The sequence below is a fragment of the Carya illinoinensis genome, chromosome 3 (assembly GCF_018687715.1).
Source record: "Carya illinoinensis cultivar Pawnee chromosome 3, C.illinoinensisPawnee_v1, whole genome shotgun sequence".
In the NCBI taxonomy this organism is placed as follows: domain Eukaryota; kingdom Viridiplantae; phylum Streptophyta; class Magnoliopsida; order Fagales; family Juglandaceae; genus Carya; species Carya illinoinensis.
This window is the reverse complement of record NC_056754.1, coordinates 28,698,335-28,753,334: the sequence shown is the minus strand read 5'-3', so window position 1 is coordinate 28,753,334 and position 55,000 is coordinate 28,698,335. Positions and strand designations below refer to the sequence as shown.

The following is a 55,000-nucleotide window of genomic DNA, read 5'->3' as shown; positions in this document are numbered from 1 at the left end:
TGTGTCAAAATGGGGGGAATCAATTGCTACAACAACAAATGATGCAAAGGTAGTGCTCAAATTTCTGCACAAGAATATATTCACAAGATTTGGCACTCCACGAGCTATTATTAGTGATGAAGGGACTCACTTTTGCAACAAGTTGTTTGATAATCTTCTTTCTAAATATGGTGTAAAGCATAAGATAGTGCTTGCTTACCATTCCCAAACTAATGGCCAAGCTGAAATTTCAAATAGAAAAATCAAGAACATCCTTGAAAAGACGGTCAAAACCAATAGAAAGGATTGAGCGAAGAAGCTTGATGATGCTTTGTGGGCATACCGTATAGCCTTTAAAACACCTATCGAGATGTCTCTATACCAATTAGTGTTTGGAAATGCATGTCATCTTCCTGTGGAGTTGGAGCATAGAGCTTATTGGGCTGTAAAAAAGTTTAACTTTGATTTGAAGGCAGTAGGTGAAAAGCAACTTCTTCAATTGAATAAGATGGAAGAGTTCCGGAATGATGCATATGAAAATGTAAAGATCTATAAAGAAAGGACGAAGAAGTGGCATGACAAACAGATTCTTAGGTGAGAGTTTGCACCAGGACAACAAATTTTACTCTTCAATTCACTACTCAAACTCTTCCCAGGAAAGTTAAAATCAAGATGGACAGATCCTTATACAATTCATGAAGCTTTCTCTTTTGGAGCAGTAGATTTGAAGGACAAGATAGGGAATATTTTCAGAGTTAATGGTCAGAGATTGAAACACTACTATGGAAAACAAGTGGAGAGGAACTATACATTTATTCCTCTTAGAGATCCTAATTGACGAAAATTGAAAAGTCTGGCTGTAGACTTTAAAACAAGCGCTTATGGGAGGCAACCCATAGATCTATCTTTCATTCTTTCATTTATTTTATTATCTTTATTGATTTAGTTTTAATAAATTGGTTTTTGATGTAGGTTTATTTAGCATGAATAAAGAGCTGAAAAATTTTAAACTACGGAAGATTCATCATGAAACCAGAGAAGTTCCTTTTATTTCTTCAATCCTTTTTACTTTTGCATTACAATGAGGACATTGTTTAGTTTAAGTTTGGGGGTGTAAACTCCTATAGTCATTTGATCCTTTTGTTTTCTAAGTCTTGGGTTGTTGATGGGTTGTCTGATTCTCTTACCAAGCATGCATTGGAGTAAGATTTAATTCTCTATGACTCTGAAATTTGTGATTGAAGATAGTTTTGAGAAAAATTTTCAAAAATTTCTTTTATGTCAAGTGGAGTTTGTGGGTACTTTGGTTTAAATCTTTGACCTTGAACATAATTGAGCACATAGTCGTTTTTCTCTTATTCCATTTTGCTTATGAAGAGAAGAAGTTGAATTAATTGGAAGAGGGAAGTTTGATTTTGCTTTGCTCTAGAATCCATTGATGGGTCCTTGAGGCGAAATCCTAGTTGAGACCAAATATTAGAGAAATGATCTAGGCATTTCTTTCGCATAACCAAAAAGCTTTCCCAGCCATCCTAAATATTATGCCATCATTACATGGTGTGTTTCCATAGTCAACCCCATTGAGCCTTCATAAGCCTTTATTTATTTTTTGAACTACATAAACCATGCCCTCTCTAAGTCTGAAAAACAATGAATCTACCTTTGATAGTTTGAGAAAATACTTTGGTGGAGAGTTACATTTAAAAGAGAAAATTTGTTTCGGGATGAACTGTATTATGTTTGCTCTGTTTGATCAAAGAAGAAAAAGAAGAAAGAAGAAGAAAGATAGTAAAAAAAAAAAAGTGAAAAAAAAACAAAAGAAAAAGAAGTCACTAAGCGGAATATGTATCACCTCAGATTTTGTTAAAGGAGTTGTTGGTATTGTTTCAGTGATTACAGTAACAATAATGCCACAAGTATGAGCATATTGTCAAGAAAGAGTTATGATTTGAATCATGTGAGTATCTCTTTTAGTGTTCTCTTCACTAAGTATTTTCCCAGGTTGCTTTGATTTTCCATATCCAGTTCTTTCTTAACCCTCACCCTGTGGCCTATCATTACAACCTTATTAAAGACCTTTTGATCTCTGATTTTTAGTGTTGACTACATTAGTGGAGAGTATTTCTGAAAATTGGACTTATGGGGTTAAGTTTTGAGAGAATTCTTCTGATTTTAGTTGTTCTACTTTTATCTGAATTTGCAGGTGGTTTGAGGTTAAATTGACTATATCATACATACACTCAAAGTCTTAGCTTTATGTTGAAGTAAACGCCTAACTCTTGCTTGACAAATTGTAAAATTTTTGATTGATTTTCTTGCTATCTTTGATGTTAAAAGAGTAAGATACTAGTGATGAAATCTAAATTCATAAAAGCTTGGTGAGTGATGATACTTCTCTTTGGGGTCGAGTTGATATTGCCTAAAGTATCAATTGCTTTTCCTTTTGTTTGAAGACAAACAAAGTTGTAAGTTTGGGGGTATTTGATGACTTGCAAAATTTCGTATTGCAGATTTACAAGATCGCTCGAGCGAAGGCTTTTGGCCGCTCGAGCAAAGTCAGGCAGAGTTGAACGCTCGATGTGCTCTCGACAAGCCACTTGAGCGAATTTAGGCAGAGTCGAACGCTCGATGCTCGCTCGAGCGAGGTACCGTATTTTTCCAGATCTGTTGTTTTCCGCCGTCAGAGCATATAAAAGGGATTTTTCACCATATGGCCGTACCTTTGGACTGGAGAACACTTTTGGGACAGAAAAACACAGGTAGAAGGATTCAAATCATTTGTTTTGGAGAGAAAATTCTATATATTGCACGTACGTTGGAATCATACACGAGCACAGCGGGAGAAAAGTATTGAAACATTTCTTTGAGTTTTTGAAGACGAGTTGCGGCTGCGAGAAGTATTTTTCAGCGTTTATTTTCTTCCAATATTCTCAGAAAAATTATTGTAAATTCGTTTATTTTGAATTCCTTTTCTAGCATGAGCTAAATTTTATTTATTCTAGAAAAATGATGTAACCTAGTTTCGAACTATGCTTGATTGTTTATGCTAATTTAAGGCAATTCTCTCTTTGTTTATCTGATTTATTCTGAGTTTATTGTTTCTAATTAACTAGCCATTGATTAGATGATATTTAATCTTATGATTTGCTATCGAAAGAGGGAATCATATGGTAGATCTTGAATTTTTCAGCATAGGTAAGTATAGAGATCGAAAGACTTGTATAAACCTATGTAGTAATTAAATGATTGGTCTTATTGCTTTCTTGAGTATTTAATTTGCATATTCTTGTGCGAATTGATAAACAAGAATGATTTCCAATTGACTATCGAAAGAGACTTTTGGATGAATTAGAGATTTGCTAATAGACAAAAAGAATTAAATTAAATTAGTTGGATGGGTAAAGCATAGTGAAGAATTAGGTGAAATCGATTTCCTAGAAGCTTTCTTTTCCATTAATTTGATCTTCGAACTTCAGTTTTATTTCCTTTGCGTATTTCTCTTTGAGTCGATTTTAGTTTAAATTGCAACTACAAAAATCTTAGTGATTCCTCTAGATAAAATCGAGATTAGTATAATTTTGGTATTTGGTAAAAGTAAGGTACCAATCCCTGAGGACGATACTCTTCTTATCACTTTATTATAAAACTACGATACTGTGCACTTGTAGTTTTGCACCGGTCAACGAGATTGTTTCGTTTACTTAGAGATGACCTAAACTGATAAATATTGCACAAGATATAGACATTACGTAAATGTGATCTCATATAGTGCTGATCTAATCTAATAAAAAATTTATATATACTAGGTAATTTCAAAGACAATTTACCTTTGAATTTTGAATTACTGGTGTGATACTTTTTATTGACTTAAGCATCAAAGTGTTTTTAGGCATACCAGAGTTTTTTTACATCGTGTAGGTGAACGGTTGCGTTTGTGGAGGTAGGACACGTCCTTAACATGACCGAAACGCATTAATACGGTCGATATTTGATCTGGTATAAAACATATACCTCTTATGTGTCAATTACTATTCCGGTAGGGTAAATTCCGACGGTACCGGCAGTGTGTTTAAACGATAGTTGGTTAAATCACCTTAATTTGGTGAATTTTTAGATTTTGTATTTTGTATTCTTTTTTTTTTTTTTTGTAAATTTAGGATAACCTCTCATATTAATTATTCACCACTGATTGGAAGGGAAGAAAAGGCAAAATAATGATGGAGGTTGAAACAAAAAATGATGCAGAAGTCTAAACACGTGTGTTTGACGAAACCTCTTCCAAAAGCAAGCAAGGTGCGCAGCTACTTGGAAATATGCCCCTCTCTCTGTTGGGGGACAAAAGGATGACGGATTCCACAAGCAAAGGATAATCATTATTATTATATTTGCATTGATAATTAATTCACACCTCCAATTATTCCCAAGGAGTCGTTACACCTTTTTTGACTCGATGATTCCTACTTATCCTTTTTGACTGCATTCGATTGGATAAATATTGCTGCCAACTCTGAACTTACCTACCTATATGTTGCAGCTATTATGGTAATTGTCTTATGTGTGTCCGTTTAGTGAAGTGGTTTCAGATTATTTATAAATAATAACAATAAAATATTAAATAAGAGTAGATAATAATAAAAAGTAGTTACAACTATAAAAAAAAAAAATAATAATAAATAATAGTAGAGTGATGCTCTTGGTACTAAAAACAACAAAGGTATTAGATATGTTTGGCTTCACCCGCAGCACTACTGACCAAGTAGTAAACAAAAGATAATTAAGGTTTAAAAAAGGAAAAAAAATGTTACCATGTTGTCTCATTATATATTATATAGTTTTTTTTTCTTGGTATTTTCAATCGTCATTTTATTTTATTAATAAATTACGTGTTATCATATAATGATATCATATCAATTAAACAAAATGAATGATATAATTGAGACAAAATAGTAGCAAAAAAAAAAAGAAAAAGAAAAAGAAAAAGATAAGAAAAGAAATTGAAAGACAGCCATTTTATCCCATTTTGCTCCAAATTTTTTATATGATTTTATTATTATTTCTGTTAAGGCAAAATGATTAGCATAATTCTCTTTGGATGTCTGAAAATCATAAGTAATACATAAAGAAGTATTAAAACGTTAAGTGTGTGCTGTCTTCAAATTAAAGTAACTGGCTTCTCCTTTACAGTTTTTGTTGCCTTTCTTGCTCCCGGTTTTGTGTGGTTCTCGATCGGTGTATGCGGTTGGTCAATGGCGAAGGAGGCTCTTCAAACGAGGTTTACCAAATAAGTTGACAAGCAGAGCCAAAATTTGAAAAATATAAAACAAGAACATATGCGTGCATCTGTGCGCACAGAGACACCCGGCCCGGGGCGGTCACGGTACGAAGTTTTTTGTGTCCCGGAGAAAGGAAACAAGCTAGGTAAGTTTCTGGCGAACTAACTAATTTTTTTGTTGGTTCGGTTCTGCAATTGATCAAAAGATGAGACGTGCACGAAGCATCCACATATCTAACCACAACAAGAAAACAAAAGGAAAAGGAAAAAAAAAAAAAAACAGTGTTTTATCCTATAAACTTATAAATATTCTTCGATGTCTTGTTACATGAAACCCTATGCATTGCTCTCAAGATATTTTTAGGTCCTAAAAGAATAAGTTTGCAATCCAAGGTTGTTAGATCTGATATGTTATATTAACTTTAAAACAATAATATATTTACAATCAAATAAAACACAATAGAGCATATCAATTTGTAAATTTTATTTTCTAGATCTATTTGTAAATCAAACATTTATCTTTACAACAAATTAATGCATCACTTATAGAAAGTAAAAGAAAGTACGTTTCATTAATAGTGATTACATCTTCAATGTGTCACCAATCACCCAAAATTTATAAAGTTTCTATGGTAAGATTTACAATAGAATTAACATTTTCCTTATAAACATTTAGCATGCAAGACGAAAACTATTTATTTGATTTTGTACTTATCTTCTGGCTTTTATAACAGCATTAGTCGGAGGGCTATTTCCCTTATACAAATTAAATTGGAATTTGAAGAAAAAAATTGATGTACTCAAAAGTGCTCGTTTCATGGGTGAGCAAAAGCACTAGACACTCGGATGTAAACTTTCTAGAGGGGATGAGCAAATGTGCTCAAACCCCAAAGGGGCAACCAAAAATTCTCAGCTCACGAAGAGCAAGCAAAAGTGCTCAAGGCTACTGAGGATGAGCAAAAGTGCTCGAGCCACGTAGCAGGAGGACAAGGATGGACTAGCGTTTTCCTTGTCTCTTATAAAATGGAACAACTTATTACAAACAAAAACAATTGAAACTGTCAACAAACACAGGGGCTATTACAAACTAGAACAACTTAAAGCTATATCAAACTCAGGAGTGCAGCGCCATCGCCCATCCCTGGGTTGATTTGGGTGTTCGTTGGCTTTGTGGTCCATCCTTGGATTACCTAACAAGGTGCCACATGTCTACATTGTCACAAAAGAGAGATAGACAAAAATACAAGAGAGAAGGTGCTTGCCAAAGTGAAAGAGAGTGGAGAGATAGAGTGAGAAAAATTGAGAGGAAAGAGGATCTCGCATTCTTGAAGCTGAAGACGTGGTGGATTTCACTCTAGTAGCAGTGTGACAAGGTAAGGCAAAGATGTGGACATGGTTAGGGTTCGAGATTGGTGCAACGACTGATATAGGAAAAGAATAAAGAGGAGAGAGAATAATGAAAAAATACATGAAGTATAGGATTTGGTACTTTCTACACAACAGTTGTTCTCTATATTTTTTGTTGGGTCATGATCAAATGTGTATTTTTGTCGTCGACATAATGTTTATAAGATGCAAATTTTTAATGGGTATTCTTTTCATAGGCTTGATGGATCTAATATGGGAATTTTTGGTTGTCCATCAGTTGATTTGATTTGGATTAGTTGTGTTTGTCTAAGCCAATTTATTGTATAGTACCTTAGTCCTTTTGGATCTTTGTTGGGGCATTTTAGCTTAACCTGCAATTGTAATTGGGGCACTCTGGTTAGCTCAATATCTATAATAAGGATATTTTAGTCTAATACATAATTTATAAAAGGGAATTTTGGTCAAAGCTATCAAATAAATTCTTACTTAGTAGGGTATAAACTCGCTTTTTTATTATAGATATATAAAGTGATGGAATAGCTAGTTTGTTTTTAGAGGTACTTTCTAGAGGATGATCATTATTAGTAATATTATTAATTTTGCATCTTGTGTACGAATTTGTTATTTATAGTGTTTGAGGGATTTTTTCTAAGGCTTCATGCCCAAAATAACAGCCCCGTTAGGGGGATCTCTCCCACACTCCAAAGGGCACGAAAACCCAAGCCCAGGTCTATCGACCCTCTCAATGACCCGACCAAGGACTCACGACCCATATAAGCTGGGCAAGAGGTTCTGGGCCAAGAGATAGGACGCTATTCAAAGGGTGCAAGAGGCTACACCAACGAAAGGGAAAACACATCATATCAACAATATTGAATTCTGAAACAGCACCAGGGAATCATGCCACATTAAATGCGCTCATTAGAGGATCACGTCACATTAATTACTTTACCTAGAAGGCCACATCGCATTAAATAATGCATGGTAGAGGGGACTCTAGGAGGACACACCTCCACCCAACCATAGGGCATGGCCGCTTGGCCCTCGAGGCAAGATATAAAAAGGACTCTCAAGTATCAGGTAAAGGGACCAGTTGGGCACTGCTAAGAACTCTCTTGCTAAAATTCCATTTGTCTAGTACTATCTTGAGACTCATAGCTAATTTAGGCATTGGAAGCTTCCCTAGCCACCCTAGGGCCACCCTCTACTGAACTCGTTTTTGTGATTACATGCCCAGAAGAACAAAGACCTGCATTGCTGAGAGCCCGACTCTTAGGCATACAAAATATGACATCAACACATAAAAATACAAAAAATATCTTAAATACAACTTCGGTAGTAATTAAGATACAACCAAAAGTTCTCGGCTCACGAAGAGCAAGCAAAAGTGCTTAGGGCTACTAAGGGTGAGCAAAAGTGCTCGAGCCACATAGCGCGAGGACAAGAATGGACCAGCGTTTCCCTTGTCTCTTATAAAATGGAACAACTTATTACAAACAAAAACAATTGAAACTGTCAACAAACACGGGCTATTACAAACTAGAACAACTTAAAATTATATCTAACTCAGGAGTGCAGCACCATCGCCCATCCCTAGGTTGATTTGGGTGCACGTTGGATTTGTGGTCCATCCTTGGATTACCTAACAAGGTGCCACGTGTCTACATTGTCACAAAAGAGAGACAGACAAAAATATAAGAGAGAAGGTGCTTGCAAAAGTGAAAGAGAGCAGAGAGATAGAGTGAGAAAAATTGAGGGGAAAGAGGATCTCGCATCCTTGCAGCTGAAGACATGGTGGATTTCCCCTCTAGTAGCAGTGTGACAAGGCAAGGCAAACATGTGGACATGGTTAGGGTTCGAGATTGGTGCAATGACCGATATAGGAAAAGACTAAAGTGGAGAGAGAACAATGAAGAAATACATGAAGTATAGTACTTTCTACGCAGCACTTTTTCGATATTTTTTTGTGTGGTCTCGATCATATGTGTATTTTTGCCGTCAACTTAATATTTATGAGATGCAAATTTTTAATGGGTATTCTTTTCATAGGCTTGATGGATTTGATACAGGAATTTTTGGTTGTCCATCAGTTGATTTGATTTGGATTAGTTGTGTCTATCTATGCCAATTTATTGTGTAGTACTTTGGTCCTTTTGGAGATTAGCTGGAGCATTTTAACTTAACCTGGCAATTGTAATTGGGGCACTTTGGTCAACTCTGTATATGTAATAAGGATATTTTAGTCCAATAAATAATTTATAAAAGGGCATTTTGGTCAAAGTTATCAAATAAATTCCAACTTAGTGGTATAAACTCGCTCTTTTATTATAGATATATAAAGTGATAGAATGACTAGTTTGTTTTTAGAGGTACTCTCTAGAGGATGATCATTTTTAGTAATATTATTAATTTTGTATCTTGTGTATGAACTTTTTATTTATAGTGTTGGAGGGATTTTTTCTAGGGCCTCATGCCCAAAAGAAGACCAAGCATTAGGGGGGATCTCTTCGACACCCGAAAGGGCATGAAAACCCAAGCCTAGGCCTATCGACCCCCTCGATGACTCGACCAAGGACTCGCGACTCATATAAGTTAGGCAAGAGGTTCTGGGTTGACAAATGGGAAGGTACTCAAAGGGAGTGGGAGGCTACACCAACGAAAGGGAAAACACACCATATCGACAATATTGAATTTTGAAATAGCACTAGGGGATCACACTGTATTAAATGAGCTCATCAGAGGATTACGTCACATTAATTACTTCACCTAGAAGGCCATACTGCATTAAAGAATGTATGGTAGAGGGGACTCTAGGAGGACACTCCTTCACCCACTCATAGGGCATGGCCGCTTGGCCCTCGAGGCAAGATGTAAAAAGGACTCTCAATTATTAGGTAAAGGGACCGGTTGGGCATTTCTAAGAACTCTCTTACTAAAATTCTATTTGTCCAGTATTATCTTGAGGCTTATTGCTAGCTTAGGCATTGGATGCTTCCCCAACCACCCTAGGGCCACCCTCTGCTGAACTTTTTTATGTGATTACAAGTCCACAAGAATGAAGACCCGCACTTCTGAGAGTTCGACCCTTAGGCATACAAAATATGACGTCAACACATACAAATACACAAAATATCAGAAATACAACTTCGGAAGAAATTAAGATATTAATCAAACCTAACAAATATGTGTCTAAATTGACAAAAAAGAAAAAGCATCTCTAATCAGTTATCATTTATAATTTTTTTTTAAATATTGTTTTCACCTTTAAAAATTTGATAAAACCCTCGTCTATCCAAAATATCATAATAATTTTATTTTTAGAAAAACTTAAAAACCTAGAATTTGATTTTAATAGAATTCAAGATATAGCTCCAAATCTTATAAAGATTTGAATATGTCAAAGAACAAAATATTGGCTCTAAAAAGCTACATTAAAAAAAAAAAAAACAGAGCGTCTAATCTTTCTCTCCTTCAGGCGTTTCTTATTTTATTCTATTTTGTTTATTTTATGTATCACTTTTCTTTTTATGTTCTTTGTAATATTCCTCTTCAAGCTAATAACAAATATATTAATTTTTTTTATTAAAGAAGAAAACTCTTATCTATCTTTAAGAGTAATTTTACATAAAATCATAAAGTTGTAAATGTCGCATAATCGATTTGAAAAAAAAAGTGATTTATTATTAAAAAATTAATTTTTTTATATGAATATTATATTTTATTTATTTTTTTCAAAATGATGATCAGTAGATTTTGTTTTTTTTTTTTAATTTAACAGTAACGAAAAAAATTAAAAAATTAGGTCTAATATGTAAAGTAAGCACCAATAGAAACTCAAAATTAATACAAATTTAGCTTATTGGATAGTCGGCATAGAAAGTAGTAAAATTTAAACCTCACCTCAGTCATACTATTTACCTGTCAGAATCTAGTCGTATTTCTTTTGTCTTGTAAAGCTTACTAGTCATTTTCTAATTTTAATAAATCAAAACTAATTGTTGATCATTTAAAATTCTGAGTTTTGTTTTTAATATATAGAAGTTTCCCACGAAAATGATCCCATGAATACGACGATAATTTTCTTCTCAAATTTGCAGCTGAAATTAAAATAAAAGCATAAAAATTCACAATTCATTTATATGATGAGTTATTATATTATCAAATTGGTGTGTAGAGTAATTTTAAAATCAAATTATGCCTTATAAGTACTTTATTAAGTATGTTATCTACGCTAATTTATAAATAGAATCTTTCACGATAATCTCACTTTATAAAAATATTAAACTTTTTTTTATTAAATTTTACAAAATCGCGTTCCATTTAAAACAAAATTCTAAAAAAAAGTTACATGCATGTAATTCATTACTCTTAGATCCGCTCTTAAATTTAAAAAAAAAAAATTATATATTGAGCGATGTTTCTTTTTCGATAGGTAGAAATTTAACGCCTAATGTGGCCATAAAATGTATGTGGTTGAGCTGGATGATGCATCGTTATCAATCAATCCTTAAATGAACAGAGGACCGAAAATTCATATAAATCAACTGTATTGGGGACATATCTATCCATACACATAGGTAGGATGGCTTACCTAAAATGATTTGATTGTATTGGATTGAATTGGAAGAGGAAGGAAATTAAAAGATGGCGTAAGATAATTGGTCATGATCCAAGTTCGTGTATCAATCACATTGGCCGGTCCGCTTGAGATACAAACATATTAATTAATTGATATATGTTAAATTTACATTATAATATTTCAACACATCACATAAAATTACGTAAACATATCAATTTTTTTATAACTAAAACATTTTTTGTAATATAATATATATAATATCATGTTTGTGTCGAATCCAGTTCCACTTGTTTTTCTTACTAATGTATACAAAGACTTGTTGAGGATAAGCCATTGATCCAAAGGTCGATCCCAATAAGTCATTAATTATTAGTTAGTTATGTATTACTGATACGTAATACGTAAGAACGTGCCAATTAAAATTGATATTTACATAGTATGATATGAGACTGCTATATACCATTATTTTAAAAGTATTTAATAATTATCGTAATGTTTGATTTCTTTCTACAAATATGCTGGCCCGTGAGGGAGAGGATGCGAGCGTGGTAGGTGCACGCCTGCAAGACGACCTGGGCCTCGAGCTCATTGAGCTGTGAGGAGGGTCTCTCCTCCCCTTCCTCTGCCACTCTCAGCCTCTCCCACACCTTCTGTAACTCCTTCCTCATCTCCTCCTCTCTCTCCATGCTCTTAATGTTGGACTATATTGTTTTTTCTGGTCGAATGAATGACATTATTAATATTGGCTTGAGAACTAAGCTTTAGGTAATTATTAAGGTGAGTTACAAATTAAGACTGTGATGGGAGGGAGAACCCAACCAACTCTACATTGTAAGTAATGAAAAAAAAAACAAAAAAACTCTAGATTATAAGTATGTTTGTATTCAGGCTGAAAACTCGCGCGTACGACCATGGTTTTCCACAGCTTTTCCATATATGCATTAACCCTATATTAAAGGGGATATTCTTATCACGCCCGCTGGGTTGGGCTTGAGGAAAGCCCTAAAGCCTTTTTCAGTTCAGACCGCTCCTTTCCTATGGGCCAAGAGCCATCCATGGAATCTAGCCCACGAGCTATATTAAAGGAAGGGGATACTCACATGAATCCAGTCTGGGGGGACAGATGGGACACGCCAATCTTGATGCCCTTCTGTGACGTATAGTATTAAAAGATTTATGCTGGCAAGTAAATAGAGAACACGCACAACCCTCCATTCTCTAACGATGGGAGTGAGAAGTGACTACTCCAACTACCAGCCATTGAGTTGCCATCCAATTAGCCACACCGCATTAATAATGCCACCTTAGACACTACGTCACATTAAATGCCATGGCCTGGGTAGCTGTGGGTGTGACGCAGACCCCTGACACAGGATACGAAATGTTCCCTTGAAATCTCGTATAAAATTCATCTTCAAGTATGAAAAAATCTCTCTGAACTCACTAATTCTCCTATTATTATCCAAGAAGAAGTACTGATTTTAGCATCGGAAGTTCCACGGACATCTCTGAGACCACCTTTGTCTCTGTATTTGTAGGTAGAAAGATCTTGGCCCAGCTTGCTGGAGATTAGCCCAACTGTACGAAATACGACTTTAATGGTGGCGCCGACTATAGGATGTCTATAGACGTAATGTGTCCTTCGTATGCCGCCTACTACACATTCACAGGGAACCTGCAAAGAAAACGCAACATTGATGAACATGGAAGGACCTTTCCTAGAGATGGAAGAATGTATGAGAAAAATGGTGGAAGAGGTTGAGAAACTTCGCCAAGAAAATGAAGCCTTGAGAAGAAGCAACACCAAACTACAAGATGAGGGGGGCCAAGTAGGAATGAATAAGAAAAATCCCAGAGCATTGGTGAGGTAGATGCCAGTGAAGAAGAAAGAAGGAAGATGCATCACAAGCTATGAAGCCCCACGGACAAATATGAGAAGATGGTGAGGAAGATGGGTGCCTCCTCATTGATGGATCAGCTGCTCAATAGCACAAACTTACCTTATAGTGTTGAGGTGATGACTGCACTACTACTACCATAGTTCAGAGCCCCTCAAATGGAAATGTGTGATGGGTCTAGGGATCCCCTCGAGCACTTGTAAACCTTATAGGTTCATATGATCCTACATGGTTTCCCAAGGGAAATCGCTTGTAGGGCCTTTCCATAGACCTTGGCATCGGAAGCTCCCTAGACATCCTCGAGCCCATCTTTGTCTCCATATTTGTAGGTAGAAAGATCTTGACCCGGGTTGCTGGAGATTAGCCTAGGTGTACGAAACATGACATTAATAGTGGCGCCGTCTGTGGGATGTCTATAGACGCAACGTGTCCTTTGTATGTTGGCTACTACACGTTCACAGGGAACCTGCAAACAAGATGCAACATCGATGGACATGGAAGGACATTTCCTAGAGATGGAAGATTGCATGAGAGAAATGGCGGAAGAGGTTGAGAACCTTTGCCATGAAAATGAAGCCCTGAGAAGAAGCAACATTGAACTACAAGATGAGACGAGGCCAAGTAGGAATGAGCAGGAAAAATCCCAGAGTGCTAGTGGGGTAGACGCCAACAAAGAATAAAGAAGGAAGTTGCATCAAAAGTTGTGAAGCCTCATGGAAAAATATGAGAAGATGGCGAGGAAGATGGGTGCCTCCTCATCTATGGATCAACTGCTCACCAGCACAAACTTACCTTACAGTGTTGAGGTGATGACTGCACTACTACTACCAAAGTTTAGAGCCCCTCAAATGGAAATTTACGATGGGTCTAAGGACCCCCTCGAGCACTTGTAAACCTTGTAGGATCATATGACCCTACATGGTTTCCCAGGGAAAATCGCTTGTACGACCTTCCCACTAACCTTGAAGAGAGCCACGAGAGGTAGGTTTGAGTTGTTGGCACCCAGATCAGTTGATAGCTTTGAAGAGTGCGGTTGAGCATTTGATGCCCTCAAAAAGTACCTCACCAACCCTATGTTGCTTAGCCAGCCCATATGTAGAGAAGTCTTGGTCTTGTACCTATCGGTCTCCCTGCAGGTTTCCACCTTGGCCTTGATACAAGATGAAGGCTGGGTCCAAAGACCTGTATACTACAAAAACCAAGCCTGTCAAGGAGCAGAGGCAAGATACCCGTGCATAGAGCAACTCACCTTCGCCATGGTGGAACCACTCGAAAGCTCCACTCGTATTTTCATCCTCACCTAGTCAAGGTCCTCACCGAGACCCCCACTAAAGAAGGTCTTACAATGAATAGATGCCTTAGGCCACCTCATGAGCAGGGCTGTGGAGTTGAGCAAATTTGACATCGAGTATGCAACGCGAACTTCAATCTAAGGATAGGTGTTGGTAGATTTCGTGGCAGAATTCATAGGCGTCCCTGAGGTGGTCAAACATGTACATCCCTTGAAGCCTTGGTAAGTTTCTGTCGATGGCTTGTCTTGCTGGGTTGGAGGGGGAGTGGGAGTGGGAGTGCATATAGTTACAGATGAGGGTGAAGAGCATAACTACGCTATCAAACTGGTGTTCAAAACTACAAACAACAAGGCAGAATATGAGGCATTGTTTTTTGGCCTAATAGCCGCCTGGTCCTTGGGCACCGAGGAAGTAGAAGGGCAAGCCGATTCCTGGGTAGTGCTTAGTCACGTACAAGGGGAATTCACTACAAAGAGCGAGAAGTTGAAAAAGTATTTAATGTTGATAGAGGTTGAGCGCACTTACTTCAAGAGCTTACATATTCAACAATTTCTGAGGGCCAAAACCACAAGGCAGATAGGTTGGCAAGAACAAGCATCCAGACAAGAGAGTGCCCCCTCCTAGAATGAATAGTGTTCAGGACCGTAGAGGTACCTGGTGTGGGAATTTGGTAATAGAGGTCGAACTAGGAGCACTGGAGTGGGTCTTGGACATTATCAAATACTTGGACACCAATGAGGTGCCTGAAGACTGGTGGAAAGCCAGGAAGATCAAGAACAGAGCAGCATGATACATTATAGTTGACGACATCTTGTATAAGAAGGGGTATTCCACACCCATTTTGAGGTGCATCACATTTGATGAGGCCTAATACGTGTTAGCAAAGATACATGAGGGAATCTGCGGTGACCACTTTGGAGGAAAGGTGCTGGCCGGCAAAGTGTTGTGGGTGGGGTACTACTGGCTGTATGCCCTTAAGGATGCCGAGGAATATGTGTAAGTGCAAAAAGTGCCAAGAGTATTCTAGAGTGCCCCATCGCCCACCGGAAGAACTAATGTCAATCACCTCGCCTTGGTGGGCCCTTTCCCCCTAGGCAAATGAGGAGTAAACTTTGTGGTGGTTGCAGAAGACTATTTCACCAAGTGGGTGGAGGCCGAGGCACTAGTGATGATCACAGCGAGCAACATAACATGCTTTTTGTTGAAGATCATGGTTTGTAGGTTTGGCATCCCACGCAACATCATCTTGGGGGTAAGAACATTATCGAGATAATAAGACTCTGATCATTATCGAGATTGGTGTTGGGACTTAGGAATCAAGTTTTGCTACTCGTCCCCGGGACACCCCCACTCCAACATGTAGGTGGAGGCAACTAATAAGACTCTAATGTGGTTACTCAAGAAGAAGCTTAACGACAAAAAATGCACTTGGGTGGAGGAGCTCCTCGTAGCTCTGTTGGCATACTGGGCCATGGTGAGAATGGCAATGGGAGAAACCTTATTTACACTCACTTATGGCCAAGAGGCGATGCCTCGGTCAAAGTTGGGATCCAACGTTGAATGACTCGAAGAAAAACTCAATTTGTTGGAGGAATTCAGGCTTGAAGCAGAGGTAAGAACAGTAAAAAAAGAAGAAGGGTGGAGTGATGCTTCAATAGAAGAGTAAGCTTGAGGACTTTCAAGATCGGGGACCTCGTGCTGAAGAAAATGGGGACCACTACCTGAGACAAGGGGAAGTTTGGCCCTCAATGGGAAGGCCCCTATGTGGTTGTCACCAACAATTTGGATGCCTACTAGCTCTGGGACTCCCGGGGGAACAAGTTGCCACACCCGTGGAACATTGAAAATTTACAAATATTTTATTGTTAAACACCTTGTAATTTGTAATTTACATTTCTAGGTTGACTGCACAGGCTCATTTAATGGAAATGTGGCTTTTCAATAATAGGGTGGAGCTAGCCCAGTTCAAAAATTTGTTTGAACAAACTATCTCCCCTTAAGGGTCAACAGGCGAGACCAACCCCCACGGTGGTCCAACCTCCCCCACAGAGGAGAGCGAGTCCAGTCTTATGGCTACCCAAACAACTTACCCCGACCTTTGCCATGATGAAGAGTGGGTTCAGCACTAGCTTGACCCTCACTTACCTTTCCTATGACATTAATTGACGAGAGCGGGTCCAATCCCAAACTACCCAAATAGACTACCTCCCCGCAAGGGTTAATAGGAGGGACCAACCTTTGCGGCGGCCTGACTTCCCCCATGGAGGAGAGCTAGTCCAACCCCTCAGCTGCCTGAAAGCCTACCCCATCCCCGTCACTGTCACGGTGAAGTGCAGGTGATTGCTTAGCTAACCAACAAATTATCTCCCTGGGGGACAAAAGGGGAGGGCATGGCTTGAGTCATCCCTACCCCTCCCTTGGCGAAGTGCATGTTTAATCCTTTGACTACCTTACACAACTTTGGAATGCTATCTCCCAAAATGGAACGCCACCGATCTTTGCCATTCCCTAACAAAACAACTTAGGTTTGCGAATTCTAGAAGTTATTTATACTAACTGGCTTGACTTTTGCAGCTCGGACACATAACTCCTACATACCTTCCCGTTGAGGACCAACAAGCTAGTATAGCCTTAAGGTGGCTTGGCCTATCTCACAAAAAATTACAGGCTCAGTTTCTTGACTACCCGACATAACCTAGAGTGAGTTCAACCTTAACGAGTTGCACAGCCCCCTCTAAGGGACTAAAATTACCTCCCCGAGGGGACTAAAAGGAGAAAGGTCTGGCCCAAGGCATCCCTACCCCTTCCTCGGTGGAATGCGGGTCTAGTCCTCGGACTGCACGACATAACTCCCACAACAAAATGCCTCTAACCTACGCTACGCTCCTCAGACTAATCAGGTTAGTAAGTGTCAAACATTATTTACACTAACTGACTTGCCTCTAGCAGTTTCGAAAAGCAACTCTTACTTACCTTCCTATCAAGTACCAACAGGTCAGCCTCAAGTTGGCCTGACCTGCCTTACAGCGAAGTGCTGGTTTGATCTCCCTACTGCTCAACATTGCTAAGAATGAGTTCAACCCTATAGTGTTGCTGACCCTCTTGCCTACGAGGGACAACAGGATAAGTCCAGTCTTATAGATTGCTCAATCCCCCTTGTGTTCATGAGGGTCAACGAGGTAAGTTCAGTCTAAATGTACTACCTGACTTCCTCTAAAGATACAGAGCAAGGTTAGCCTCCTGCACTGCTTGACCTTCGTTAAAGGCCTAAAGCAATTTTCTTGCCCCTCGACTACCTGTCTTGCCATCGGCCCACAGGCAAAAAGGTAAGGGACCACCTGACCTCCCAGACGCCCAAGAGGGCCAATAGGTCACTTGCCAGCACAGCTGCATTCATGTGCACTCCGTGCAGTAGAAACTACTTCTAGCCTAACTCCAGGTAAATGTTAAGGTAGCCAATTATGGGACAACTCGTAGGCTGGGGAGACCAAAGAAGAGGTAATGGCCTAAGGCATCCCAGCCTCTCTCCCTATGGAGTGAAAGCCTAATCTCCCCTCGACGTGACTTAATCCTCTAAGGCTGGAGTTATTCGGCCATAAAAATTAAAAGAGGTTTTCAAGCTCGTTGGCAAAATAACCCATGGCATTGACATCCACATCTCTTACCCAATGCACCCATCCAGAGTGTGCATGATATATATGCAAGGTAAAAGTAGAAGAAAACAAAGGAAACTAGCTTTAAAAGGGGTTGGGAAGGAGAGGCAAGTACCATGTCTCCACGAACTTGCCTTAACCCCTATCTCCGCAGAACAGGTCGACGAGGAGATCATGTTTTCGTTTGACCCACTAGGTTGGCCAAGGAAAAGAAGAGAAAGACAAATGATGACTGAAAATGAAGGAAAAGAAATAAATCGAAATGTGCGACATGATGGTAAAGAGAAATACTTTTTTTTTGGTGATTAAAGTCTTTACAAAGAGAAAGGAAATTCTCTACATCTTTACAAAGAACTTTACAAAGAAGAAAAGAAAAAAGTTAGCCGATGGGGTCATCCGAGAGCGCACTTGGGATTAGATTCTTCCCTATCAAAGTGTCTTGCTTCAGGGCCCTTGGGTCAGGAGTGAGAGCCTCAAGGTCCAAAGACTGGAAATTGCTCCCATGGTCCGAAAGCACGTAGACCCTAATCCTTTTCAAGCCCTTCAGATAGCCATAATTCCCCGCTTCATCATGAACCAAATGGATGTGTGACAACTTCTAGCACAGCTGCAGGAGGGCTGCGTTGACGTTGTCGAGGTGAGAGCACAAGTCTTGATTGGTTTCCTCATGGGCAGTTATCACCCGGATGGCCTCGATCTTCTCAAGCTCTAATGCCTTTATGCTCTTGGATAGCTCATTCAGAGATTCCTTCTTTGTCTTCTTAGACTCCACGCCTTCCTCAAACCTTTGCACAAGCCACTTATATGATTGAGCAACAGATTCATGCTGCTTGGTTAGCTCTGCCTTCTTAGTCTGTAGCTTCTCCAACTCCTCTTGGTAGAGATCAAAGGACTCCTAAAGGTTTTTCATTGCCTCGGTTGAGAGTGCAGCCTCTAGGCGATGCAAGCTAGTCTCCTCCTTGGACCTCGCTAGGGTAGCCTTGAGTTGGGCTTTGCGTTGGCGAAGGAAGATAATCATCTTCTACCTCCTCTACCTCCTTCATTGCACCCTGACAAGGGTGTCCTCCAATTCCGCCTTGTACTCCCTCTCTTCTTTGGCACAACGCAGGGTCAATTGTGCCAAAGATTGGAGCACTTGGTTCCTGCCTTCCAGCTCTTCCTAGCCATCCATGATAAACACCGCTAGCCACAACACACCCTGCCACAAAAAATTGGAGTTAGATCGATGGGGACACAGTCAAATAAAGTTCAAGAAAATGAGCAATGGAAGATAGCAGATAGCTGACCCTCGAGAAGAGTTCCCATATCCTCTGAGCCATTGCATGGATGAGGTTAGAACGGGACCCATCAGCTGCCAGCTGGGCAACAGCGTCACAATCCTCCACATAAGAGGTCATGGTCACAACTCCGTCGCCCACTATGGCTTTAGGACCCACCTCTAGCCCCTCAAAAGGACAGGCCTCTTGCACTTTCAACCTCAGTGGCAAGTGGAGAGTTTCCTCGGCATCAGCTCCCATCAACACCAAGTACGGAATGGCATTAGTGAAGGATAGGGGAGTGCTGTCATACACCAAAGTTACTGAGGCCTCTCTACCCTCTACAACACCAGCCCCAGCTCCATGTCGATTGCATCAACCAAGGCCTTCTCGACCCATGACATGGCTCGAGCTATCTCCTCCTTGACCTTCACATCATTGCCTGATCTAAGCTTGGTCAGCATGTTCTCGACCTGTGGTGAATAAGGAATGTGGGAGTCAAGGATACACACCTGATCGAGAAGATCCTTGCCCCTAAAAAGATACTCCTTGAGCACAGAGAAGGGCACCCTTTAAGTTCGACATTGGCAGAGGAAGGCACGACTCATGACTTAAGAAGAGGGTGATTCTGAAGTGCTCCACGAAATTGGATGGCGAGGAGTTGTTCGCCTAGTGAAATCTCCACAGCTCCTCCATTTCTTGGAAGGGTGGCATCCAAGGCCCCCTGGACTGATTCGAACTGGCCATATGGGGGGTTCACATGGACCTACTGGAGAGGGGGCGCATCGCCCTTGTCCTGGGAAAGAACAAAAGATGGCGTGGCTCGTCAAGGTGGCACGTACACTGCCACCTTCTTTAGCAAAGATGGCTTAGGCTATCAAGCAAGCACCCCAGCTGAAGATTATCCTAGGTGGGGGTAGGCCCCTTGCCAGAACTGGCCTTAGTTGGGGATCTCCTCCTATGTTTCATCCTTTTCCCCTCCAATGGCAGGCTTGGGGAATGCTTACAAGTTTGGGAGGGGTCTCCCACATCGGGATGGTACAGTCCACATAGTGCAGGTAGGCGAGGGAGGTAAATACCGCCGCAAGCTATGATCAAACAACAGGGCACCTGAGAGGACTTCATCTAGGTCGGCATTAACCCAGGCATGAACTATCTTGATGAGTTTGATCTCTTGGGGTGTCATGGGGGACCTAATGCCCTTGTCGTCCTTCATATTACCCTAGATGGCCCGAACAATGTATTCCCACTGGTCAGCCTACCCAACGGGGAAATTCCACCCCTTGCTGGAAAAAAAGAAGAAGACAAATGTTCTTGATGAGCCAGAACCTGGACAGAGCGAAAACTGCAAGTGCTCTTGCTCTGCTTTAGAAGGTTGTGGGTCGGGAGGAACTCTCAAGTGGTAAGGTCAGGTCGATCGGACCTAGCCTCCTCTAGGGCACACTGCCAAATGATGCAGTAGCACACCAGGATCCTCCATGAATTAGGGCAGAGTTGAGCAGAAGCCGCACCCACGAAGTCTAGCACATCACGAATTGGATGACAAAACGGCCGTCTAAGGCTGCTGGAAAACATGGTGGGGTATAGCGTGACCTTCAACATGAACCCCTCAGAATCCATGGCACCTTCATCTAGTGATGGTACCACCAAATCAATGATACTAACACCTTGTACTTCATCCTCAATGACTCCAACTCGATAGGAGTTACCACCAACTTCCATGAGAAGTTGTCAAATCTTTCGGCCTTTGTGGAGGCCTCTTGCAGTTCAATGTCCCAGGAGCCTCGAGGGGAACTAGCAGACTTGGTTGGCTTAGGGTCTTTGGGGCCTTTCAAGGCAGCACAAGAAGAGCTCTTTGAGGCCATAAGTGTATGGAGACACAAGGTAAAGCAAACACAGAAGGATTTGAGGAGGAAGGACAGGAATTCAAAACACTCAAGGGATGGGAGAGGAAGTAAAGAAAGTTGACGTAAGGGGGAGGGGTTTATATAGACCTAGACGACAGTTCATATCCCAAAATTTGTGGGAACACGGGCCCCTAGGGAGATAGTGAGCTTGGAGTGAGTCTAGCAGCATGAACTGCACAATGCGAAGTGGCAGGAGCCACTTGACACCATCAACGTATAGGGGATGTAACAGACATAATCAAGTAGCTGAACCCAACTGCCTGAAACGTGCCAATAGAGTTTGGAGGGGAACCGCTGCATGGCACGTGCAAGATAAAAAAAAAATGACCAAACAAGGGCGACCTACAACCTGACATGTGGAGGGGCCAGAAAGTGAAATGGCCACCTGCTCAAAAAGGAGAAAATAGCCAACGGCTAAAACTGTGGGAAGACATGAAACACAAAGGCAAATAGAAATTCCCATCGGACCAACCCGATAGGAATTGATGGGGGTAACTGTAAGGTGATTTTTCCTATAGGCCAAAGGCCCAGAGTGCAAGCTCAAATATGGGAGCCCAAGTTGGCCAAACGACCCATCTGCTCATTTAGGGCCCTTGGCCATAAAGTTGAAGTCTGCCTATGGCTACAACCAAGCTAGAAACCTCTAAAGGAGGGGACGTGAGGGACTTATCACCCCGACCTTCCCCTAAGATGCTTAGTCTCAGAGAGCCTGTACGAACAAACATGTGGTAAACATAGAGAGCCTTTGATCCACTAACAGTAAGTAGGAAGGAAACTGATGGAGTGCACTTGCAAGTGGGCAAAGGGGATAGGAGGCCACATTGCATTCATTGCACCGCCCCAAAAGGTCATGTCGCATTAATGGGCTCTAGCCAAAGGGATAACTGAAGTGACATGTACCCCTAACAAGGATCATGGGTAGCTGATCCCCAGAAACCAAGTATAAAAGGCAATCCATAGGTACGAAGGACTCTTTTTGAACTCCTTATTCACTCATGCAAAATACTAAGATGATATTGACTTTAGTATTAGAGACTCCCTAGCCTCCACTAAGGCGCTTGTCTTTCGGTGTTTTTATTTTATGTTCACAGGCTCAAGACTAAAGACCCAAGTTGCTGAGAGCCTATCATAAAGATGTGTGAAACACGATGTTAACATGGATTAATAGGGGTTGATCTCACTCCGAAAGCAAAGGCGTGTTCCATTCATTTAGGCAGACAAGTGAAGGGGCGCGATTGATCCAAAATGTAGGCACGTTCTCATTTGACCACAATGTTGCATTTTTCCCAGTTGCCATACACACGAGATTACAATTTGAAGTGTCGTGTGCGAGGTGGATGTTGATCTGGAAATGCTCCTAAATGACTCATTCTCGAAGAACTTAGTACTTTTTTGTGGCCTTTAATGGATCTTACCCAGAGAGAAACGACGTACGTAGAACTTGATTGACTTTTCCTTAATTTTATTCATGTCTCGCGCTTACTTCGTATCGGTTCGGCCATCCATTTGATTTGATGTCGTCCAACTTGATAGTAGTCTCTATAATCCATCATCCTTTGATTTAAGACTTGTCTTATTTAAAATATCTGTGATATGTCTTTCCATATCCCTAATATTTCAGTCCTAAACTTCTTTAGTTTCCTTTAGATGCATATGGGCTCCTATGCTTTGTGAATTAATTATTATTTTTTTCAAAGCTTTTTTCACTTGGTACTTTGGGGTGTAAAACAATTGAAAACCGGTTAGACCGACTTAACTGATGATCCAGTGACGTACCATAAAAATGGAAACTGGTCCAAAACTAATTTGGTAGCGGATTATATCTTGAAAATCGATTTGAACTGAATCGGACCGATATATATATATATATTAATTTTTATATTATATACAGAATACTTTTTTATATAACTTTTTATATAAATAGTATATATTATATGCTAAATTACTAATTAATATGACATGAAATTTTAATTTCAAATATAAAAATGAATATTAAGTTATTACTATAAACTTAATTTTGATATCTATATATATATAAATATATAAAGAGAAGTTTGTGAGAAGAAAACCAATTATTGTAACTAGCTCTCGAGTCTTAATTATGTAATGCCACATGTGTAAATGATAAATCGGAAAAACTAGAGAACCAAAAAGTTCTAGTTTTTGTGATGAATCAGTCTGTATTGATTTTAAAAGTTTTAAAACAGGTGTATATTGGTTCAGTTTTTAAAATTTTTCTAGAAGCATATGGAACCGAACTGGTTACATTCTTAATATTAAGATATATACCTTAATTGAGTTCCATTCCAAATTGAAAACTATAAACTTTAATAATATAGGACGCAAATTAATAGTTTTGGTAACTTGAAGTATAAATAGGAGTGTAATCGAATTTTTTTGGTTTTGGTTTGGTTTGGTTCGGTTTAGTTTTGTTTTTTCGATTTACTGTTTACATATGTAGTGCTACATAAGTTTCGTGATAAAGGGTTAGAATTGCATAATTAAGTTGTTCAAATGAATGATTTATTTTATCAAATAAGGATTGAACACTTAATTATGCATCAAATTCTAATATTGAATGTCAAATTAATTGATGCCAATATTTTTTGCACATCAAGGTCTCATATTTGCCCTTGAAATATTTAAACTATGATACCAATTCATTTATATATTGTAGGGCATTTATGGAAGGAAAGAAAGAATGGGACTCAAATGCAAGCACCACTCGGCAATACATATATGTAGAGGACATCACATGCACGTTGCAACACAGCAACCATGCAGCAGACCAATTATTCGAACCAGCCAAAAATAGATGCACATGCAGATGCAGAAATAAACTAGTTGGACCGAAAAGCTGGAAGAAGAGCAAGACATTTACGGAAAAGGTGTGTTGTGCGTGATTGAAGGAGAGTAGAATCAACAACCGAAAGATCAACAAGAACAACTGGAAGACTAGCTGGAGTGAGACAGCTTGAGTGTAGCTGGAATTTAAAGTATTGATTGGCACCGACTTGTGATATTGCTGGACGAAAGGTGAGCTGAACGTGGGCCATTCCAGTCAAAGAATCGGTACATGATTAGAATGAGATATTCCTTATGTGAGAGAAGCAGCCGGTGGATTAATTTGATTGGAGGGAGTTAGGATGAGTGAAAGTGCCGTATGTGAAAAGAGAAGGAGGAGTAGTGCAGCTAATTTTCTTAACCTTTATTCTTCACTTTCGGTTTGGCAGCAAGAGGTGGAGAAATTGAATTTTTCTTCTCTCTTTTTAATTCGGCTAGCAGCAGATTCTCAAGGATTTCTTTTGGCCTTACATTCGAGCAGCAAATTGAGTAGAGATTGGTGTGTGAAGAAAGTGAGGTGCCATGATTAAAGGGAGAATAAAGTAATGGATGAAGGAGAGGGGAACATGGAACCGAAATTAAGGAAATTGATTGATTTTTCAAGAGGCAAGTGGGGTTGTTCGGCTATTGCATTTTCTGCTATAAATAGAGGTTGGTTGAGGAGAGGCAGGGACACGGAGGAAGAGGGAAGAAAAGAGGAAAGTCATGAGAAAGGAAGAGAGCAAATTGGTTTCTTAGTCTTTATTGGTGGGAATAAATTCATGTGTTGGAATTAAATAGAGTAGGAACTTGTGAGTGTAGAAAGGGACATGTGAAGTGGTTGGAGTTGTATTTCTTTTCGCTTATTCATGTTTTTCTAATGGCATTGGGCTGCAACTTAGTTTCAATTTCTGTTTTATGCATTTTAATTATGTTGTGAACTTTATTCTTTCAAGGTTGACTAGATTCTAAATTTTGTTGTTTCTAAAATTGTTACCTAGTATTTCTTGTATTCCATTTTAGTTTTCTAATGAATAATATTTATATGATTTCTATAATATTTGCAATGAATTTGTTTGGCTAAATTTTCATACTAAGGTTAGAGGTAAAGTTTAATGATTTACATATTGTTTCCGAATCGACGTAAAATCTATTTTGCGAGCTTGATTGATTGAAAGATTTTTATTTGAAAAATTTGATTATCTATATACTCGTCTTGATTCATTGTGATTTCCGAATACAGTGAATGCTTGAGGAATCCCTGTGATATTCAAATAGATTTGTAAATGTTTTAATCATCAATCGTTCACGCTCAATCATAAGCGTCTGTTTTTCTCGATCTTAAATGCTAAATCTACCAATTAAACGGAATCATTATTCTAGTTTAATTGTAGTAAATTGATCGGAAACAATATCATAAATCATTAGACGGATCCTCGAAACCTTAGTCTTTTTCCATTTATTTTATCAATCTTCATTTGATAGTACGTTTCTTTTAGTAATTTCATTTTATTGTCTGAATTTATTTCTTTATCACAAAAGTCAATCCCTGTGGATACGATCCTGTAAGATACTACAACGCCTGTATACTTGCAGGTAAAACTGCACTAGATTTTTGATTCATTAATTTGAGTCAGAGTTTAGTCGCAACATTTCGCATTATAATATTTTCAACTCTAAACTTAATTGTTAGAATTTAATATTTATTATTAACCATTACTAATTCATTAATGTCTAATTATACTAGTATAATATAAGTATTGCCTAACTTATTAGTGACATTAATAGACTTGAATAATAAGATTAAAATAGTATAATCAGTGTCTAATTTACAATAGAATTAACATTTTCCTTTTAAACATTTAGCATGCAAGACAAAATTTATTTATTTGATTTTGTACTTATGTTCTTGTTTTTAAAACAACTTTGGTAGGAGGGCACGTGCCTAATTTCGAATTAAATTGCAATTTGAGGAAAAAAATTGATGTATTCAAAAGTGCTTGTCTTAGGGGTGAGCAAAAGTGCTTGCCTCATCCCTAAGGAGAGAAAAAGTGCTAGTGTGTGAAGTGCTTGGCCCATAACGAGCACGCTCGCACCCTGAGGGGGTGACCAAAAGTTATTGACCCATGAAAAGCAAGTAAAAGTACTCCGGGCCACGGAGAGTGAGCAAAAGTGCTCAGGCCACAAAGCACAAACAAAAATGCTCACCACCTAGGCAAACGAGCGTAATTTGGCACAAAGAAAACAATTTGGAAAAAGTTGTGGTCTAATTTGTCCGGTTTTGTAGAATTTTTGAAGCCGAACCGATTACACTGATTTTGTATTTTCAAAAACTGATTCTGCACCAGTTACCCGCTAAACTGGTATTTTTTTATTTTATTGGTTCGGTTTGGTTTTCCGTTTTAATCAAGTGTCAATTAATTAGGAAAAAATGTAACCAAGTCTAAAATTTTAACAAAACTATCAAACTGTCAAGTCTTGAATAAAAAGGTCCACAAGTATTGAGTTAATATATGCTGTAATATTATTAGTTTGAAAAACAAGAACTGAAAAGATAAATACAACACACAAGTAATCTAATTTTCTTTTATTTTTTTGGCTTCTAAAAGCTGGATTTTCTTTTCAGAAACTCTTCTAGGCGGTCACGCCGTTCTCCCTCAATAAACGGCAGCAAATAACAGAGTGACACGTCAGCCATCCACATTTAGTACACATGAACCGCATCACACACGATTGGAAAATTAAAACAAATGGAGCCGAAACCAGTCCATTTCCCTCCCGTCTATACTCAAATACTAGCGCCGCCGCACAGCCCTCCCTTGCACTCTCGACCGGCGATTATTTTCCGGCAAAACTGCAACCCCACACAACCATCTATTCCGGTGTAAAGTCGAAACTCGTTTGCACTCCAGACCGGCGATTCGAGTCCGGCAAAACTGCACAAGGAATAGTCTGCTATTCCGGTGTAACGGCGAAACTCCCTTGCAAACCAGACCGGCGAGACTGCCCCGCACAGCCTTCTATTCCGTCGTAGACCTCCAGCCCGCCCAAACTTCAGCACTGTCGCACCCTTCACAACCCGCACATGGTAAGTCTTCGCACAAAATTACAGCTATTCAGATTTGGGTTTTTCAGAGTGATTTTTTTGAATGGTTGTAGTGAGAATGATTAATTAATTAGAGGTAAAAATGAAATTAATTTTGAGATTTGGTTTTCAAATAGATATTTTTGAACTGAATGCTTCTTGTAGTGAAAATGAATAATTAATTTCACACTAACACCCTCTTGCATTGTAGTAGTGAGAATGGATAATTATCACGCTTTCAAATTAATTTTTCTTTTAATTTGACATTAAATACCCAATTAATATATTTTTTTTTGATGAATATAAATTGAGGTAAATGTTTTTGTGGTGTTTTGAACCAAGACCCTACACAGAAAATATGCTGGTGGGGGGGCAAAGCTAGAGGATCTTATAATTTATTAAGATTGTTGTTTATATTTTACATATTTCATCATATAGATACTGTAAAAAGTAGAGGATCTTTCAGCGATTAATATGTTGGGGATCTTTCAACCATTAAGTAGAAGTTGATGTAATGTTGAAGAAGGCAGAAATTTATTTCAAAGATTGCTACTGTTTTTAATCTTGTGTAAAACCTACAAGATAAGAAACTCTTAAAAATTAATTTGTTCCGACATTAAATATTTTTCTTTGTTTTATGTTGTAATGAAGGATATTCTGTCGAGTTCGAATAGTGATGAAGTTGATGTAATGATGAGTAGAAATTGCCGTGATATTGAAGATGATACTATTGAGACTGATTCTAGAGTGCAACAAGATGATATGAATGTGGAAGATTGTGTGAATGTGGAAGATGGAGTGGGTGTAGGAGATGGAATTAATAATATTTCCAGTTCAAGTAGTGGTGTTTTTGAGCCATTCGTTGGGAAGGAGTTTGATGAGGTAGAAGACGCCCAAGCATTTTACAAGGCGTATGCAAGACGAACGGGTTTTGCAACGAGGACCAACCATACTCGATTATCAAAAGAGGACAGAAAACTAATTCTAGTAGAGTATGTTTGCTCAAGGGAAGGATTTCGGCGTGAAAGTCAGAAACAAATTGAACGAAAAATTCCTGAACCTGCTGAAACAAAAATTGGGTGTAAAGCAACGATGTGTATAAAAAAGGATTGTGAAAAGTGGACAGTATGCAAGTTTGTCCGTGAACACAACCATGAGCTACTTACACCGAGAAGCACGAGTTTGCTTCGTGGACATAGAGGCGTAACACGTGTCCAAAAAAAACTCATTCTCACTTTAAATGAGTCCGGTGTACCGACAAGGAAGATAATGTCGGTGTTGAGCAAAGAATCAGGTGGTGATTTTAACATTGGATGTATTGGTAAGGACGTCGAGAATTATTTGGGAAATAAAAGAAGGAAATTATTTGAAGAGGGAGATGCACAAAGGTTGTATGCCTACTTTCTTGATAGGCAGTGTAAAGAACCTGGGTTTGTGTATTCCATGCAAGTTGATGAGAATGGGTGTATGGGAAGTTGCTTTTGGGCAGATGCAAGATCAAGAGCTGCGTATCAATATTTTGGGGATGTTGTCACTTTTGATGCGACATATTTGACAAATATTTATAAGATGCCGTTTGTCCCATTTTCAGGAGTTAATCATCATCACCAAACAATCATGTTCGGTTGTGCATTGTTAGTTAATGAAACAGCTGAATCATATATTTGGCTACTGAGAACATGGCAAGAGGCTATGCTTGGGCGTGCCCCTTCAACCATAATTACTGATGATGACAAGGCGATGGCGAAGGCCATTGGTGTGGTACTCCCAAATACAACTCATAGGTTGTGCCTATGGCATATTTTGCAAAAATTTCCAGAACATTTGGCACATGTGTATAACAAGTTTCCGGACTTTCAAAAAGATTTCCGTCATTGTATCCATGAGACAATTACGACTGATGAGTTTGAGCAATAATGGAGCTCAATACTAGGGAAGTATAGTCTACTAGATAATGATTGGCTGCAAAATCTTTATAACCGACGGGATAAGTGGGTTCCAGCTTACTTACGAACCACGTTTTGTGCTGGTATGTCAACAACTCAAAGGAGCGAAAGCATGAATAAATTTTTTAAAGATTATGTTCGTTCAAGCACGATGGTGAGTGATTTTGTGCATCAATATGAGAAAGCCTTAGATGCACGTTATTTCAAGGAGAAAGAGAAGGACGTGCAAACAAAATCGACACGGGCTGTTATGAAAACTTTATGGAAAATTGAATCAGATGCAGCCTCAGTCTATACAAGGAAGTCCTTCATGATCTTCCAGGATGAGCTCTTTAATAGCCAACGGTACATTCCAACCAAAGTTGGAAAAGAGGGTGAAAGAAGGATATACGGAGTCATACCGAATGGCAAAGAGCAACCTATTTATCATGTGACCTTGGATAGTGGAGATGCGAAGGCAATATGCACATGCCATATGTTTGAGTTTGTGGGGATTCTTTGTAGGCATGTTCTATGTGTCCTTGGGAAGAAATCGAAATTAGATATGTTGCCACATCATTATATTCTAGAGAGATGGACCATCAATGCTAAGAGTCGGGCCATTCTTGACATACCAAATTCCGATGGCCATGTAATGACACACGATGATCCAATGATGAGAAAAAGCAAGTTGATGATGCAATTCTATGATATTGCCGAACTTGGCTCACAATCACCACAGAAATACAACCACCTCTCTCTTGCCTTAGACAAGGTCCACAAGGAGTTGCTCTTTATGGAAGATATTGAGGGAGAAAAAAATATAGAAGGTGGAAATATGTCACAGAATGATTCGCAAGTGTTGAAATCCCAAGTTGTATCAAATTTTTCTCAAATTTTACAAGATCCTCCAAGGGTGCCAACGAAGGGCCGACCAAAAGCGTTGAGAGCAAAAAATCCGAAAGAGACTCAAAGCACGAAAAAAAGGCGTTGTAGCATTTGCAAGATTGAGGGTCATGCTAAGAACAACTGTCCTTCAGTAAGGTTGGTTCAAATTTTTCAAATTTGTGTTGAAAAATATAGAAGGTGTTTTAATCAGTACAAGTTAATTTTTTATAGTTTTTTATCTTTTATGTAGGGATCTTGGAAATACTGGTGGGAACATATCTCAAAACTTGGATCCGTCGGGTCAAACATGAGGTTGGTGCCATTAAATGATATGGGGATCGAATGTGATGGTGTTGTTTTTTAAATTATTCTTATCTGCATGTAATTGTTTTGTTTTGTGTTTTTTTCTTATGTTACAGTTAATACAAGGAAGAATTGTATTGGTTGGCTTAGAGATGAAGTTGGAGGATTGCAATGATGGCTCGATTCCGTAGGGTCAATGGAGATGTTCATTTTGGAAATGTGTTGTAATCGAATGTGATGGTGGAAATGTTATGTATTTATTGGATATTCAGATTTTAGCAATTTAGTGTAATGTTGATGATGTGCATTTCCAGATTTTAAGATTTTAGCAAGTTAGTGTAATGATGATGATGTATGTTTTCAGATTTTCAGATTTTAGCAAGTTAGTGTAATGATGATGATGTATGTTTTCAGATTTTCAGATTTTAGCAAGTTCAGAATTTCAGATTTTAGCAAGTTCAGATTTTTAGATTTTAGCAAGTTTTGATTTTTAGATTTTAGCAAGTTTTTTCCATGTTGATCATGTATGTTTTCAGATTTTCAGATTTTAGCAAGTTCAGAATTTCAGATTTTAGCAAGTTCAGATTTTTAGATTTTAGCAAGTTTTGATTTTCAGATTTTAGGAAGTTTTTTCCATGTTGATCATGTATGTTTTCAGATTTTCAGATTTTAGCATTTTCAGATTTTCAGATTTTGGGCAAGTTTTGATTTCCAGATTTTAGCATGTTTTTTCCATGTTGATCATGTATGTTTTCAGATTTTCAGATTTTAGCAAGTTCAGATTTTCAGATTTTAGCATTTTTCAGATTTTCAGATTTTGGGCAAGTTTTGATTTTCAGATTTTAGCAAGTTTTTTCCATGTTGATCATGTATGTTTTGAGATTTTTAGAAGTTGGGCATTTTCAGATTTTCAGATTTTAGCAAGTTCCATCCATGTTGATGATGTATGTCAACAACTCAGATTTTCAGATTTTAGCATTTCCAGATTTTAGCAAGTGTAATATTGATGATGTGCATTTTCAGACCAACCTGTTTTCTACCGAATGGCAAAGAGTTCATTGCTGTTTTCTACAAACAGATTCTGGAATAGACATTTGGCACTGTTTTTTACCAACAGTTTCTGGAATAAGAGCATGTATTTTGCACAAAGTCAGAAATTAAAAAATAAGTATCATTACATTTCTAACATAAGTATCATTACATCCCAAAAGTACTAGTATCAACAAAAATACAGGTGGTAATTCACAAACAGCCTAATACCCATAGGTTGTAACTATTGGCCTACATACATAATTGTTGCTACGATACAAGATTATTACAGCCCAAGTCAGTACAAAACAAGACCATGACAACAATAAAGCTTTTAGCGTTCCCTTATACTTCTTCTCCATAGCGGTAAATTTGGCTTGTTCAGTGATTACACGTTCTTGGTTTAATATGTTGTTCCTTCTTTGAGCTAGCTCTAACGTCAACTTGCAACATGTATTTTTAGTTCCATTTCAAGATCTACCCATTGAAAGAATCCACATTGCTTCTTGATTTTATAGTTTGGACAGTTGTAAAAGCGCCTGCCAAAACTAGTAGCCTTGCCCGAAATCCTTAGCTTAGATGGAATCCCACAGTAGCAGAATGGCCTCTCGAAACTGTCACTGCTGTCTTCGTATTTCATAATGCTTAATTCTGAAAAGTCTGTACTTACAAAAGAAAATTGTTAGTTTATCCTTTTTAGCAAAACCACATCATGGCATAGTACTTGATAAAAAGGAAAGTACAATAACCTCAATCTAAAGATCTGAAAAACAGTAGAAGAAAAGAGACTCAAACAAGATTTTAGCATACCCTTATTTGTCAAATTTTTTATACAAGGTGCTGGATGAAAACAAACTCAAAAAAATTATTTCCAAATTATCTGTCAAATTATTTACATGTATCTATTGAAACCAGGGTTGCACCTTGACATGTCAATTTAAAATTAAAATGAACAGGCCTTTTTGTCACAAAGGCTTATGCTAATACCCTAGCCATGAGCGAAAAATAAAAATCAGCAATGAACTCTTTCCACTGGTTTTTATACTATACAAGTTCAACTTCACCAACCATTGTCATTATCATAAGATTCATATCAAGCCATTCAGCCGACCCAACATAATTCCAGGCCTAACTACACCAAAAACAGGAGTGCAAGTGCTGGGGAATCCATTTCAAGAGTAAAATCAAGACCATCACCAAGCACCTCATGTGGGGAATGGTGCTCAATTAAACACCAGCCAACACAAATAGACTATTTCCCAGATTCCACAATCCAATTTCAGATCAAGTCCAATGGCAGCAAACCACAATCCAATGGCATCAAACCACAATCCAATCGCATCAAACCACAATCCAATCGCATCAAACCACAATCAAACACAGAGATTAAGTTTCGAAGGGCATACCAGAGTCTCTATCGTCGTCGTCGGTGGCACTATAACTTAAAAAAAAAAAACGAGGCATGGAAATGTTAAAATCCCACGAATAATCTTCGCACAAAATTATAATGCAGTACTCTTAAATGATAACCTAAAAACAAAGCACCATAAATCATAACGCAAATTAAAGATATACCCACGGCGAAAACAGGTGACTTCACCGAAACAGCAAAACAGAGGAGATTTTTAGATGCACAGCAGACGGCCGGAAGGAGTGGTGCCGGTGGGAACGTTTTCCCCAAATAGATTGCACGGCCACCGCAGACGGAGGGAATGAGTGGTGCCGGTCGTTTTCCCCAAAAAGATTGCACAGGCACCGCAGAGGCGACGGAGGGAAGGAGGCGTTTCGTTGGGAAGGTTATAAACACATGAGAGAGACCAAATAATGGGGTTCGGTGGCACGGTTAGGGCACATAATTTGCTCCTGAGATAAAGCAAATGGGGGAAAGAGAATATGAGAGAGGGAGGGAGGAAACGGGTTCGGCAGCAGGGCTAGGGCACATTATCTCTCTTCTGAGAGAGCAAATGGGCGAGAGAGAAAGACGAAATGACAGAGGGAAGGGGGGAAGTCCAACAATCGGGAGATTGGGTATAACGCAGGTACATGATTTTCAAATAGAATGCTTACGTGGCGAAATTTTAGTGGGTGCCGTTTTTATTAGAAGATAGGGCGTGCCTGCGGGAAGGTTTTCTCTTTTCTTTTTCCTAGATAATATATACAAACCACTAATGTATATTAATATTACTAATATATTATGTATTTATCAAAAGGAATATGTTGAGAATTTATTAGGCCATAAAATGTAATTGATATATATATATATATATATGTTATATTAATAACATATGATCAAACAAATTACAGATGTTCATATTTAATATTAAAGTTTTATGTTAGAAATTATAATATAAAATTATTTCATTAATGATATATAATTATATATTGTATATAAAATTTCATATATAATTATATATTTTATATATAAAAGTTATATATAAAAAATATTTTCTTATTTATATAATATTAAAAATTTAATTTATATATATTTTTAAACCTGTCCGGTCTGGTTTGATCGCCAAAAACATATGAACGAAACTGGACCAGTTTCGGCCAGTTTTTACAATATAGAAATCGGTTCTAGACTAGACCATTCCAGGCCTGTTTTTCAGTTTAAACTTTCACTCCTAAGAAGAAGGGCTTGCATGAACAAAGCAGAGGAAAGAAAAATGAATGAAATATGGAGAAACACGATTCCGAAATCTTATATAAAGGCACAACATATTACAAACAAGAACAATTGAAATTGTAAACAAACTTAGGGGCTATTACAAACCAGAACAACTACAACTGTAACAAACTCAGGTGTGCAAGGCCATGGTCCATCCTAGGGTTGATTTGGATGAATATTGGTGCAGTGATCCATCATTGGATTGATCTAGACCTACCAAGGTGCCATGGGTCTACGCTGTCACAAAAGAGAGACAAATGATAATAGAAGAGAGAAGGGACTTGTGAAATGGAGAGAGAGAGAGAGAGAGAGAGAGAGAGAGAGAGAGAGAGAGAGAGAGAGAGAGAGAGAGAGAGAAACTAGAAGAGAGAGGATCTTGCATCCTTGAAGTTGAAGATGCGGTGGATTTCACTTCCATAGCGGTGTGACAAGAGAAGGCAAGGCAACAACGTGGATGTGGTTAGGGTTGGGACTGGTGCAATGATTGATACAGGGAAAGATTGAAGAGGCGAGAACAATGAAGAAATAAATGAAGTATAGGGTTTGGTACTCTCTACATGGCATTGTTCTCTATTTTTCTAGTTGGATTTTCGTCAACTTGATGGTTATGAGATGCATGTTTTGTATGACTATTTTTGCCGTGAGCTTGATGTTCTAAAATTGAAATTTCGTATGGGTATTTTTTTTATGAACTTGATAAGAGAAAAGCTTGGGGCCAAATGATTGTTAAAGGTATTTTCACACCAGCCAATGATAGGGTGCCATGTAGACACTCTAGGAAGATTAATTTTGAATCTGCATACACCCGATCAGTTGTTTCATTTCCTGCTTTCTCCCTCCCCGATCCTCTATTTCCTTCGAACTCGAGAACTTGTGTCTTCTGTCCACCCTCTTTCTCTCCATTTCATGCCCGATCCTACACTACGAACAAAAGTGGGTGCTGAAGACGAATAAAAGCAATGCCCACAATGACTCAAGTTGGACATCGGCGGGTATTTTCTTCTTTGCATTTACTGATTTCTTCTCTTTATTTTCTAGAGATTAGGGTTTTATTCATTTTCTTGGATGATCAAAGTTAAATGCCTTGGATTGAAGTATTGTGTTTGTTTGCCGTTGTGATTGTTGGAATCTCATTTATCTTTGGAAATCAGCAAATTCCCCAGGCTTTGTGAGACACATTGCAGACTTGCCCTTAGGGTTTCTAGAGTTTGAAATTTCTGATTTGGAAGTTGTCACCATGTTTATGGATATTATATAGAAACCAATGTGGTACCTAGCCGCATTTTGATCACACTATTTTTTTGTTTTTTGATAGGTTTTCTATCACACTAATTTTGATCACACTAATATTAGTTCTCAGGCATTCCCTACCATTTTCTTGAACTCATACGAATTTGAACTTATCTTCATTTAATGATTTGATAAATGCACCATTGGAATATGATATAAATCCAGCACACCAAGGTGGGGGGATGCAACCTTAGAGAAGGAAAAATTAGTAGTCAAGATGAGCTACACTTTTTGTCCTTGTTTCTTTTACTTCACATCCTTGGGCCAAAAGTCTCATATCTGCACTGATAAAATTCATCACATTCACAAATGAAAGAGATAGGGTTCAGTTGAGGTGCTCTAACTTTTGACAATTGATTATAGGGCTTTTTTCATGAATGAGTACATTTGTTAGCTATAACTGTTATAAGGATGATGCTTGATGTTCAAATCCCTTACTCTACATGTATCTTTTCTTTTGATCAGCTTGATTTATACTCTTTAGATGTTTGCTATTTTCCACTAGCCTAGTTAGAACTTAATTTCAACAAGTCTAGGCAACGTGCTTACCTCTTCAGCTCAATTATGAGTAGGCATTAATCATTAAATGCATGAATTTGTTGATCTTGTTGTAGAAAATGCAGCCAAGTTAGTCAATAGGCATGAAATCTCAAATCTTTGATGGGGGAGCTTTGATTTATATATTGATTTGTAAACAGATTTATTCTCTATAGATTTTGTTGCTACAACTCATTGATCATTTTGACCAAAGATATAGATCATAAGTGCACTCAATCCAACAGTACATCGATTTAACTTGTTCTGAACCATATCAAACTTTATATATTTTTATTCTTTTGGATTTGCATTGCATTTGGTGATCATATTGAGTGCCTCAGGATGCAACTATTAGTTGATTGAGTGGTTGTTTCTCTCTCTCTCTCTCTCTCTCTCTCTCTCTCTCTCTCTCTCTCTCTCTCTCTCTCTCTCTCTCTCTCTCTCTCTCTCTCTCTCGTGGCAATATGGAAAGTAGTGGAGGAGACATTACATCTAGCTTACGGTCCATGAGAGTAGGAGATGATGTGATATCAAGACAAAAATCATGTTATTGTGGCATTCCCTCCAAAATGCGAATGTCGGCCAACCCAAAAAATTTTGGTTAGTGGTTTCTTAATTGTCCAAATTACAAGGATAAAAAATAATGTGACTTTTTTGAATGAGTTGATCTTGAAATGGAACAATCGGATTGTTGTAAACGAACATTGGGATTAATACATTGAAGAAATGAAATGAGAGCAGTTGAACGTGCAAGACAAGTTGTAAATCATTAAATGCTACATTAAGATGTACTTGGATTATCAAGACAAGTTGTATTTATTTTTCTTATGGAGTGAGCAATTTCAGGACTTGGTTAGTATTGTTAGTGTCCCTATAATTTATCTTTTTTATGGCGACCCACTCATCATTTTGAAGTTTTCCTTTGTAAACTATACCAAAGGCCCTACCATATGAATTTAAGCAACATATATAAAGACAACATATTGGATAGATGGTTTTCTCACGTTTCCTGACTACAATAAATAAATAAATAAATAATAATAATAATAATAATAATAATAATAATAATAATAATAATAATAATAATAATCTTTAGCTAAATTAGTCAGAAACGCCATATAGAAACTTGAGAATAATTATCTAGCGGATTGTAACTCAATGGTGTGTTCCAAAAGATATCCAGCGGATTTCAAAATAAGATAAATATTTTAAAAGTTTATGAATATTTTAAATATTATGAAAATATCTATAGGAGATATTTCCAGTATTATTAGATAAGTTTTTTTTAATGTAACACAATTATAATATTTTAATGAGCTCTAAAAATATTATAATTGTGGATAATTACTTAAATTAAATATTTTAGTTGTTTTAAAATACTAAGAGGTTTAACTTTACGTTGAAAACTCTTATTTAATTTAAATGATTTTATTCTCGTTGAGTAATTAACGATACTTTATCATTTTAAATAATGACGAAGAAATATTATTTTATAAACTTTAGTTTGTAAAATAATATTCTATCTTAATTCCTCTCAGTGTCTTAATAAAATACTTACGGGTTTTCAAATCAGTGTTTAAATTCATCGTTAGATCGTTTTGAGGATCCCAAAGTGAATGATTGGGATTAAATACCCAGGACCCTACAATTTTCCCTTCACTTTTTCCTTTCTCCTTTTCTCTCTTCTCTCTCCTCTCTTTCTTTCCATGCCCGACGTACACATGTTCTTCTCCTTCACCGTACGGGTTGCACCTCCAGCCAGCCACCGCCAGCCATCGTTGGTCTCACCGATGGTCACCGATCATTCCCCACATGCCGGCCAACACTTTCCTCCAGCCGGCAAGCCACACGCCCTCTCTCTCTCTCTCTCTCTCTCTCTCTCTCTCTCTCTCTCTCTCTCTCTCTCTCTCTCCTTCCACAGCCTCCTTGACCAAAATGGGTAACACCACCTATTCCTCTTTCATGCCCCCGTAAACATTAGTTATGGTCCCATCTCAGGTCACTAAATGACCAACACCCTCCGGCCATCATTCTCTCCCACCGGAGAGCCCCCACGTGCCTCATCCTCCCTCCATGATAACACCCTCAAAATGGGTTTTACACCCATTTTCTCCTCCTTGAGCCACCATACATGGCCAAAACAGCCACCAAGCACCACCAATGGCTTCACCACATCATGGGCTTCCTCCCATGTCCTACTTTTCCCCTAACTCTCTTTGTTTCTCCGATGGGTCTCCATAGCCTTGATTTCGGTTGCACCGCACATGGCTACCCATGGTGTTTCACCACCACCACCGTGTTCCTCTCTTCACCACAACTTTCTCCAACAAATTTCACGTCCAAAGGAGCTATGTACAGCCCTCACTCTCCCTCACTCTCCAAGGCCATATTTCACTTCTAATGGCCGATCCGCTGTCGTGAGCCACTGTATGGCCACCACCTTGCCACCACAACTCCACCACATCTTCTTCTACCTTTCCCTAGCTTTCCATGAAACTCTATGGCCTTCTTCCAACTCAAGCAAACTCCCACCATTTCGGATTCACTGTTCACGGCATGATGCCACCGTGCTCTGCCACTTTTGACCACCACGAGGCCACCTTGATCATTTCTGAGGCCATGCTTAGCTATTCTCAAGCCCAAACTGCCATCTTATGTGGTGGACAACCATCGTATGCGGTGTTACCACCACCTTACGTGGTGGACAACCACCGTACGCGAGCGTTGCACGAGTTATCCTGTCGATAGTATAATCCTCTATCTCTAGTTAAGTCGTTTAAAGTGGTTGATTGGTATTTGTGGAGTTCGCTGCGTAGTTGTGAAATGTTGGGCTTGATTATGTTGTATTGTGGACTGTGCTATGAGTATGGGCGTGAGATGGATGCTGTAGTTGTGATACAGCATGAAGTGTGAAGGGAGTATGCATGAAGAGTACTTCGTATACCGCAGCGACGCGATGTGTGACGTGCGTTGTAATGATGTGTGGCGTAGAATGAAGGAAGTGCACGTGGAGCATACTCCGTGTTGTATGGTGATGCACCATGTGGTGTGCGTCATGATAATAAGTATTGTAGCTTAGGGAGTACGCGTGACGCGTACTCCATGTCGCGTAACGATGCACCGTGAGGTGTGTATCGTAGCGATGGGTGTCGTAGTGTGGATGTAAGAGAGTTCATGTAAGTGTACTCTGTGCTATGTTGTGATACACCAGATGGTGTGTCATGAAGGGTTGGATGTCATAGCAGAGAAGCATGGAGTGTATGGTGTAGCATCGGGAAACTATGTACCGTGTCCCGAAGTAGTGGTGATGTGGCTGTAGACCAAGGTAATAGGTGTCGCCTTGAGACTGACTTGTGGTTAAAGGTAGGTGTGAAGCGGTGAAAAGGTATCAGAGAGTGCAGCGAAAGCATGATGAGCATCGTGCTGTAACTCGAGAAATGGTCTTGAGTTGCATAATGTGACAGAGGCGCATTTGTGGATACAATCCTCTTGTTAAGTGACGGGAACTGTGTAACAGTGTCCCAAAGTAATGGTGATTGGCCTGTAGTTTGGGGTGACAAGTGTCGCCTTGTGGTTGACTTATGGCTAAGAGTATAAGGATGTAATGGATCAGTACCAGAGCATGTAGCGGAAGCATGATGGGTGTCGTGACGTGACTTGGGGTTGGCCTCAAGTTTTGTGAGTGACAGAGGTACATTTCTGGACGCAGTCCTCTCCTATCAAGTGTTGGGATGAACTTGTACAGGGCCGAGAAGTAGGAAGAGTCCTATCAACCAGGTCTGAGCAAGCTGGTATTGGAGTATGGAGCTTATTTATACAAGCGGGCGTTCATTGGAATTATAAGTTACTCTTAGATGATCAAAAGGGATGAGATACAAGTGTCTATAGCGAGACACGTGTGTCGGATAGGTTTACCATATGTAATGGGGTAATATGTCATTAGCATGGTTACATGGTGTTTTAGCTCCATAGCCTGAATTCCTATAACCAGTCTAGATGGGAATGAGGATTTAGTATGGGCTAGGATACGTGAAAGTAGTGACGAGTATATAGTCTAAGGTAGGGATGCAAGGCTCTGTTGGTCGGAATCATGCGTCAGATTGTGGAAATAGAAGAACGAGACAGAAGTCTTAGTGTTTTAACCCTAAGGTGAATCAGGAATGTCCACTTTAAGGAATAAGACCCCGAAAGTTTTAATATAGTAAATGGCATGTAAGAGCCTAGGGATGGACGGAGAGTGTTCCGAGTGAGGCATAGTTCTATTTTTAGAATAGTTACTTATACATTAGATAGATGATGATGTAAGGTTATGTATATGCATGTAGGTTGCCATCTAAGACACACACAAATGAACTGAATGGATTGAGTATGGCATGAAGTCCAGGTAAGTATTACATTCATACTCTTCTAGAGTTTTTCTATATACAAACGAAGATAAAAATGAAAGATTTTCTCAGAAAGGAAAATGAAACTTTTTCTCCACAAGACATGCTTCACGAAAGAAAAAGAATAAATATAAGTTTTCAAGTATAAGTACATAGCAGCCTTCCTTGGTAGCCCCTTTTTAAGCACCCAAAGTATGTACACGTGAATGGATGCTATAAGTTGTACGTATTGTATGTATGTTCACGAAAAGAAGTTTTAAAAGATCAGTAAGAACTGTTAAGGATTGTAAGGACTGAAACTAAAATGAAAAGAAAGAAAAGAAAAGAAAGAAAACAAATTTTTAAAATAACTCTCTTTCATAAAACTGATTCTTTCTAAAATAACCTTTTTCAGACTCTTTTTGAATAACTTTTCTTAAAATAAAAGAAAAAACCATTTTCTCTTAAAGAAACTTCTTTTAAAATGAATTTTACAAAATAAAAGAAAGAAAACCAATTTTCTTAATTAAAACTTTTATGAACCGAAAGAAATGAAGAACCGTAAGAATTGTAAGAAGCGTAAGAACTGTAAGGACTGAAATGAAAGGATGGACTGTAAATGAATGAACAGACTGAATGTATGATATATGAAAATACGTAAGGGCCATATGGACTGGAATGAAAATGGTACCAAATGAATGGACTGGATGAGGTAGATTGTAAAGCCAGGTTAGTAGTACTGATAGTGCACCCAGTGCTACACGCTAACGGAATGGATTCCCAACTCGTGGCCACGGGTGGAATCAGGTCTAAAAGACCGCTAACCCCAGCACACATGGTGTAATAGTGTGCAATGGCCAATGAAAGTGATAAAAATGAATGGATGCATGTTAAGAATGGATGCATGTATGTATGAATTGACTGAATGCATGAATGTACGTAAGTAAGAAAAGCGAACGAATGAATGTATGAATGCATGAATGTACGTAAAAAGATAAATGCATGAAAAGACTCTTTAAGAAATGAAGGCAGCGATGCGTGGGGAGCTGTTTTAAAGAAGAAAGCATGTTTTAAAGAAAAACCCCACCTCGCAACATTTTCAAACGAAAAGAAAGACGTATGCATGCTATGTAAGATATGTATGTATGGAATGATAAATGCATGGCTGAAAATCTATGTTATTATATTTTAACTGTATGAAGTAATGCTTATGAGTCATCGACTCATTTTTGTTTTTATGTGTGCTCTCCTAGGGACAAGATGAGCATAAAAGGTCAGGACAGGCATAGGCCAAGGGGAAGAGCATGAAGGCCTAGGCAAGATGTTTTATATGAAAAACATTAATTATGAAAGTTTAATATTTTTCGTTGTAGTTTTTTAATTAAGAAAACGAATTTTATTTATAAGATGGGGTTTTTTGTATCCTGGCATGAATGGAAAAGAAATTTTAAAGGAATCGTAATTCCCATCAAATTTTATCAAAATCAAACTGAAAAGGTCCCACCACAAGGACGGACGTTACAAATTGGCTCTGAACTGCATGTCCCTCCATGCTACCACCATCACCATCATCATCATCATCATCACTCATCAAGAAAAACTCTTGATGAATAGTCTCTACTCCTTGTGAAACATGCTCTCATATTTCTTAATAAATAGTTATCCCATTTTAGCAATTATATAAAACTGTCTCATCAATCGATGTTTCTTATCAAATGCAATTGGGATTGTCTTCAATGGCCCCTCATTGACACATATGCCTTGTAGCATGTGACTTTTTGATTTGATTGTCCAACTCTCTAAGACATATAATTGTAATACAAGGTCCAAACAATTTTTTCTTGTTAAAACGTGTAGGATGTACCGGCATAGAAAGCCAATAAATTCAAACTTAAGACATGTGCAACACACAACATTTTTATCATTCCCAAGTGTTACTTCATATGCTGGCTTTTCTCTCCTAGGAATAGCCCCCAAATAAATTTAACTTCCATCTTCCTCATGTGTTTTGTGTAACTTGAACCGTTAGCTACTAAATAACTCTTCTAGAAAGATCAAAAAAGATTTTCTTGTGTAGAGTTTGGCCACGGCCTCTTCAATACTATAAAAATTTTTCATAATTGACCTCGATATTTTTGTCTTCACATCTTTCTCTTTCTTGTTTAGATAATGGGCATTAAAAGATTTTTCATATTGATGGACGAACTCACTTATCATTGTACTTGAACGAATATAGTCTTTACAAAACTTGTTCATACTCTCATTTCGTTGAGTTGTGGACATTCCAGCACAAAATATAGATCTCAAGTAAGCGGGCACCCACTTTCCTCTCTTTACATAAATAGTTTGCAACCAACTATCTTCTTCCAACTTGTACTTCAATAACATTTCAATCAACTCCAACTCAAACTCCTCAATAGTGAGTATCTCATGAATATAGTGGCTAAAATCATATTTAATTGTGGATATTTGTTATACACATGAGCTAGATGTTTAGAAACTTTTTGTAGGACATGCCATAAGCATAATTTGTAAGTTGTATTGGGCAATACCTCCTTGATGGCCTTAGCTATTGACTTGTCATCATCAGTTATTATTGTAGAGGGAGCACAGCCAAGCATAACTTCTAGCTAAGTTTTCAATAACCATGTGTAAGACTTGAGTTTCTCATTTATCAATAACGCACATCCAAATATCACATATTGATGATGATGGTTAACTCCAATGAATGGGACAAAGGGCATCTTGTACCAATTTATTAGGTACGTAGCGTGGAATGTAACAACATTCCCAAAATATTGATATGCAGCTCGTGATCTACCATCTTTCCAAAAGCAATTTCATCTACATCAACTAGGATCAAGTATACAAAGCCTGGATGATTACTTTCGCAACTCAAAAAGTATTCATATAACTTTTGTGCATCTCCCTCTTTAAGAAGTTGCTTCCTTTTATTACCTAAATAATTTTGAATGTCCTTAGAAATACAACCAATATTATAATCACCACCGTGCTCTTTGCTCAAAACGGACATTATTTTATGTGTTGGTATCCTCGACTCATTTAGCATTTGTATGAAATTTTTTTGAGCCAGATTCACCCGTCTATGTCCACAAAGTAAACTTGTACTCTAAGGTGTCAATAGCTCATGATTATGAAGGAGTACAAACTTGGACACAACCCATTTGTCTCCATTATTCTTTATTGTCATCATCACCTTACACCCACACTTTGTTTCTAAAGTCTTGGGTCTTACTTTCCCTTTAAGTTTAAGATTATACCGACAAAACCCTTCTCTCGAACACACATACTCTATACCAATTAATGATTTGTCTATGCCTGACAACCAAGTATAATTTGTTCAATTGCTAAAACCAGTTCATCTGGAGAGGGCTTTATAGCAACTAAGTGTATCCTATACGTCGTCAAACTCTAGCCCCACATACGGCTTCACATTTGAAGATGACATTGTATGGCCTTCCTCAGGCATGTTCTTGTTGAGCTCAACCTCACTATCCTCTTCAATTATCTCAACTTCATTGGCACTATAATTAGAACTATCTAAAATCTCAACATGATCTCTTGATGTACTCATCATTTATGGAACCTGATATCTTGAGACCTAGTGAGTAGGTCCTCTTGCATGGAAAACAGTGAAATTAAAATATAAAATAGAAATGCTCAAGTTACTAACTTATAAAATGAAATAAAGCTTATTATATATTGATAGTGTAGAAAGCTATTTTTTAAGCTACAAGCTACTGGAAATTTAAATGTGGTTGATAAGGGGGCTTGGGGACTTCTACATAAAAGCCAGAAATATATATTAATTTTTAGTTACACCCTCACTAATTATATTTAAATCAGGTATATTCTTTTAAACTTTGAATTCTTAAAGCACACTCAAATATATAATTATGTGGGGCATTTTATCTCTTGCCTCACACAATGCATCCCATTACCCCTCTCAAATATTTCCTGTGCTGCTTCCTTCTATCTCTACCTTTTTAATGAATTATGAATGTGGGATTGAAACAGAGAGATAGATACTCAAAATTAAGCACAAAAAAATCTTACAAAATAGCTACAATTTAAAGTTACAAACAGAAAGGGAAGAGGAGGAAAAAAGATCCAAAAGAGTGGGAAAATGAAATCTACCCATTGGGTGCAGTCATCTAATCAAAATTCTTTTTGAGGAGGTTAATCTCAACCCATATAGGGAAAGCTAAATGTCATCAGTAGTGGATTTACTCTATTGAAAAGGGAAAGTTAAGTATAGTTGAAGTGCACGAAATGACATTTAAAATATATGGGAATTCCTTTAAAAATACATTGGCATAGATAGGTGACTATGGCTTTAAGCATAGATGGGTGACTCCGAATTTTATTTTTTAAACCAAATTCATGTTTGTTTAAATCTCATTTGAATCCTTCAGGTTGATATAACATATTGGAACATCATTTCAACTCAAATGCTCAAATATAAGACAGACAACTCAACTCCTGGGAAATTTGCTCATTTCCAAAGAGAAATGAGATTCCAACAATTGCAACAGCCACATAAACACAATACTTCAATCCAAGGCATTTAACTTTGATCATCCAAGAAAATGAATAAAACCCTAATCTCAAGAAAATGAAGAGAAGAAATCCCTAAATGCAGAGAAGAAAACACCTGCCAGTGTCCAATGTGAGTCGTCGTGGGTGTTGCTTCTGTTCGTCGTCGGCATCGACTTTTGTTCGTCGTGTAGGATCAAGCATGAGATGGAGAAAAAGAGGGTGGAGAGAAGATGCAAGTTCTCGGGTTTGAAGGGAACAAAGGATGGGCGAAAGGGAAAGCAGGAAATGAAAAGACTGATCGTGTGTATGTGAATTCAAAATTAGTCTGCCTGGAGTGTCTACGTGGCACCCTATCATTAGCTGGTGCGGAAATACCTTTAACACTCGTCCGACGTTAAGCTTTTCTCACTTGATAATTCTAATATGGACATTTCTAGCTATTGATTAGCTGATTTGATTGGGATAAGAGGTGTTTATCTAATCTAATATGTTTGGGGTGCTTTAGTCCTTTGGGATATTACCAGGGGCATTTTAGCCTAACCTGGCAACTATAAGAGAAACACTATGCTCAGCGCAACGCATTATATGTAGTAAGGGTATTTCAATCCAATATAGAAGTTATAAATGAGCATTTTGGTTCAAGTAATCACATGAATTCCTATTTAGTAGGGTATAAATTCACTCTTTTATTATAGCTAGATAGATATGAATTGATGGGATAACGAGGTTTTTTTTTGGAGGTACAAATATGTAGATGGTGTATGGCATAAAAATTTTCAAATAGAATTATTCATATTATTAAATTTGCATCTTGCATGTGTACGTATTTGTTATTCATAGAATTACACAAAATACCATAAATACAACTTAAATAGAAATGAAGATATTAAATATCAAACCTAACAAATATATGTCAAAATTAACAAGAAAAAAGAAAAAGAAAATGCATCTCTATCGGTTATCATTTATAAATTTAGAAAAAAAAGAAATATTTTTTTCCCCTCTAAAAATTTGATAAAACCCTCATCTATCCCAAATATCATAATAATCTTTTTTTTTCTTTTTTTTTTTTTTTAGAAAAACTTAAAAATCGTAGAGTTTGGTTTTAATAGAATCAAGATATATCTCCAAATTTAATAAAATTTTATTTTATTTTTCAAAAAACAAAATATTGGCTCTATAAGTATTCTTTGAGACTTTTCTATTATTCTTTGAGTCTTTTTCAGAATTTTCTTATTTTATTATAATATTATTCTTTGAGTCTTTTTCGGACTTTTCTTATTTTATTCTATTATTCTTTGAGTCTTTTTCGGACTTTTCTTATTTTATTCTATTATTCTTTGAGTCTTTTTCAGAATTTTCTTATTTTATTCTACTTTATTTATTTTATTCATGATTTTTCTTTGTATGTTCTTCGTAATATTCCTCCTTCTAGCTAATAAAAGATATATTAACTTTTTTTCCCTTAAAGAAGAAAAACTCTTATCTATCTTTAGATATTATAAATATATGTCATATATCTCTAATTGATAAATAAATTTGATAATAGTTTTGTTACTTCAAATTATGTTTATAATATTTTCAATATATTAAAATTTTTTTAAATATATTTTAATAATATATAATTTCCCCAAAAGGTAAATAAAAATACAAAACCTTATTGGTCAGTCGGTATAAAAAGTAGTAAAATTTAAACGTCATGACCTCTGTCATACTAGCAATCTATCAGCATCTAGTCGTATTTCTCGTCTTGTAAAGCTAATTACTAGTCATTTTTCTAATATTAATAAATCAAAACTAATCTCAAGTCTTCTTATCAAGATCACGAGTAGGACCATCTAATCTCTTGCTAATAAATTATAAATTATCAACTTGTTGATCATTAATTAAAACTTTGAATTTTATTTTTAATATATCGAAGTTTTCCACGAAAATGGATCCTAAGAAGACCATGTTTTCTTCTAAATTTGAAAGAAAAATTAGGAATTTAGGATCCACGAGTAACGATATTCACACAAATATTTATAATTTATTTTACAATAAATTTATCAAATTATTATGTAGAATACATTGCCCATATCATTTAAATTGTAAGAATTAATTTGTAAAATTTAAAATTTATTTTTTAAATTAAATTATGTAATGCAAGCATTTTATCATCTATGTCATCGATACTAACTTATAAGTAGAATCTTTCATGATAATTTCACTCCTAAAACCGCGTTCCATTTAAAACAAAATTCTAAAAAAAGAGTTAAATGTAACTCATGACTCATTGATCTTGATCCACTCTTAAATTTAAAAAAAAAAAAAAACATTATTATATATTGAAGGATGTTTCATTTTCAATATAGCTAGAAACTTGAACGCTAATTTGGCCATATATAGCAAGGAAAAATGTATCTTATGAACTTAATTAGTGGTTGAGGATGATGCATCATTATCAATCAATCTTTAAATGAACAGTGGACCGAAGACTCATTATATAAATAATCAGCTGTATCCCAAAGACCCAAGCACTCACGACTATGAGTCTATGACCTAATATTGAGTATTGATTCATGTCTCTTTAATTACAACAATTAGATTGGATTGGAAATTAAGAAATTAAATAATTGGTCATCCAAGCTGTTCGTGTACCAATCACGCACATCCTAATACATGATGCATCAATTGAAAGCAACGTCACCAAAAAGTATACCATTAAGTACATATATTTCTAACCTATATTATAAATTTTAAAAAATAATATATGTGCAACGTAACCTTTTATATAAATTATAATTATATTTAAATAAGGAAATATTGTTGTATAAAAATATTTTAAACTTAAAATGTGACTCTAATTATATAGTTATGATGAGTAATAATCGTGCAGCATGCAGGCTAGCTAATGTACATGTGTGCGCATATATATATATATATATGTAATTACGTGATATCTGCATAATTGATAACGTGATAATCATCATTGACATCATGAATAGTTATAAAAAAGGGGGGCTATTTGCCGCCACCAGAGTTTGTATTACCATGCATCGGTAGAAAATATATATTGAGCCATAAAAGAAGTCAACTTAATTCACCACAAACAGTAACTCACAAAAGCAAAATTTGTGGCGAGATTTTCTCTTTTGCCATTTTTCAGTTCCCTGCGGCAATCTATTTTTCTATTATTCTCTGGTAATGAAATGATGTGTTGTTGGATGATAAGTTCATAATTAAAATATAATAAATAATTTTTAATTATTTAATATCACATCATAAAATGATAAGAATTAAAATGATGAGTAATATATCACTTTTGAGCTTTTGGCTAATTACTCAAAATTTAAACTCTTCATCGAATTAGCCATGTCACTCTCTATAATTATAAAATATTATTATTTTTAATTACTTTTTAAACGTATTTTTTAATACTCTTTTATTTTCAATTTTTATTTTTAAGTACCAACAATCTATATATCAAAATACATAATTTCATTTTTGGTATTAAATAACTTCATTTTCAATACCAACATTATATAAATATATAACTTCATTTTCAAGTTCAAAACATTAAAATATATGCAAATGCAACTTCTGCATGTGGCGAGAGAAAAAAATAATAAAATATAAATGAGTGAGCTACAGTTGTTCAACAAACTGCATGGAGGATTACTTTACAATTGGCACGTTCCATCATGATGTGAACAAAACAACGGTGCTTTGTCTTTCTAGAAAACGTACAGATGCTACTTTAACAACCACATGAGTTATATACATAGAACCTTGGCCATAAACGCAAGCAAAGAAACTTTCAAATTACAAGTCAAACCCTAGACTTCTTAAAAAATAAAAAAATAAAATAAAAAGGGAGTCTAAATCACTGGGAAATTAACCAAAAAAATTGTACTAATTTGCCAATCAAATTATGAGACAGACAGAGATAGAGACTGGTACAGAAAAAGACCATATATATAATAACATGATGCTTGTATCGAATGCATGCAGATCCACTTTTTTTTCTTACTAATCTAAACCAAGACCCTATATGTTGGGGATAAGTCATTGACCCAATGGTCTCTAGTCTCTATCTTGTAATGAAAACTTGCCTTGGAAGTTGGAACCATAAAATATTATAAATGTTTTAGCGATGCATAAATTTCATAAAAATAAATTTATAAATTTATATAATTTGATATGGTATGTTAGATTATAAAATTAATTTTATTATAAAATATATATAACAAATTATATAAAATTATGTCAGTTTATAAGTTTATTTATGAAATCTTTTTAAAACTATAATACTTCTAATTAATAATACATAATAAAAGTATTATTCATTTAAAAGACGTAGAAGCGAGTCTTCTCTCAACCGCTTTCCGTTTTTGGCAAGTGACTGAGGAGAAGTGTGAGTCTTCGTTTCTCGATTGAGGAGGGAAGATCTTCTGTGCTTGCGACTGTAAGCAGAGGAGAGGATGGAGGAAATGGAGGAAGTTTGGAAGCGACTGAGATTGAATGATGAAGAAGAGCAGCCGATTGAGATTCAGCAAAATACGATTGGAGCATTGAGGTTGAAAGGTGAAAGAAGTCTGGTAGGAAAGATTATTTCAGATCGAATGATAGGAAAAGAGGTGGTGAGGTCGATGATGGAGAAGGTATGGAAGGTTAGTAAGCCACTGGAATTTTATGAGATCGGAAGTAACTGCTTTGTAATCACTTTTGTTACTCGAAGAGACAAAGTGAAAGTGTTAGAAGGCTGTCCATGGCTGTTTGACAATTATCTGTTTGTGATTAAAGAGTTTGATGGTGAAACAAAACCTAGTAGAATCGACTTTGATCATGCATGTCTATGGATACAAATGCTGGATTTGCCATTAAGCTATATGAATCAGAAGATGGGGGAAGTTATAGGGAGGTCGATAGGGGAGGTGAAGGAGGTAGATGTTCAGGAGGATGGCTCTGCTTGGGGAAGGTGTCTAAGAGTAAAAGTGAAATGTGACCTAAGGAGATCTATAGCTCGAGGGAGAACTATTCTAGTAGATGGAAAGAAAAGCTGGATTCCTTTTCGGTATGAGAAATTACCTCGGATGTGCTTTGGTTGTGGCAGAATTGTACATGAAAAAGAAGGCTGTAAGGCTGAGGAAGGGAATTCTGGTCAGTATGGTGTGTGGCTTCGAGCTATGCCTCAAGCTAGAAAGAATGATGGCAGGGGTGGAGGGAAGCAAACAAAGGTGAGGAGTGAGGAGAGTGAGGATCATTTGAGATCTAACTGTGCTAATGTAGAGAAGGAAGGGGGAAATAATAAACAAAATCCTGGTGAGGAGGAAGTGGAAGTGAGTGAGGAGAGCTCCAAGGTGATGATGCCTAATGAAGAACAGTTAATAGTAATGAAGCAAGAAGTAAATAAGGAGCTTACAGAGTCCTATGTGAATGTGGAAGATGTGCAAACTATTGTGGAGGAAAGTAGGTTGTTGGTTGAAAAGTTGAATTCAAATGAAGCTGACCAGTTGCCAGATAACAAAAAGACTGGTAGATGGAGGAGAAGAACTAGAACTAGACCTGAGACAGGTAAGTATTCTAGTCCTCAATCTATGTTGAAAAGGAAGCATGAGTCAATTGAAGGTGACAGTGAGGTGGTAAGTGAAGGAAAAAAAATAAAAGGAGATGTTGAGATGGTCTGCAATGATGACAGACTGGGGGTGGTTGCTGCTGTGCAGCACCACCTGGCATTATGAAAATCATGTGTTGGAACTGCCGAGGGCTTGGGAACCCTCGGACAGTTCAAGACCTTAGCCTATTGGTTAAGGAAAAGCAGCCCAATATAGTTTTTGTTTGTGAAACAAAAGCTAGATCATGTAAGATTTCTAGTGTGCAAAGGAGATTAGGCATGGAAGGGTGCTTAATTGTGGATTCAGTGGGAAGAAGAGGAGGCCTGGTGTTAATGTGGAAGTATGAGAAGGAAGTGGAGGTGATCAATTACTCAAACTGGCATGTCAATGTGCTGGTCAAAGGGGAGAAGCAAGGAAGTGATTGGCATTTTACTGGTTCTATGGCCACCCTGAAACAGGAAAAAGAAGGCTATCATGGGAGTTATTGAGGCAATTAAAACCTGCCAATGCTTCTGCTTGGTGTGTAGGGGGAGATTTCAATGAGATTTTGTGGCAGAATGAGAAGGTAGGAGGTAGGAGCAGGCCAGAGGGACAGATTGAAATGTTTAGAGAAGCCTTGGAGGAATGTGGTTTAGTTGACATTGGATGCAGAGGTAATGGTTTTACATGGTCAAATAAACAAGAGGATCTATCCTTTACAAAGGAAAGACTGGACAGGTTTGTGATAAATAACAGTTGTAGATCACTGTTTAAGGATCTGAGGGTGGAGACCTTGATTGGGAGATGCTCAGACCACCTACCAATCTTGCTCACTGGTTGTGATGGTGACTATAACAGAAGAAGGTCGAAAGTCCCATTCAGGTTTGAGGCTTGTTGGATCAAGCAGGAAGGCTGTGAACAAGCAGTTAAGCAGGGATGGGAGAAGTTGATAGTTGACTCTGAACCTGTACAGAAAGTTCAAACTAAACTCAATGTCTGCAGTGGCATACTGTCATCTTGTTTTAAGGAGAGTGATAAAGGCAGAACCAAGGAAATTGAAACAATTTCAAAGAGAATTAAAGAGCTACAAGGGGAGCTGTCTCAGGAAGGGATGACTGAACTAAAACAACTGCAAGAAAGAGCTGGCACATTATTGGAACAGGAGGATATAAAGTGGAAACAGCGGGCCAAAAGGAATTGGTACATAATGGGAGATAAGAATACTAGATTCTTCCATGAATGTGCTAACCAAAGAAGAAAAAGAAACAAGATTGTGGCTATAATGGATGACCAGTCAGCACTGAGAGATAATGAGGAGAGTATTGAAGCTGCATTTAGAGAACATTTTGAACAAGTTTATTCAAGTGCACATCCATCTAAAGAAAGTATTGAGGACTGTATTGCTGAGTTGGAACCCAGGGTGACTGATTCTATGAATGAAGGGCTTGAAAAGAAGTTTACAAGAGAGGAAGTGGAAGTGGCTCTGAAAATGATGGGGCCTATAAAGGCACCAGGACCTGATGGGTATGGGGCTGTTTTTTTCCAATCTTTTTGGAATGTGGTTGGAAATGATGTTAGTGAAGCAGTGCTGATATTTCTAAATGGAGACAGGTTGAAGGAATCTATCAATCAGACATTTATTGTATTGGTTCCTAAAACTAATGATCCAAAGTCTGTTAATGATTTCAGGCCGATAAGTCTTTGCAATGTATTCTATAAGATCATTGCAAAGACTCTTGCAAACAGACTCAAAAAGGTGATGGATAGAGTTATCTCAAGATGCCAGAGTGCATTCATACCTGGAAGGTTGATCACAGACAATGTTATTGCAGCTTATGAGATTCTTCATTCCATGAAATGTAGACAAAAAGGCAGAGTGGGGAGCATGGCTGTAAAACTTGATATCTCTAAGGCATATGACAAAGTTGAGTGGCAATATTTAGAGGCAATTATGAGGAAGCTTGGATTTGGGGCAAGATGGACAGATTTGATAATGAAGTGTATTTCAACAGTAACATATGCTACTCTTATTAATGGTAGACCAGGGAAGTTTTTCTCTCCTTCAAGAGGATTAAGACAAGGAGACCCTCTATCTCCTTATCTTTTTCTAATATGTGCTGAAGGGTTAAGCTCTATGCTTGAGCTAGCAAAGCAAAGAGATGAATTGAAAGGGGTGGCAGTGGCTCGTGGGGGTATCAAGATGACTCATCTGTTGTTTGCAGATGATTGCTTAATCTTTGGGAAGGCCTCTTGGAAAGAATGGAGGAAGATCAGTGGGATTTTGGAGGTATATGGGAAGGCTTCTGGTCAGAACTTAAACAAGCATAAAACAACAGTCTTGTTCAGTCCAACAGTTGCTAGTGAAATGAGAAGGGCTATTATCAGGGACTGTGGAGCTAGAGAGAAAAATAACTGTGAGAAATATCTAGGATTGCCCATCATGGTTGGTAGGTCGAGATACCAGGCTTTCAGCATTGTGAAGGATAGGGTAAGGAAGAAGTTGAGCAATTGGAAGAATCGGTTTCTATCACCTTCAGGGAAAGAAGTATTAATCAAGGCAGTCATTCAAGCAATTCCAACATACTATATGAGTGTGTTCAAATTGCCAAAAAAGCTGAGTGATGAGATAGCTTCTTTAATGGCAAAATTCTGGTGGGGTTTTAAACAAAGGGAGAACAGAATCCAGTGGAGAAGTTGGGCAAAGATGGGATGGTCCAAAAATGAGGGGGGACTGGGTTTCAGAGAGCTTGAAGCATTTAATCAAGCTCTGCTTGCAAAACAAAATTGGAGAATAATGATGAAACCTCAATCTATGGCAGCAGTGATGCTTAAAGAGAAATATTTCAGACATACTGATTTGTTGCATGCCCCCTTAGGGTTCAGACCCTCAGTTATTTGGAGAAGTCTATGGAGTGCAAGGGAATTGTTGAGGGAAGGATTGGTTTGGAGAGTAGGAGATGGAAGGAGTATTAAGATATGGAAGAATAAATGGGTTCCAAGGGCTGTTACATTTAAAATTCAATCCCCCATCAGTATTTTGCATGCTGAGGCAAAGGTTGAACAACTAATTTCAGCTGAGAAAAAAGAATAGAATGTAGAGCTAGTGAAAGAAGTGTTGAATAAAGAGGAAGCAGAAATAATATGCAAATTACCTATTAGTCTCTCGGGGCTACCAGACAAGCAGATATGGGCATATTCAAAAAATGGCATGTACACAGTTAGAAGTGCATATCATGTGGAAATCAATAGAAAAAGAAGGGAGAGAGGGGAGATGTCTAACAAGTCAGGGGAGGTATGGAGGAAGGTGTGGCTATTAAACATACCAGGGGTAGTCAAAGTCTTTGTTTGGAAGACTATGCTGAACTGTCTGCCAACAAAGATGAATCTAATGAAGAGGTCTGTTGTGAAGGAAGCTACCTGTCCAGTTTGTTTGAATGAAAATGAAACTGTCTGCTGATGGCTTGCAAAATTTCATATTGCAGATTTTACAAGTTCGCTCGAGCGGAGGCTTTTGGCCGCTCGAGCGAATTCAGGCAGATTCAAACGCTCGACTGCCGCTCGACAGGGAGCTCGAGCAGGTTGCTGAAAAACGAAGATCGCTCGAGCGGAGACATTGGCCGCTCGAGCGAAATCAGGCAGAGTCGAACGCTCGATGTGCGCTCGATAGGACGCTCGAGCGAAATCAGGCAGAGTCGAACGCTCGACGCGCGCTCGACACCCCGCTCGAGCGAACATCGTATTTTGACAGATTTTAGGTTTTCCGCCGTGGGACCATATAAAAGGCCATTCTTCACTCTAGAGCCGCGGTTTTTGACTGGAGAACACTTCTTGGGAGAGAAAAACACAGTTAGAGGGATTCAATTCATCTGTTTTGGAGACGGAATTCCAATTTATTGCACGTACGTTGGATTCATACACGAGCACGGACGGGAGAAAGGCGTTGAATCGTTCCCTTGAGCTTTTGACGACCAGTTGAGGCTGCAAGGAGGATTTTTCAGTGTTTATTTTCTTCTTCCCATCTTCTCAGAACAATTATGGTGAATTCGTTTATGTTGAATTCCAATTCTAGTATGAGCTAAATTTTCTTCTTTCTAGGAAAACGATGTAACCTAATTCCGAACTATGCTTGTTTGTCCATGCTAATTTAATGCAATTCTCTCTTTGTTTATCTGATTTATTCTGAGTTTAATGCTTCTAATTAACTGGCCATTGATTAGATGATTATTAATCTTGTGATTTGCTATCGAAAGAGGGAATCATAGGGTAGATCTTGGATATTTCAGCATAGGTAAGTATAGAGATCGAAAGACTTGTATGAACCTGTGTAGTAATTAAATCATTGGTCTTATTGCGTTCTTGATTATTTAATTTGCATACTCTTGTGTGAATTGATAAACTAGAATCAATTCCAATTGACTATCGAAAGAGGCTTTTGGATGAATTAGAGATTTGCTAATAGACAAAAGAGGTTTAAGTTAAATTAGCTGGATGAGAAAAGCATAGTGAAGAATTATGGTGAAATCGATTTCCTAGAAGTTTTCTTCCCTATTGAATTTGATCTTCAAACATCAGTTTTACTTTCTTTGCTTATTTCTCTTGAGTTGATCTAGTTTTATTTGCTACTACAAAAACCTTAGCGATTCCTCTAGATAGAATTGAGATTAGCATAATTTTGGTATTTGGCAAGAGTAAGGTACCAATCCCTGAGGACGATACTCTTCTTATTACTTTACTATAAAACTACGATA

At 37.6% G+C, this 55,000-nt stretch overlaps 1 protein-coding gene and 1 long non-coding RNA gene across 2 annotated transcripts; both read left to right on the top strand.

Moving 5' to 3' along the window:
• The first annotated feature begins 27,757 nt into the window (after positions 1-27,757).
• LOC122304694 (protein FAR1-RELATED SEQUENCE 5-like) lies at positions 27,758-29,029 on the top strand. The gene has a single exon (XM_043116959.1). The coding sequence runs from the start codon at positions 27,758-27,760 to the stop codon at positions 29,027-29,029; it is 1,272 nt and encodes a 423-aa protein (XP_042972893.1).
• A 638-nt stretch (positions 29,030-29,667) lies between these two features.
• Positions 29,668-30,643, top strand: LOC122303996. Its single transcript, XR_006240883.1, has 3 exons — positions 29,668-30,081; positions 30,176-30,237; positions 30,345-30,643. It is a non-coding gene; the product is annotated as an uncharacterized LOC122303996 (long non-coding RNA).
• Positions 30,644-55,000: the final 24,357 nt, after the last annotated feature.

Excerpts from the sequence above, each read along its gene's own strand:
- LOC122304694 (XM_043116959.1), top strand. The coding sequence starts at position 27,758 with ATGAAGGATATTCTGTCGAGTTCGAATAGTGATGAAGTTGATGTAATG.